Source organism: Anolis carolinensis, chromosome 6 (genome assembly GCF_035594765.1).
Source record: "Anolis carolinensis isolate JA03-04 chromosome 6, rAnoCar3.1.pri, whole genome shotgun sequence".
In the NCBI taxonomy this organism is placed as follows: Eukaryota; Metazoa; Chordata; class Lepidosauria; order Squamata; family Dactyloidae; genus Anolis; species Anolis carolinensis.
The window spans coordinates 62,785,633-62,857,721 of record NC_085846.1 but is presented as its reverse complement, the minus strand read 5'-3'; the positions used below and the strand labels follow the sequence as shown (position 1 = coordinate 62,857,721).

General features: G+C 42.8%; 1 long non-coding RNA gene across 1 annotated transcript; it reads left to right on the top strand.

Annotated features, from left to right (window-relative positions):
* Positions 1-28,028: 28,028 nt before the first annotated feature.
* LOC134292649 (uncharacterized) lies at positions 28,029-47,695 on the top strand. The gene is made up of 4 exons (XR_009999906.1): positions 28,029-28,192; positions 31,821-31,932; positions 44,815-44,929; positions 47,092-47,695. It is a non-coding gene; the product is annotated as an uncharacterized LOC134292649 (long non-coding RNA).
* Positions 47,696-72,089: the final 24,394 nt, after the last annotated feature.

Below are 72,089 nucleotides of genomic sequence, written 5' to 3'. Positions count from 1 at the left end.
CCCCCAGACTTAGGCAAATCTGAAATGAAATCCATGGAAATGATTTGCCATGGCCTATCCGGAACAGGTAAAGACGACAACAACCCTCTAGGGCGCCCAACAGGCGTCTTACTCTGCTGGCAAACGGCGCAGCTGTCACAAAAGCGCAGAATGTCTTGCCGCATTTTTGGCCACCAATAGCTCCTGGTAATGAGCTGCACGGTCTTGAATCTGCCAAAGTGCCCAGCCATGGGTTCGTCATGGTGGGCTCTAATCACCTCCAACCTGAGGGCCCCCACTGGTACGTAGACCTGCCCCCTGCGTACCAATACTCCGTCTTGATCTTGTAGATGCGGCAGTATGGTACGGTTACCTACTGAGAGCAGCATCAGTTGCTCCTGTGTCCACACATCATCCCTCTGAGCCTCAAGGATCTGGTCATGTAACCCGAGCTCATTATCTACAACACACAGAGAGGCAGTAGGCAAGATGGTCTGACATACAACCTGCTCATTGGTCTTAAACTCCGGCTTGCGGGATAAAGCATCGGCCCGCAAGTTTGCCTTCCCCTCTACGAACTGCACCTTGAAGTTAAACCTGGAGAAAAACAAAGCCCAGCGGATTTGACGCTGGTTTAACTTCTTTGCTGTTTGCAAGTGCTCTAAGTTCTTGTGATCAGACCTGACCACGATCTGGTGCCGTGCCCCTTCAAGCCAGTGCCGCCACACCTCAAACGCCACCTTAATCGCCAACAACTCCTTCTCCCATATGGTATAGTTCTGCTCGAAGGGTGTTAGTTGCCGCGAGTAAAATCCACAGGGACGCAAGGTCCCTGAGGAATCCTTCTGAGACAATACAGCCCCCAACGCGTAGCTAGAAGCGTCCGCTTCTACCACAAACGGTTTGTCAACATCAGGATGGGTTAGTATGTTGTCCGATTGAAAACTAGACTTAAGTTGTAGAAACGCCTCGTGAGCTTCCCGCCCCCACACAAATGGCTGTTTCTTGCGCAGAAGCTGCGTCAAAGGTACCGTGAGCTTTGCAAAATTCGGAATAAACTCCCGGTAGTAATTAGCAAAACCTAAGAACCTTTGTACATCCTTCTTAGTCTTCAGCTCCTGCCATGAGTTGACGGCGTCAACCTTATGTGGGTCCATTTTAAGTTCCCTACCTGACACTACATGACCTAGGAACTCCACTTCAGGCACATGAAAGACGCACTTGGAAGCCTTGGCGAAAAGCCCATTAGCCCGCAATCGGTGCAGAACCTGCTTGACATGTTGACGATGTTCTTTCTCGTCCTTAGAAAAAATCAAGATATCATCCAAATAAATCACTAAAAATTGGTCAATTAGGTCCCTAAACACATCGTTCATGAACCTCTGGAAGACCGCAGGAGCATTACAAAGCCCAAAAGGCATGACTCGGAACTCGTGGCATCCGAAACACGTGTTAAATGCCGTCTTCCATTCATCCCCTTCCCGTATACGGATTAAGTTATAGGCCCCCCGCAGGTCAAGCTTGGTAAAGACCTTAGCCCCTTGCACCCTTGATAACAGTTCCGTGATTAAAGGGAGCGGGTACCTATCCCGAATGGTGTATTTGTTTAGGATCCGATAGTCGCAGACCAGCCTAAGTTCCCCAGTCTTTTTGGCTACAAAGAATACTGGTGCCGCAGTTGGAGAACTAGATGGGCGAATAAACCCCTTGGCTAAATTTTCATCTAAAAACTCCCGCAAAGCTTGCCTTTCCGGTACAGTCAAGGCATACAGCCTCCCTGCTGGCAGTTTCGCACCTTCTGCCAACTTGATGGCGCAATCATATGGCCTGTGCGGTGGTAATTTGTCCGCTTCTCTTTTACAAAATACATCAGAGAACTCCCCATACTCAGCAGGCACTCCCTCCATATCAGCATGAGTAACGTTTAGAGTGCAACAATCCTGCCTCTTTAAGATCACTTTACGTGTTGCCCAATCCACTTGTGGATTTACTACAACTAGCCAATCCATCCCCAGGATCACATCATATCTAGGCAAGCTCGTAATATCCCACACAAACGTTCCCGTTACTCCCTGCACCTCCCACGTTACTGCTGAGGTTTCCTGGTTAACCACCCCAGTCTCCAGCAGTCTCCCATCTGCTCCCTCCACCCATACGTCGCATGCCTTGCGCACTCTAGGAATGCCATGCTTCTTAGCAAACTCAATGTCTACATAGGAGACCGTAGCTCCTGAGTCCAGCAGTGCCAGAGTAGAAACAAGTTCCCTTCCCCCAACAGATAATGTAATGGGTACGAAAACATGCTTCCTCCCCTCAGTTGACTGCTTGAGGAGCCCTAGTGCGTTGGACTCACGTCGCACTAGGGCTGGCCTTTTCCCGAAAGCTGGGAAGGTTTCACATTACAATTTTTGGCAAAATGCCCAGCATTCCCACAGTACAAACACAAGCCCAGCTGCCTCCTACGGCTCTTTTCCTCTGTAGACAGCTTTTTAAAGACCCCAAGCTCCATGGGCTCTTCCCCCATCACCACAGGTGCCCTGGTTACATGTATGGGTGGCGCACACATTGCTTTTGAGTGTTTACGAGCCTCGAACCTTGCGTCTAAACGTAGCACCTTAGCTACTAAGGCGTCCCAGCTTTCAGCCGGCTCCAAGCGTGCTAATTCATCCTGGAGCATATCACTTAACCCGGCAGTAAATAAAAGCATGAATGCATTTTCCCCCCAATCCAGCTGGTGGCGATACAGGTTAAACTTATTTAAGTAATCCAAAACAGTCCCCTTTCCCTGTTTCAACCGATACAGAGCCCACCCAGCGTTCTCCGTGCGGAGAGGATCCCCAAAAGTATCAGTTAACAACTTTTTGAAATTATTCAAATTGTCTTTGACTGGGTCGTTTCCCAAAATTAAATTAGTGGCCCATTGTCCTGCGGGACCGGTCAACAAACTCAAAATAAAAGCCACCTTGCTAGTGTCAGTAGGAAAAGCATGAGCACTGAGCTGAGAAAAATAAAGCTCCACTTGTGCCAAAAAGGTTGGCAACTTGCACCTGGTTCCGTCAAAGCGTTCAGGAGTCAAAACATGTCCTTTCACAGCAAAAGCTGTTTGGCTTACGGTAAAGGCCGTTTGCAATTGTTCTACTTTGGCTCTTAACTCTTCCATCGTCTTCCTGACGGGTTTATTGCTGCAATAAACTTTTTATGGGCGTCGGGCAATCTGTCAAGGACAGAACGCCACAAGATTCAAAGTAACAGAGTTTATTAGATTACAGAACTCAAAATGCCCGTAAAAACACAAGGGCCAGGCAGTTTTTGCCTTTAGAAGCAAAAAAGGGACAAAAGTAAATGTTCAAAAGATAAACCGGATTAAACCGGAGTTTAATCCGGGTAAAAACAAAATGCTTGCTTCAGCCTAGGTATTAACAGAACGAAAGCCAAGGAACAAAAGATACAAGGAATGCAACTAATTGGCAGCAGATTCCTCTCTGCTGCCAACACTGTGCTTAGAGTAACTTGCGTCGCTCCCACACACACACACAGCAGACAGGATCTCCAACACGAGCAGACGCAGCCAAGGATTGTTGAAGTAGAGTAGACCAGTTCCGTTCCGTAGATCAAGCCAGAAGCAGACGTTTGTAGTTTTTCCAAGTCCAAGAAGGGGGGAAGACAAGCCGTGGTCAGTTCAGTCCGGGTTCTCAAAGCAGGAGATGGCGTCCGTCAGAAAGACGACGGAAGGTCAAGCTAATAAGAGTAAGCACAGGTTTGCACAAACAAATGCCCACACAATCCCTCCCGCCGTCTGACCCTGGATTCCAATCAACTTACGTCTCAGCACAGGAAAGTACACAAGTCTTCAGGGAAGCGTCCCACACACACACACGAATCCCAAGCGTTTGCCCAGATTACCTTGCCCGACGCAATTTGCAATTGCTCCCAAGCCCCATTTTATGCCAGTTACAAATCTTCATCACTGTCAGCTGCCCTCCTTAACCCGGGCGTTTCCTCATCACTTTCCTCGTCAGAGCTGGAACACCTCTGACTACGCCCAACAGCATCTCCAGCTGTGGATCCCGTCCCATCCCTCCAGCTACGCCATGGGTCTAATCCTGAAGGTCCCCATTCATCTTCTGCCCCATCATGGCCAGTGGCCCCCAATTCCTCCCTTACCCGAGTCCAATCCATCTCATCCTCCTCTGAGCTAACCAGCCCTTCCTCCATTCTCTCCGTGAACCCTTCGAAAGACTCTTCGTCAGAGGGTGCTGCAAATATGTCTCGCAGTCTTTTTCTCTCTCGCTCCTCGAGAGTATCCGACTCTCGAGGAGTCTTACGCCCACGCCTGTCAGAAACAGAGCCACGAGGCTCAATCATAACAATCAATGAGCTACAACCAATTCTGGACAATAACACAGCACTCCCACATGTTCCGTGAGGCATGCTTTTATCAGTATATAGAATCATAGAATCATAGAATAGTAGAGTTGGAAGAGACCTCATGGGCCATCCAGCCCAACCCACTAAGAAGCAGGAAATCGCATTCAAAGCACCCCCGACAGATGGCCACCCAGCCTCTGTTTAAAAGCCTCCAAAGAAGGAGCCTCCACCACAGCCCGGGGGAGAGAATTCCACTGTCTAACAGCTCTCACAGTGAAGAAGTTCTTCCTGATGTTCAGGTGGAATCTCCTTTCCTGTAGTTTGAAGCCATTGTTCCGTGTCCTAGTCTGCAGGGCAGCAGAAAACAAGCTTGCTCCCTCCTCCCTTTGACTTCCCTTCACGTATTTGTACATGGCTATCATGTCTCCTCTCAGCCTTCTCTTCTGCAGGCTAAACATGCCCAGCTCTTTAAGCCGCTCCTCATAGGGCTTGTTCTCCATTAGCCTCCTAATTTTAAACAACTAATAACTTACAACAGGATACATAACATACAATATGTAATACAAGATGTAATACAAGACTGCCACAAACCCAGAAGCCAACTCTGTTCCCACTTCTACTCTGGGAGCAATATGGCAAGAGCCAATAACGTTACTGGCAACACCAGAAATATATTTGTTTACTCTTCCTCCAGTGTGATATATGCCATCATTCTATGGCACCAATGTGCTTCTACATTCTACAGTGAACAAACAGGACAGTCTCGACACAATCACAGGAACAAAGGCAAACTTGAGAGCTAAACATGAACTTGGTATTAATGCAACGTTGTCTGCTCTGAAGAGATCAGGAAAATATCACTCAATTTAAGCTCAAACCTGACCAAGAAGCCATGAGATCATCCCTTTGACACCTGGGTTTCAAGGACTGTTCCTCACGAAGTTTTTCTGACCTTCTAATTAACCTTTCTTTCACTCTCTCTGAGCAGAGACCTAATCTCACATCATGGGGTAACTCCCAATCTTCTGAAGGCTGAGAAGGCCGAGAAAGCTGATTCTCAAGAGAAACGGAATCCCAAACATCCTCTATCTCTTCTATCTCTTTTGCAGTGGTTGGCCCTGCTCTCTGATCTACGGCCTGCACTTCTGTCTGAGTTTCTGTCTGAGTTCTGTCTGAACCCACACAGACTTAGTAAAAAATCATTCCCCTCATCCTCCAAGACAGAATTCCCAGCATCCCCAGCCTCAGGCTGCTGAGCCCCAACAACTAGAAAAAGAACTGCTAGATTGAATTTTATTCTCAACTCCCAACCCATTAGCATAGGAATGAACAAAAGCAATGACTTCATGGGACACTACCTAATTAACTGAGGAATCCTTGCTAGCGCACCTATAACAAAAGGTAACTTTTTAGAAAAAAGTTTCAAACCCTGGAAAATTGACATTTGGTAAGTAGATTTATTGCTTTCACACACCTCAACATTAATTGATCACTAATAAAATCTGAAAGATCTGTATCACATCAACCAGCTCTTTGAAAATTTAGGAGATGTGTCATGATTTGCATCTTTCCAGATCCTATTATATCCAATTCTGTTCCCACAACTATGTAAGAACTTTATCCTGAGCATTTATTCTCACTCTTTACTGCACTTAAAATGGGCTGATATCCACAAAATCACATATAAAAATAAAAACAATCCCAAATATTCCCCTCCCCCTCATTTTCCTTCCCTTCCTTTTTCAAATGCAAGAATGGAAAGAAAGAACCTTAACTTTATAGAGAAAAATGTTGATAGATGTAACTAATACATGGTTTGTTCTAAAACTATGTGTTATGTCATTGCTGAAAGTTATTAAATATTCAAATATGGATCCAAAGCAAGTGCAAAACAATAGGCTAAATACAGATTTAAACAGAGTGGGCTGAATAGAATAATTGAGATGATAACTAACATAAGCCAAATTCTTTCACTTTTTTCTGAGTAAGACCACATCTGGATCCAAGCTAGATTGTTGGAGAATTATTGGCAGGTAGCTGATTCAGCTGGCAAATGTTACCTACAAGTGGGAAATATCACATATTCAATATGCATATTTACGTTGCAACTTTGTACCTATCTTCCTTGAACCCAGTGGAATTTCATTCTGAGCATAGGTGTTTATGATTGTATAGTTAGAATTTATTTATTTTATTGAAACTTTATTTTTCCTTGCCAAATTCCATTTTGATCATGCACTACAATTTAAATACATTTGCTTTCTCAGTGGGACATTCAACTATCCATCTACATACACTGGGAATACACACACACACACACACACACACACACACATACATATATACATACACATACGTACACACACTGTAAATTCCATAGCATAGGTGACATCATACATTGCAAATGAAGAACAATTTTCATGAAAGGAAAATGAATTGTAATTTTCCCCAAACCAGATTCTTTGTGAGGATGATTGGTTTAATTGCTATCTTTATCATATATGTTCCAAATAGTTTCCTTTGCCTTGACAATTTTCTCCTTCAAAATCCACTATTCTGTGGTTTTTGTATTCTCTGAAGTCTTCTGTTCACCCTTGCATTTCCAATTTTCTTCTGTCACTCAAAGCTCTAATTCAGCATATTGTTTTCACACAGGTGTATAATGCACCAGTATTCTCTTAACCTTCTTCCTCATTCTTCATCTTACAGAATTTTTTATTTAGCTTTCATTGTTGTGCTGATGAATCTTCTTCTCATTATGTTTCTTTGATCCCAAATATGTGAATTATTTCAGTTTACAGATGTATTTCTTTTTTTAGATTCTTAGCTGCCAGGAAAGGAAATGGAACATTGTAAAGGACTCAACTTAGTCTTAAAAATGGAATGGATAGAGATTTTTTTAAAATAAGAAAATTGACTAAAATGAGGCGATATTTGGAATAGATCCATTCTCTGCTCAAGTTATGGACAAGCATAATGAGAAAAAATGATGTGAAATACTTTTGAAGCTGGAGGAAAATTAAAACCAGTCTTATACACAATAACATTGGAGTAAGTCCCCTTGAATGAACTAGAACACTTGTTTCAGGAAGCAGAGCTACAATTGTGCTATAAGTATCTTTAGACTAAGTGAAGCTAGTTGAGTTGAGCCAATATAATGATGAACTATTTTACTTGTTTATTTATTTATCATGTCAGAAGCAAATTGAGGATACAGTTATAATGTATTCAAAAACACAAGCAAAGTTAAGAACTTGGCATTATACTAGATTTCCTTTAACCAGAAACTGGCTACTTGGAGTGCCTATGGTGTCACTGTGAGAAGTTTCTCCATTGTGCATGTGGCAGGGTTCAGGTTGCATTGTAGTAAGTGGCCTGTGGTTTGCTCTTCTCCACACTAGCATGTTGTGGACTCCACTTTGTAGCCCCATTTCTTAAGATTAGCTCTGCATTTCATGGTGCCAGAGTGCTGTCTGATCAGTGCCTTCCAAGTCACCCAGTCTTCTGTGTGCCCAGGGGGGAGTGCCTCATTTGGCATCAGTCATGGATTGAGGTTCTGGGTTTTAGACTACCACTTTTGGACTTTCACTTGCTGAGGTGTTCCTCTGTGGATCTTAGGAAGCTGTTTCTTGATTTAAGGCATTGCCATGTTGGCTGGTATTCGAACAGAGGATGGGCCAGAGATGTCAATGCCTTGGTCCTTTCATTATAGGCTGCTACTTCTTGACGGATGTCAGGTGGTGCAATACCAGCTAAACAGTATAATTTCTCCAGCAGTGTAGAGCATAGAATTTCTGTGATAATGCAGCATTTCTCATTGAAGGCCACATCCACTGTTTTAATGTGGTGAAATGTATTCCACACTGGGCATGCATTTTCAGCAGCAGAGGAGCAAAGTGCAAGGGCAGATGTCTTCACTGTATGTGGTTGTGATCCCCAAGTTGTGCCAGTCAGCTTTTGTATGATATTATTTCTAGCACCCACTTTTTGCTTGATAGTCAAACAGTACTTCTTGTAAGTCAGAGCAAGGTTCAGAGTAAGTCGCAGGTATTTTGGTGTGCTGCAATACTCCAGAGGGATACCTTCCCAGGTAATCCTCAGAACTCAAGATGCTTGTCTGTTCTTGTGATGAAGAGCACATGTCTGCATTTTAGATGGATTAGGAGTCAGCTGGTTTCCCTGTAATAGGCAGTAAGAGCACCTAAAGATTCGGAGAGCTTCTGTTCACCCATTTCAAAGCTCCCTGCTTGAGTGGTGATTTTACTCATAGGAGTTGAAAGAGAACATAGGTAAAGGTTTCCCCTTGACATTAAGTCGAGTCGTGTCCAACTCTGGGGGTTGGTGTGGTGCTCATCTCCATTTCTAAGCTGAAGGGTCATGTGGCTGGCATGACTGCATGGAATGCCATTACCTTCCTGTCAGAGTGGTACCTATTGATCTACTCTCATATGCATGCTAAAAAAATATTTAAAAGCAATGCAATGCTTTTGCAACTGGCAGTGGAACGACCTCACAGACAATATGGTAATGCCATTTTTGTACGATCTGGTGTAGCAATCTCTGCAACCTTCCTCACAGAAGTGAACAACATTGAAATCCTATCTGTGGAACTGGAGAGTTGCAGTGTATCTTCACTCTACAAACCACCTGGGGCTGATTTCTATTTTACGCCCCCAACCAATTGCCACAATCATGAAGCCCATTTTATTGTGGGAGATTTCAATAGCCATAGCTGTGTCTGGGGCTATGACAAAGATGATAGAAATGGTGAAGCAGTTCTAACGTGGGCCGACAATAGTAGAATAAGCCTCCTTCATGACAGTAAATTACCACCATCATTTAATAGCAGCCAATGGAAGCGTGGTTATAACCATGATCTGATCTTTGTAAATGAAAGACCAGTTTCCACCAATGCATTAAAAGGGTATTAAACCCGATACTTAATACTCAATAGAGACCAATATGCTGTGTAGCATATGCAGCTGTAAGACCAAAAAGTGTCACATTCTGCAGAAGATATAACTTCAATAAAGCTAACTGGAAAAAGTTTACAGAGACCTTGGAAGCAGCTATTTCTGATATAGAACCTTTTACAGAAAATTATGACCTGTTTGTAGAAGCTGTGAAAAGATCATCGAGGCTCTCAATCCCTAGAGGCTGTCACGCAAGCTACCTACCAAGCCTAAATGAAGAATCGCTAAATCAGCTACAGGAATATCTCAGACTATTTCAAGAGAATCCATACAGTGATGTGACTATAGCAGCAGGTCAAAAACTATCTACAGCCATAGCTAATGCTAAGAAAGACCGCTGGATAGAGCTGCTTGAGAACCTTGACATGTCCAAGAGTAGTCAAAAAGCCTGGCAATTGCTGAGACACCTGGATAGTGACCATCTGGTCAACCATGGACATGCAAACATAACACCAGATCAGATAGCTCACCAGTTAATTCAGAATGGGAAAACCAACTGCAACAGAGTAAAGATGAAAATCAACAGGGTGCCAGAACTTGAAACCCACCAGTTGTCTTCTCCTCTAAACCTGAAAGAACTCAGAGAAGCCATCAAGCGATGTAAAACTGGTAAAGCACCAGGCCTAGATGACCTGATTATGGAGCATATCAAACACTTGGGGCCCAAAGCTGAAAACTGGCTTGTGAAATTCTACAATCAATGCTTGGCACACAAACAGATTCCCAGAGTATGGAGGAAAACTAAGATCATTGCCATTTTAAAACCTGTTAAAGATGTCTCCAATACCAGGAACTACCGACCAATCTCTCTCTTATGTCATCTATATAAAGTATATGAGAGGATGCTATTAAATCGATTAGGACCTGTCATCGAACCTAAGCTTATTGCACAGCAAGCAGGTTTCAAACCAGGGAAAAAGTGTACAGGTCAAATTCTTCATTTGACTGAGCATATTGAGGAAGGCTATGAGAAAGGCTGCATTACGGGAACAGTTTTTGTGAACCTTACGGCAGCCTATGACACGGTGCAACATAGAAAAATGCTGCATAAGCTTGGGAAGACATTAAAAAAGATCTTACTGGATGGCAAACAATCCCACTAACATGGATGGCCAGAATTACAGTAATAAAGATGATGGTACTCCCCAAAATGCTATTCCTGTTTCAAAATATATCCATTATCAAAGGAATGAAAAATTTTGAGAAATGGAAAAGAGAGATTACAAACTTAATTTGGGCAGGAAAAAAAGCGAGGATATCATACTGAAATTTAATTGATGATAAAGGAAGGGGGGGGGGGGCTAAGCTTACCCGATCTAAGGACCTATCACAAGGCTGTAGCGCTGTCCTGGATGAAGGAATGGATAAAATTAGAAAATAAGACCCTATTAGATTTGGAAGAATAGGAATTAAGATTCGGCTGGCATGCATATGTATGGTATGGTGGAGACAAATTAAATAAAGACTTCCATAAACATATAATTAGAGGGGGACTATTAGACATTTGGAAAAAATACAGAAAAGGTATGGAACCGAAAACACCGCTTTGGCTGAGGCCACTAGAAGCAGTTACAAGACCAGCCTTAAGTGTAGAAACAAGAACATATAAAGAATACCTTATTAGAGAAAATGAAGAATGGAAATCAAAAGGGCAGGAAGAATTGGAGATTAATGATTGATTCCGATATCACCAATTGCATGAAAGATATTAAAAAGATATGAGGGTAGGTTTCGCAACTAAAAAATCAGAACTGGAAAGAATATGGGAAAAGGGAAACAAAGGGTTAATATCCAGATTATACAAATACATATTCAGTTACAATATGGAGTACAACACAGTCAAGAAAGTAGATATCCTGGGCCAAGGACCTAGGTAGGCCAATAGAATTGGAGAACTGGGAGTACCTATGGAACAAAGAATTCAAATTCACAATATCTGGATCAATTAGGGAGAATCAATATAAAATGTTTTATAGATGCTATATCACCCCAGCAACATTGGCAAAAATAGATAAATCACAACAAGGTATTTGCTGGAGGTGTAGGAAACAGAAAGGGACATTCATCCACATGTGGTGGACGTGTGTGACTATACAGGCATTTTGGGACAAGGTAATTAAAGAGACAAATAAAATGCTACATAACAAGATTAAAAAAAGCCCAGGATTGTGTCTATTAGGTCTACATAGAGAAAACAATAACCAAAAGGACCAAGAAATATACCAATATAGCTTTGCGGCAGCAAGATTGACCATAGCCAAAGACTGGAAAGGGGAAAAATGTTTAACTAAAAAGGATTGGAGAGAAAGAATGTGGGACTATATGCTAATGGCCAAACTTACCAATAATAGGAAGAACAAAAGTAATGAGGACTTTTTAGAAACATGGAAGTTGGCCATAGCATATCTGAATAGAGAGTCAGTAACATAGAGGAGTTCCATTAGGAATTTAGTGTTACTATTAACAAAGATAGATAAATTGGCTTAAAGGCTTCATAGTGCTTCAGGGTTGGAAGTCATGGTGAAGGGCGCACGTGGGTTTTATTTTATGTGGGATAGAGGTTTTGGGTGTGTGCAGGGTTTGTTGTGTGTAGTACGTTACATGTCTTTGTTTGAATGTTAGGGTGAACTCTTATATTTAATTTCTTTAAAAAATGAGTAGAAATAGATTGAAAATAGTGGATAACGTGTAGAAAGAGCAATTCTATATGTTTTGCGTAACAGATAATAATATGTACTCAGTGTCAGAATTAACAGGCTGATTGACTAATGTAGATAAGCATGTACATTTCAAAATTATTGTTATCTGACTATATCTGCTATAATTTGCTGTTTTGTTATGTAACATTTCATTAATAAACTGTTTACCCACCAAAAAAATGCTGCATAAAGTCTACCATATTACCTGGGACTTTGACTTTACAAAAACTGTCCAGACCCTCCTGGAAAACTGCAACTTCTATGTGGAGTTTCAGGGCAGGAAAAGTAGATGGAGGAGGCAAAAGGATGGTTTACCCCAAGGCAGTGTTCTTGCACCTACCTTGTTTAACATCTTCAAGAACGATCAGCCACAACCACCACTCACAAAGAGCTTTATATATGCTGATGACCTTGGCCTTACAACACAAGCAAAAGATTTTGAAACAGTTGAAAAACAGCTCACTAATGCCTTGAAAGATCTCTTCAGCTACTACAAAGAGAACCATCTGAAGCCTAACCCTGCCAAGACACAAGTGTGTGATTTCCACCTATGTAACCGTGAAGCCAACAGGACACAGAAAGGGAAGGCCAAGAGCTCGAACACTGTTTCCATCCTAAATATCTTGGTGTCACCTTAGACCGAACACTAACATATAGGAAACACTGCATGAACACCAAGCACAAAGTATCTGCACACAATAACATCCTGCGGAAACTGACTGGCAGTGCATGGGGTGCAGACCCACAAGTAATAAGAACATCAGCCCTGGCCTTGTCTTTCCCAACTGCAGAGTACACCTGTCCTGTTTGGCACAAGTCTGCCCATGCGAAGCAGGTGGACATAGCACTGAACGAAACATGTAGAATAATCACAGGATGCCTTAAATCTACACCTGTTGATAAACTCTATAAGCTAGCTGGCATTGCCCCTCCTGATGTGCTGCTAACTGTGAGAGAAATAAGGTCGAACATTGTGAAAGCCACCCACTGCATGACTATTAGCCTCCTCCCACCAGACTCAAATCAAGAAAGGGCTTCATGAGAACCACCACTCTGGGCAGCTAAACCAGGCAATTCTAACTGGATGGCCCCCCATGAGGGTCTTCCTCCAGGGGCAAACCAAGAATGGGCAATTGGAAGTCCCTAAACTGACAGAAGCGGAGTGGGCAGATCAAAAGACGACCTGGTAAGATGGCACTACCTGGAGGAATCTTCCACCTTGTGTGACTGTGGAGCTGAACAAACAACTCCTCATATATACACTTGCCCACAATGCCCTGCCTCATGCACGGAGGAGGAGTTGTTTAAAGCTACAGACAATGCGATTGCTGTTGCCTGCTTTTGGTCCAAAACTATTTAGCTGTTTGTGATTCCTTTATTTTATCACTTTTAAACTTATTTATTATGCAATGCTTTTGACACGAAGTAAATAAATAAATATGCATGTTTTCGAACTGCTAGGTTGGCAGAAGCTGGGGATAACAGCAGGAACCAAGAAGAGACTATATGGGCCATCAAGTCCAATCCCTACCATTTTGGAAAAGCACAATCACAGTACTCTCACCAGTGCCTGACTCACCATTGTGCCTAAACACAGGAGCTACCTTCTTCAGGGCTCAAGTAACTTAATTAGCACAGGACCTCATTGGTACTAGATCTGGCACTGATCCCCACTTATTGAAAAATGAGACTTAAGACTGGAAAATAAGTCATTCTCTTTCTCTCTCTCTCTCTCTCTATATATATATACACACACACACACACAGTGTATGTGTGTGTGTGTGTGTGTAATATATATATATATATATATAAACAATATTTATATCCCACCCTTGTAAGGGCGGCTTACAATAACACGCATATATAAAAATTGTACAATACACTATAAATCAGTTAAAAAATTAACTTACGTCGGACATTCATAAAACGCATTATAAAATACAGATAGGCATGTCTGTCAATTGAGTTCCAGCGTACATAATAGTAATTAATGCTGCTAATGTTATTCGAAAGCCTGGCCCCACAACCAAGTTTAAACCTTCCTATGGAAGGATAGGAGGGAGGGAGCCTGCCTGACTTCACTGGGGAGGGCGTTCCATAGGCCACTACTGAAAAAGCCCTGTCTCTCGTCCCCACCAGCCGCACCTGTGAGGCTGATGGGACCACGAGCAGGGCCTCATCTGATGATCTTAAGCTTCGAGGTGGGTCATAGCGCGAGACATGTTCAGACAGATAAGCTGGGCTGGAACCGTTTAGAGCTTTATAGGCTAAAGCCAGCACCTTGAATTGTGCTTGGTAGCTAATCGGCAGCCAGTGGAGCTGGCGTAACAGAGGAGTGGTACGCTCCCTGTACGCTGCTCCAGTTATTAACCTGGCAGCCTCCCGTTGGACTAATTGAAGCTTCCGAGTAGTCTTGAAAGGCAGCCCCACGTAGAGTGCATTGCAGTAGTCTAAACGGGATGTAACAAGAGCGTGGACCACCGTGGCCAAGTCCGGCTTCCCAAGGTACGGTCGCAGCTGATGCACAAGTTTTAACTTTGCGAAGGCTCTCCTAGCCACCGCTGAGACCTGAGGTTCCAGGCTCAACGATGAGTCTAGGATCACCCCCAGACTGCGAACCTGTGCTTTCAGGGGGAGTGTGACCCTCACTCCTGCTCTCTCCTCTTACATACACGTCTACAAGTCTGATGTTTGAAAAGCTGATGTCATGAAAAGCTGATGTTACTTTTAATTTGTAACATATACGCACCGAATGGTAGTAAATTAAAATTCGTAGAAAGACTTTACCAAAAAATAATTGTGGCCAAGTCCGGCTTCCCAAGGTACGGTCGCAGCTGATGCACAAGTTTTAACTTTGCGAAGGCTCTCCTAGCCACCGCTGAGACCTGAGGTTCCAGGCTCAACGATGAGTCTAGGATCACCCCCAGACTGCGAACCTGTGCTTTCAGGGGGAGTGTGACCCTCACTCCTGCTCTCTCCTCTTACATACACGTCTACAAGTCTGATGTTTGAAAGGCTGATGTCATGAAAAGCTGATGTTACTTTTAATTTGTAACATATACGCACCGAATGGTAGTAAATTAAAATTCGTAGAAAGACTTTACCAAAAAATAATTGAGCAAGAATACGAGGACCTCATAGTAATGGGAGACTTTAACGGGGTGCTCAATACCGAATTAGACAAATCCAACCCAAAAAAAAAGACCAGAAAGATAAAACAGGGAGGAGAGCTACCTCGAAGTTTTCTTAAAATGAAAGAAGATTTAAATTTGTTGGACGCCTGGAGACACTTCAATGGAAATGAAAGGGACTATACATTTCTGTCAAATAGACACTTGACATGGTCCCGAATCGACATGATTTGGGGGAACAAATCTATAGTTTCTAGACTAAGCAAGTGCAAAATACTGCCAAGGATAAACTCTGATCATGCGCCCATAGAGGCGATAATTGACAGGAGAGACCCAATAACAGGGGAATTTAGATGGAGACTTAACGAACTGATGTTAAAAGATCAAGCTGATCTAGACAGGTACAGAAAGCTATTGACGGAGTATTTTAAATTTAACAAAGTGGAAGACACAGCAATAGAAATTATCTGGGACGCCAGTAAAGCTTTTATTAGAGGACAGATAATGCAACAAAGCGCCAGGAAGAAAAGATGTAGGAGAATGGAAACCCAGAAGATAGAATGCGAAATAACTAGATTGGAGAAAATCTTAAAAGATAATCCCAAGGATAAGAAAACCCAGTTTAATTTAGATATTGCTAAAAAACAATTGGACGCGCTACAGGTGGAGGAACTGGGAACGAAGATAAGGTATGCAAGGCAACATCATTTCGAAAACGCGAATAAGGTAGGGAGGTGGTTGGCCAGGAGAATAAACAAGAAAAAACAGGCGCAGTATATTAACAAAATTCAAGAAAACGGGAAAACTTACTACAGCTATAAAGAGATAGGCCAACAATTTATGGCCTTCTTTGAAAGGCTATACAAAAGGGATGAAATTACAGAAGAAAAGGTGACACAATACATAGGAAGGGAGGATATCCTTAAAATTACGGAGAAGCAAAGAGAAGTGCTAAATGGGCAGATTAAGGAAGAAAAAATAAGCAGAGCAATCAGGAAGCTCCCTTCGAACAAGGCGCCAGGACCCGACGGGTTTACAATGTTATTCTATAAAACATTCCAGGATATACTCCTTACACCCTTGCAGAAAGTTATGAATAAAATACTGGAGGAAGGGAAAGTACCGCAATCATGGAACAGTGCAAACATCGTATTGATACCTAAAGAAAAGACTGACATTACCCAGGTCAGGAACTACAGACCAATATCACTTTTAAATGCTGATTACAAGATTTTTGCCAGCATCCTAGCAAGTAGGTTAAAAGAGGTGCTAAAAGATAGAATAGGTGAGGACCAAGCTGGCTTTCTACCTGGCAGGCAAATGAGAGATAACATAAGGAACATACTAAACGCTATAGAATATTACGATAAGAATAATCAAAAGGAGATAGCCTTCCTCTTTTTAGACGCCGAAAAGGCATTTGATAACGTCAATTGGTTCTGTATGTTTGAAATTTTAAGGGAAATGGATGCGGGATTTTATTTTTTAAATGCCATAAAAGCCATATATTCGCAGCAAACAGCCAGGGTCATAACGAATGGCCAGATATCCAACGCCATCAATATAAATAAAGGGACAAGGCAGGGATGCCCTCTATCCCCGTCTTTATTCATTTTGACAATAGAGGTTCTATTAAATGCTATAAGAAATAACAAAGAGCTAAAAGGTCTCAGAACCAAAAATTATTGCTACAAAACGCGTGCATTTGCTGATGACCTGGTATGTCTAATCGAAAGCCCGTTAGAACAATTCAGCAAATGGTGGGAGGTAATTCAAAATTTTGGAGAAGTGGCAGGATTCAAAATAAACAGAGGGAAAACCAAAATATTAACGAAGAACATGATGCATAAGAATAAAGAAGAACTACAAAGGGTGACTGGGATAGAGATTGTAAATAAAATCAAATACCTAGGAATAGAAATAATGGCAAGTAATGTCCAATTATACAAAAATAACTATGAGAGGAAGTGGAGGGAGATTAAGGAGAAAATGAAGAAATGGAGATACCTACACCTTTCGCTCCTAGGGAAGATTGCAATAGTGAAAATGAAGATATTATCCGAAGTTAATTTTCTATTCCAGAACCTACCAATCTTAAGAACGAAAAAAACTATAGCAGAGTGGCACAAGGACATACAGAGATTTATATGGGAAGGTAAAAAGGCCAGAATAGGATTCAAACACATGAAGGATGACATCAAAAGAGGCGGGTTGGGCCTGCCAGATCTCCAGTTGTACTATGACACGGCCGCCCTGAGCTGGATCAAAGAGTGGGCTATCTTAACGAAAAGGAAAACATTGGCCCTAGAAGGTCAAGATTTAAGGAAAGGGTGGCACAGCTACCTATGTAGAGAGAAAACTAGCAAGGAAAGGAATTTTAAAAACCACTTTCTAAGGGCGGCGCTCATTGGAACCTGGGAGAAATACAAAAAAAGGTTTTATCAAAAGATACCGACATGGTGCTCCCCACTTGAAGCGGAGCATATGAGGGAAATCCCAAGGGAGACATGGCTGACCTATGGGCAAATATTAAGAGTGGAAAACCAAGAGGTCAAACTCAAATCATATGACGAGATTAAAAAAAAAGACCACACATTGTCATGGCTAAACTATTGGCAAGTAAGGGGAATCTTTCAAGAGGACAGAAAAATAGGTTTTGAACTAAAAGAAACATGCTGGGACAGAATATTAAAAGCAGAAACAAAAACAATAAAAATACTATACCAACAGTTGTTGGTATGGGATACTGAGGAGGATCATGTGAAAACAGTAATGATAAAATGGGCAAGAGAAATAGGTCACACAATAAATTTTGATGACTGGGAGAGGATATGGAAAAAAATCAGAAATTAATATATGCATCAGAAATAAGGGAGAACTGGTTTAAGATCTTCTACAGGTGGTACCTCACACCGATTAGACTTGCGAAGTTCAGTAAAGGCAAAGGCGATGGGAAGTGCTGGAAGTGTCAGAAACATAATGGAGATTTTATGCATATGTGGTGGGGTTGTAGTAAAATAAAAGGGTTTTGGCAGGAAATAAAAAGAGAAATGGAAAAAGCACTACAAATCAAATTTAGTATAAAACCAGAGTATTTTTTATTAAGCATGATTGACTTTCAATTAGACTCCAACACAGAAAAACTTTTTATATATATGGCAACAGCTGCCAGGATATGTATCGCCAAGCTTTGGAAAACGCAGGAAATTCCTACAAGAGAAGAATGGTTACTGAAGTTACTGGACATTAAAAACATGGACCTATTAACTCAAAAAGTTTCACAGAGTATTTCACCAAGACAATGGACGGACTGGAACAAACTTAGACAATATCTGTTAAGAAGTAATATTGAGTTGATATGACTAACGATTTATGTCTGTATAAACTCTTAGGCTTTGGGTGTTATACGGTTATATGCCGAGTGGAATGATTAAGGGATGATTCACGAAGCAATGCAGAGGAGCTGGAAGCTGAGGAGGGTTGGGTCTTTTTTTTTCCCCCTTTCTCCCCTTCCCCCTTTTTTGTTCTCTACCTTTTTTCCCCCCTTTTCCTAGTGTCTGCTTTTTTATGTATATGTAAAAGCATAAATAATATATATATATATATATATATATATATATATATATAGCTGATGTCATCTAACTCCATGACCCCCCCCCCCCACACACACACACACACATACACACTAAGATAACCATAGCTAGCTTCTGCTTGTAACTGGACTGAAAATTAAGGTAAAATTACCTTACTCTTTTGTTTGAGGAGTGAAGAGGTCCGCCTCCTGATATTTTGGCTTGGTTGAAATTATTTGGAGCAATGTGGTTTTGTTTGGAAGATTTCAAAGAAGGGATTGAATCCATAAATGGATTTTTGGTGGGGGAAAAGTGAATAGGTAGTGCATGTCAACTTTTCATGGCATGTAAAAAGTTAAAAATTATATTCAGTTGGTACCAAGACATCCACTTTGTGAATGAAACGTGGGCTTCTGGAATGGTCTCTCTAGGGCAGTGGTTCCCTTCCTTTGGTCCTCCAGGTGTTTTGGACTTCAGCTCCCACAGTCACTAACAGTTGGTAAACTGGCTGGGATTTCTGGGAGTTGAAGTTCAAAACACCTAAAGGACCAAAGGTTAGAAATCCCTGCTCTAGGGTCTCCACCTTGAGGCTTGAATGAGAGATTCCCACTTGTAAAACCGTGTGGTGTTGGGGGGGGGGGGCGCCCCAGGATGATCTTTTTATTAAGACCAGCTTGGGCAAGCAATCAAAATTAATTTTGATTGTCCTCAGGGGTTGGGGTGGTGGTTGTGGAAGTGAAGTGCCCTATTCCCTCCACTATACCCATCAGGTGGATTTAACCATCTTTTTTTCCTACAGGTTGTAGAAGTTCAATAATAAATAAATAGGCCACATACTCTTTATATCATATGTTTGTTGTCTGGCCTCTATTTCATAGTGGGGGTTCAATAGAATTTTTTAATATAAAAAGAAATACTTTTATTTCACAATAGTTTTTAAATTTCTTCATATCCCTCATATCTATCAAATCACCAGGCAGCTGCTTAACATTCCAGAGAACTGAGGCATGTGCTACAGTTTTTCTCTCCTGTAATCTGGAGTAATCTGAGGATTGGGTTTTGTAGGACTCTGATGAAAACAATGATGAACTTCCCATTTGGAAAGTCAGACTGTAGGATTATGATGAGGCCTGAAACTACATTTAGAAACATGCTGGCATTGGTGGTTGTGTAGTTATAATTTCTGAATTATTGAATAGCTTCCACAACTTGTCACAAAAGAATCCTAATTGCAGGCAGTTGCATGAATCTATATTAATGGTTCCCAAACTTTGGTCTTCCAGGTGTTTTGGGCTTCAACTTCTCAAATCTCTAGTCAGCTTGGCTAAGAGTTAAGATTTCTGGACACTGAATTTCAAAACATCTGGAGAACCAAAGTTTAGGAACTACTGATATTCGAAGGGTGCTCAAAAAGTAAGTTTCCCTATTTTGTCCCTCTGGGTAGGGACAAGCCTGTGGTGGGGGAGCTTTCATACATCAAACAACCAATTCTAGATTTTCTAGTGGTAGTGTTTCCTTTTTGTTAAAGTAAATAGAAAACATTTATTCCTCCAAGACCAAGACATATTACAAAGGGATGGCCCACAACAATATATTGTTGTGAAAATCCCTTTCTCTTCCATTCCAGTTTGGACTAAAACCCAAATCAGATTCACTGCATCATCAATGCCTCCAGTGGTCAGCTATTCAGATTTAAATCCAGGGAACAATCATAAAGAGACACACAGAGGGAAGAGACAATAATAATATTATAGAAAAGGAAAAAAGGGTGCTTGTTGCCTCTAAAATCTTCCAGCTCAAATAGCATGGATAGTTTTGATAACCTAGGCAAATCCTAGGTAAAAAATACTGTTTTAAAGAGCTTTTTTATATTTGAAATTGTATTTATTCTTTTAACTTAAAATGTGAGTTATTTTAATTATTGAAAATGTTTAATTCAATTTTACTGTTCACATTTTTTGATATTTTAATTATAAGGTAAAGGTAAAGGTTTCCCCTGACGTTAAGTCCAGTCGTGACCAACTCTGGGGGTTGGTGCTCATCTCCATTTCTAAGCCGAAGAGCCAGCATTGTCCATAGACACCTCCAAGGTCATGTGGCCGGCATGACTGCATGAAGCGTCGTTACCTTTCCACCAGAGCGGTACCTATTGCTCTACTCACATTGGCATGTTTTCGAACTGCTAGGTTGGCAGGAGCTGGGGCTAACAGTGGCCGCTCATTCCGCTCCCGGGATTTCAACCTGGGACCTTTTGGTCTGCAAGTTCAGCAGCTCAGCGCTTTAACACACTGTGCCACCAGGCCCCCCTATTTTAATTATACTGTTCTTTTAAATTGTGAGCTGCTTTGAGTCCCAGTTTTGGGAGAAATAGGATTACTACAACTACTATTATTACTTATAGCCATAAAGAAGAGTAAATAAGTGAAATCAGGGATGAATTAGTCATAATCCTTGTATCATTGATTTCACTGGGTTTTCTTTCAATATGACTGACTATGAATTCAACTGCTAGTAAAATATTTTACCATTCATTTATCATTTCAATCGATTTTAATTTTTCATGTGTAGTATGTTTAATTCCATTTGTTTTTTTTCTCATTCATATATGTTTTCTTTCCATTGCTATTTCACCAGTTTACCAGGTTTTTTCCCCTTAGAAATGCAGGTTGCTACAAACATTGCATCCCCACTTCTCATCATGGTGCAAGAGTACAAAATATGGGTACAAAATATGGGAGTCCTGATCTTGTCAGACTACCTGATATGTCAATTTACAGTGTACACTTGTGGAATACAACTGAAATAAACTTGATTTATGTATGTGCAACTGGGCTGTTGATAACAAACAGCTTGTGACTCAGAGAATTGCTCTCTTTGCTCTTAAGACCTTCAGTTTAAGGGGTTGGGGGAGGGACAATTCTGATTAATAGAGACACGTTACAGTTTTTAAATCTCATGGAGCTTTTATGGTTTCATAAACAATTAATGTTGTCATCTTAATGTGTTTTGAGCCACATACTTATTTTTTGCTTTTGATATGTTTAAAAATGATTGCATTTGATATGGAATGGACGAAGGATTGGGGGAAATCCAACCCCAAATAGGGAAACAAGTTGTCCAGGAACACCTGGCCACTCTAAACGAATTCAAGTCCCCAGGGCCAGATCAGCTACACCCAAGAGTACTGAAGGAACTAGCGGAAGTTATTTCAGAACCACTGGCAATTATCTTCGAGAGTTCTTGGAGAACGGGAGAAGTCCCAGCAGATTGGAGGAGGGCGAATGTGGTCCCTATCTTCAAGAAGGGAAAAAAGAACGACCCAAACAATTACCGTCCGGTCAGCCTCACATCAATACCAGGCAAAATTCTGGAAAAGATCATTAAGGAAGTGGTCTGCGAACACTTAGAAACAAATGCGGTCATTGCTAATAGTCAACACGGATTTACCAAAAACAAGTCATGCCAGACTAATCTGATCTCTTTTTTCGATAGAGTTACGAGTTGGGTCGATACAGGGAATGCCGTGGATGTAGCGTACCTGGATTTCAGTAAGGCCTTCGACAAAGTCCCCCACGACCTTCTGGCAAACAAACTAGTAAAATGTGGGCTAGACAAAACTACGGTTAGGTGGATCTGTAATTGGCTAAGCGAACGAACCCAAAGGGTGCTCACCAATGCGTCGTCTTCATCATGGAAAGAAGTGACAAGTGGAGTGCCGCAGGGCTCCGTCCTGGGCCCGGTTCTGTTCAACATCTTTATTAACGACTTAGACGAAGGGTTAGAAGGCACGATCATCAAGTTTGCAGACGACACAAAACTGGGAGGGATAGCTAACACTCCAGAAGACAGGAGCAGAATTCAAAACGATCTTGACAGACTAGAGAGATGGGCCGAAACTAACAAAATGAAGTTCAACAGGGACAAATGCAAGATACTTCACTTCGGCAGAAAAAATGGAAATCAAAGATACAGAATGGGGGACGCCTGGCTTGACAGCAGTGTGTGCAAAAAAGACCTTGGAGTCCTTGTGGACAACAAGTTAAACATGAGCCAACAATGTGATGCGGCTGCTAAAAAAGCCAATGGGATTCTGGCCTGCATCAATAGGGGAATAGCGTCTAGATCCAGGGAAGTTATTCTCCCCCTCTATTCTGCCTTGGTCAGACCACACCTGGAATACTGTGTCCAATTTTGGGCACCACAGTTGAAGGGAGATGTTGACAAGCTGGAAAGCGTACAGAGGAGGGCAACTAAAATGATTAAGGGTCTGGAGAACAAGCCCTATGAGGAGCGGCTTAAAGAGCTGGGCATGTTTAGCCTGCAGAAGAGAAGGCTGAGAGGAGACATGATAGCCATGTACAAATAGGTGAAGGGAAGTCAAAGGGAGGAGGGAGCAAGCTTGTTTTCTGCTGCCCTGCAGACTAGGACACGGAACAATGGCTTCAAACTACAGGAAAGGAGATTCCACTTGAACATCAGGAAGAACTTCCTCACTGTGAGAGCTGTTCGACAGTGGAACTCTCTCCCCGGGGCCGTGGTGGAGGTTCCTTCTTTGGAGGCTTTTAAGCAGAGGCTGGATGGCCATCTGTCGGGGGTGCTTTGAATGCGATTTCCTGCTTCTTAGCAGGGGGTTGAACTGGATGGCCCATGTGGTCTCTTCCAACTCTACTATTCTATGATTCTATGATTCTATGATTCTATGATTCTATGGTCTAAGGCTGTACTCAATAAAATCTTGTGATGTGGCAGCATGCATGCGAATTGATTCCATTTCATTCATATCTTAAAATTCATTCTGAAATGTATTGCCCTATAGCAGACAGATGAACTCACGTTACTTGTGTAAATATGATAAACATTGTGAAACAGCAGTAGGTCCACATTTTTAGCCCCATCTCCAGAATTTCACCACTTCTCTTGCACTCTATCAACATAGTATTTGGCATAATATCTATTAGACGTGCATTTGTATAGAATCGCTATCTGTTTCAGATTGTTTCATCCGTAAGGCCCCCATTTTCATTTTTGAGTGCCTTCTGAAAAATGGGCAATTTTTCGAATGGGTATTTTCATTCTGCATCTGAAAAAATGAAATTTTTTGACCCATTGGCCATTATGGGTGGGCTTCCCCAGGCTCCCCTTCCCCTCAGTTTTAGGGCTAGAGGGGTGAAAATCACCACACACAGAGGGCACATCTACCACTTTCAGCCCACCAAGTTTTATAATGTGTAGGTCATCCCTGATTTTTAGGGATTTTTTTTCTTTCTAGAAATAAAATCTTAAAAACATTCCCTCTTTCCCCCTACTGGCCCCTCCCTTTAACTTCTTCAAGAGCAGCAGCAGGAGGGAGGCAGGGCAAGGCACCATTCCTTCCTGCCAAATGTCAAAGATGCTCCAAACACCACACACACAGTGTCCAGCCCAACTATTTAACTTCTTCTTTAACTGGCAGCAATGGGAGGAATCCCCCCATCATTTTTGGCAATTGCATAGTTTGTCCTTATATCCTTCATTATAACCTGGATTAAAAGCTTCAGAGTTACTTAAGATACCACTCCTCTTGTGATTCATTCTCCTCCATCTGCATAAGAGAACTGGGTTTAAATACAGGGTTTAAGATACCACTATTTCTGTGATGCTTTCCCCTCCATCTGCAGAAGAGAACTGAGTTTATAGACAGCGCTTAAAATATCACTCCACCTATGATGTTTTCCTCTTGGTCTGCAGAGGAGACATGCAGCAGTGGGTGAGGCGAGGCAGGCAGCAAGGCGGAGGGTGTTTTTCTCCTCCGATTGGCCCAATAAGCAGGGCTCAGAGGGAAATAGTAATTCTCCACGTCCACGTGAAGAGCACCACATGGGCCGAAACGCAGGCAAAGAAATGGTACCCACTTTCGCTTTCTTTCATTCCAAGGTTATTTTCGTTACGGGGTAGGGGTTCCCATTTTCTGCTTCCACCCAAACAAAAGGAATGAAAGAATGAATGAAAAGGGAGAAATGGGTACCACACACACCTCTAATATCTATAATGGCACCAAGTCTCTAGACCAGGCATGGGCAAGCCTTTTTGCCTTGAAGCCACATTGTGGGCTGGGCCAGGAGGGAGGGGGCTGGGCATACTCTGGGTGGTCTTGAGAGGGGGAGGGCCTGGCAGGGTCAGGAGGGGGCAGGGCAGTGCCTGGAGCATCCTCAGGCAGTCCTCCCAGCAAAAGGATGGGGCTGCTCACCCCATCCTTATGCTGGGAGAAAGGAAATAAATGCAATGATTGCCCTGAGGAGGGCGAGACAGGTGGTGGCTGAAAGTGCTATGGAGGGCTCTCAACTGCAGCCATCTTCTTGGCACATGGACAAAGCCACTCGCACCATCCTTATGCTGAGGTAAGATGTGTGTTAGCTGATAGCTCTCCAGAGGGTTCTCAGTTGCCATGTGGCTTCCTCCCTTGTCTTTTTGACATAAGGAAGCAGCAGGCCACCATGTCCTTATGTCAAGACAAGAAGAAAAATGAGGGCCTGAGGTAATCACCCAAGGGGCTGCATCCAGCCCCCGGGCCTTACTTTGCCCATGTCTGCTCTAGACATACAAAAGCTAGAAAATGCAGGCATACATTAGAGCAGGAGTTCTTAACTGGGGGTCTGTGGAGCCCTTTGGGAATGACCCACTCTTTGAATGCCAGAAAGCTGTTACCCAGTTCAGAGCATAAACTAAGCAATGAAATATGTCAGTCTGCTGCAAGAACAAACTTTGGGAATGTATGCACTGTGGAGACAGGTGTACCCAAACATCAGCAAACAATTGTGGGCTCCTGGCAAATTTAGTTCACTCAAAGTTCTGCATTTGAATTAAATTCGTATTTCCCAACAGTTTCAGGAATAATTTGCCTCCATTCTGAGGATAATGATGATATGTAATCTGCTTATTATGTTATGTGATCAAATGTATTCCAGTGAGGAAGACTTGTTTATTCCCAGTGGGGAAAAAGCAGAATGTTTATGATATATCAGGACTGTAATGGACATTCATTTTTGCAAAAGACTGATTTTCCTCCTTCTTAAATATATGATCTATGATAGCTCAAAGGCTGCCTGGAGAGGTAGATAATTAACTAACCTACTGCCTAGAGAAATAGCAGGGATAGTTTATTTTTTCAAAAAAAGAAATCTTGCGCAAATGGTTAGATATATTATGCAAAATTTGCTTCAGTTAGGCTTTAATTTATCTAATTTAATTTAATTATTGTTAAAAATAAATCTTTCGCAGAGTACAAAGACAAGGAAGATGTGACAGAGAAGACAGGGGCAGGAAAGGTGCTGGCATGCAAACTGCAGCAATTAAATACTGATGGATTTATAGCTGCCTTTCACAAAGCAAGAAAGAAAGTTCAACACCCCCCCCTCCAGCATCCATAATGACTTATATTTTAGAAAGTTCTGTATCAATCAGAATTAAAGGCTTAAAGCTTTCAAGGTGAAATGTTACTTAACTGAATTAAGCTCAGTTGCCAAATAAGTATCTGGCTCTTTACTCAGGCCTTTATATAAAGATTGCTCATCCCCATAGCAATCTGTATTTGTGACCATTCTTGTACCGGTTTGCACTTTTTACCTTTGTCAACTTGATATTCCCATCCCAATTTGCACTTCCAAGAATTTGCAGAACTTTATCAGTCACCTCGTGCTTACAATATTTATATGGTGCACCTTACCCAGTCTACTTTTACAACCTCTCCATTTTAATCCATGTTTTTATTAGTTCTTGTCATTTGTTTTTATTGGCTAATGTTTAAATTTTTATAATTGTGCATGTCTTTTGTCTATTGTTGTGTTTTATATTGCTATTGTTTTTATTCGGGCTTGGCCCTATGTAAGCCGCCCTGAGTCCCCTTTGGGGAGATAGAGGCGGGGTATAAAAATAAAGTTGTTGTTGTTGTTGTTGTTGTTGTTATTATTATTATTATTATTATTATTATTATTATTATTATTATTATTTTAGAGCACTCTGTACCTAAGTGACTGACAGGAACTTGTATTCAGGGGAAATACATGCTCTCTTTTTCATTTGCAACTCCTTATTTCCAGAGCTTTAAACTCCCCAATAATTTGAGGGGCAATAACTTATAATATACATTATTTAGTATGGCATTGGCTGTGTTGTGAGATTCTGGGAGACCAGACACAATGAGAAGGGTATCTGGTCTCCCAGAATCTAACAACACATCCTGTACACTAAAATTAATTCAGTTTGACACCACATTAAATGCCATAGCTCAATTCTATGGAATCATGGGGGCTGTAGTTTGGTGAGGCACCAGCACTCTTTGGCAGTGAAGGCTAAATACCTTGTAAAACCACAGCTCCCAGAATTTCATAGTATTGAGTCATGGCAATAAAGTGGAGCCAAACTGCATAATTCTACAGTGCAGATCAGTGCTTCTCAATCTGTGGGTCCTTCAACTCCCAGAAATCCTAACAGCTGGTAAACTGGCTGGAATTTCTGGGAATTGTAGGCCAAAACACCTGGGGACCCACAGGTTGAAAACCACTGGTGTAGATGCACACAGAGTATTCTTCCGCCTCATTGTGGCCAATTACACATGTCTGGGAAACCCACATTCAATTGCATTTTCCTACTGTTATTCCCTAGAAACTGTTATTGACAGGCATGCTGCTTCTAAAACTTAAAGGCAGCATGTGATTGGAGCCTAGAAGCAACCAGTTGCAAATCATGAGTTACTTCTAATTTTTGTGATAAGACAGTATTCTCATTTCCTCTCATATAGCGTAGGATGCATCCAGATTGACTGAAAACTCCAAAATTTTGGTCCATTCTGTTGTTCCATTCTTTCCAAAGTGGAGCTGGTTTAAAAGACTTCTGGAACTCAATAAATAACACTATTTATTATAAATCTCTAATTACATTCTACAGTATTACTTTTATATCCATGGAGGATGCATCCTGAATTGTATGTGGATATGCAAACTCTATTGAGAGAACAACCTCCAGAGGAAGCATATCATAGAGTTATGCTGGTGGACGTATTTTGTTAGACACAACTAAATGAAATTGTGGATTGGTCTCAAACTCCAGTTTGAGACCAATCAAGTTCCCAACTACACCAAACTAACCTTGGGACATTTTTTTGCTCAGTCACTATGTTTCTGTGTTTCCTCTTGGAAGGTATAACAGTATAGAGATCTCTTTGTATAAAGTGTTAACAGTCTGTTTTATTATTTTTAAAAATCTCTCTTTAATCCTGTTTGGGAAAATGACAGAATGCACTGTGTTCAGTTACATAAGATCACAGAGTGTCATATAACATAACACAACACAAGCTGACATGGTTTGCTTTGAAGTGACATGTGCATCATCTTGGAATGAAGCTTGAGGAAACAGTACAAGAAGACAGGAATCTGTGAGCTGACAATCAGAACAGAGGATGCCACATGGATTGAGTTTAATGTGGATGACATGAGGTTAGTGAAGCCCTTAAACATCTATCCCAGTTCTAATTGCCTGTGTTGCAATGTGAAATGTATTGTACGTTTCTGTCAATTCAACACTTGTTTTATCTGGGAACATAAAGTAAGACTGAGTGGTCATATTTACAAGAACATCAACATCACTGAGCCTTGCTTCTTTCCTTTTACTTTGGGAAAGACTATATCTCCTGATATGAACCTGCCAGGGCTCTAAAATCTTCAGGGAAAGTTTTTCTCATGGTCCCACCACCATAGTAGGCTTGACTGGTTAGGATTTGAAAGCAAGCCTTCTTTGTGGCTTTTCCCACTTTTTAGAACTCCCTTCCATGTGAGGCTAGCTTTGCCTTCTTCCCTGCTTTCACTGGCAGATGAAGGCTATTTAAGGTAAGCTTTTAAGGTTACTGGGCATGTTTTATTAAGATTTAAACTTTTCAATGGTTCAATTGATTTTAAAATGTTTATGTTTCAAATTATGTGAAAAATGTTTCCACATAATGTTTGGAAGTTGCCTGAGAGAAAGATGGAATATAAAATTAATAAATAAAAGTAAATAAATAAATAAATAAATACAGTTGTGACATTCATTTATTGTTCTTCAGTCAAAGTCACCAGAGTAGCTTTTGAAAAGTAAAAAGAAATTGCAGCAGAGCAAAGTTGTGAAATACCACCCTCCTTTAAATACATGATGAGATCGAGGACCTCGTCAGTTGGCTGCTAGGCTCAGTTTCCATGGGCTTAGGAAACCCATGGGTGTCTCATGGAGAACATAACATGACATGAAGGCACTTCTGGTGGGAATTCATGGGGCTCCATGTTGTAAGTGCATGGAAATAGAGCCTGAAGACCTCTATCAGGAGTTGAGTGTCAATCAACTCCTGATAGAGAAAGATGTTGTAAAGCAGGGAGAAAACAGGGAAAAGTGCAGTAAGCTTGTGGGATGGCTGGCCCTTCCCCAAAGACCAGAGGGAACAGGTAAAGGCAGTTCCTTCTGCTTTCCCCCGCTTTCCTCCCACTCCATCTAATGAGGTCCCCAATTTCTTCTTTTACATAGGCAATAAAGGTAATATGGTAGTGTTTTTTTGTTGCAAATACACCAGAAAAGCCCCTTGATATGGATTCCAAAGGTATGGCACTACAACCAAAGCATCCTGCTAGTAGTTAGCATTTTAAAGGAGAAGAACGTGGAGGAGAACCGTAGAAGTCAATCTGAAGAGATGCCTGGGCTCCTGTAGGAATAGAGAATTCTGAAAAATCTTGCAAAAGGTTTTTCTATGATACAAAAACACATTGGAATGGAATTTAAAACATGTAGGCTTTTATTAATACAGTAGAGTCTCACTTATCCAACGTAAACGGGCCGGTAGAACGTTGGATAAGCAAATATGTTGGATAATAAGGAGACATTAAGGAAAAGTCTAGTAAACATTAAATTAGGTTATGATTTTACAAATTAAGCACCAAAACATCATGTTATACAACAAATTTGACAGAAAAAGTAGTTCAATACACAGTAATGCTATGTAGTAATTACTGTATTTACGAATTTAGCACCAAAATATCATGATATATTGAAAACATTGACTACAAAAATGCGTTGGATAATCCAGAACGTTGGATAAGATGTATAATTATGATGTATAATTATGCTGTTTTTAATTTATATTTTAATTTTTATTGTAATTTTTAATCTTGGATGACTTTTAATTTGATGTAAACTGTGTTTGTGATGTATATTGTAAGCCGCCCTGAGTCCCCTGATGGGTGAGAAGGGCGGGGTAGAAATGATGTAATAAATAAATAAATAAATAAATAAATAAGTGAGTGTTGGATAAGTGAGACTCTACTGTACTTCAGACATGCTAGCTGGTTGATTGTGTGGGTACAGGTCAAAACATTAGCTTTTCAAGCTCTAGCTTAGAACACAGTGCTTATTAAAAAGCGTGCATCAGACTATAACCAGATATTCTGTTGCTATAATGCTTATAATCTTCTAATGCAGCCTTCCTGGTCAATGTTTGAATTCTTCCAGTCAAGAAGAACATAATGATCGGCCAGGAAGGCTGTTTACTTATCTGAAAGTAGTGTAGGAATGGGCCATGGAGAAACCTAGATGAAGGCACAGAGAAATCCAGGGTAGAAGGTGGGTGAGGCAAAACTGGAAGTAAAGATCCTCATGCTGAAATCATGGTCATAATGGTCATCATTTCACTGTTACTGGCATCAGAACATCAAGAACAGAGCAGGGAGGCAATAGGGGTTTCCATTTCAATAGGGCAACTTCCACGGGTGTACCACCATCCCTGTTGAGGACCAGTACAATTCACTTGCAATTCAAAATAAATTAGCTGAATTTAGTGAAAGAGGAGAGAAGGCCATTCTCTCTAACAGAAAGAATGCAAGAAATGAGGTGGATATGTTTGACAGCTGTTGTGTGTTAACACAGGTCACTTTTACACTGTAGACTGGGATAGATCTTTGCAAATGATCTAGGAGAGTGCTTTGGGAATGTAAGAATTAGTAGAGGTAGATGTAACAGCTGTTATGTGTTATGCAGTTCAATTGTACACAATAGGGACCACATGGGAGCTGGATAGAAGTGGTCCATCTGGGAGAATTTGCAGTGGTGTCGTTAGAGTAACTTTTATCTCTCTCCACCTCCAATGCAATCCTATACCTGCTTCCTGACCTTTACTACAAAAATATTGGGCACTGACTTCCAGGTTAAAAGATATAGTATTGTCATCATATAGTATAATCTTATACATGTTTACTTAGAAGCAAGTTGCACTGAATTCAGTGAAGCTTACTCCCAAATAAGTATACATAGGTTTGCAGACAGTATGGTTTAACATAGGGTATATCTGTAATTAATGTCGTTTGGAACCACTTTAACTACTGTAGCTGAATGCTATGGAATCAACAATAAACTCCCACAAAAGCGTATAAAGAAAGTCATTAATGTGTACCACTGCTCTGTGGTTGGTGTAATAATGATCAACTACTATCTGGACCTCAAAATAGTTCAAAGATTTCCTATGTAATCATCTGCATAGCAAAAACACTTTCTTCAATACCGATTTGAAACTGCATTAAATAGTCAGTGTTGATGGGCCTATGTCTCATAGCAGGCTAATGCAGCTTCTCCTTTCTCTGCCTTTTTCCTGCACATTGAGTCTTATGGATTCTCATTGAATCAACACTGACCTGATAACCTCTCTTTAATCTTTTGTAATCTTTTTCAATATTTACTTTTCCATTCAATAAATCCTGAAACCTCAAGTGAGCTTTAATACCTTCTTAATATATGGTACCTGTGTGCACCTTCTCCTCTCTTTGAGGAAAGTTTGCTCAGAGATTTTTATTTTTATGATACCAAGTGGACGTTACAGGAGATGAACCTAGGAATGGAGGAATATTTTCTTGATCCTCTGTGACAATTGATAGAACCCGATGATGGCACTGTGCAGAGGGATGAAAAGAAATGTGTAATAACGGTTTTTTAGAGAAATGTATCCAATTTCTGTCCTACGAGACTCTTAATGAGAGTATGTGATTTGGTTTATTAACAAATATGAATAAACTATGTGCATAAATATTTTTTCACCTCTTTTCTGAATTATAGGTGAATAAATTAAACATGGAAAAGATATTTTTCAAAAATATGTAGGAACATATTTTTGTCAAAGGGAAAATGCATCAAACTGAGCATCAAATTCAGAAGAAATCATTAAAAGGTGAGTGAATTAGGAAACATATAGAGCAAAAGATGCCCAAATTCCTATATAGCAAGAACAACAAATAAGAAACAACAAAATCATAATCTTTCCCATAATGTTGCCATGACAATTGAAGTAGAATCAAACTGCTATAATTTTGCATAAGGCCAGCAAAATCAAGACTTGCTTAATAATGCAAAACTCGGGATAGACAGAATAATGGAAAATATTATGTAGTGTAGTCCATGGTATGATAATTTCCCAGAGTATCTTTTATTTGTATAAAGAGAGTTTGAAATATGACTTGGTATAAGTCCAGCTGCAGTGGCCACTGGTGGCTCCCAGCTTTCAGTCTTAACCTTAAAGAGCTATCTAAAGTGCTGAATCTATCCATACTCCTGACAAATGGCTTCAGCACCTTGGAGAGTGCCTTTAGGATTCACATTAAAATCTGGTAGTGTGATTCACCATCCCACTCACATGGAAGTCAGCAGCACCCCATAATACATATGACATGTGTGCTCGTTGCTCTTTGTTCTGGAAAGATTGGAGATAATGCAGTGGTTCTCTTGCAGCTTCTCTTCTTGTGTAACATAGAAGGAGGGCAAATTGTTAGTTATTATATATATTTTTGCTTTTGTAATTTTGAAGAGGGAGATGTATCTATGGAATTTTCTCTCTCAGGTGCCAAAATAAGATGTTAGGGAGTGTTTTATACTTACGTCATGTGTTGCTCAGGCCTGGAATATACTGCATAGAGAAAGTGATGTTAGCTTCCAAGCATGTTAACACAAACTGCCTGACTAGTCTCATGACTCTATCACACCAAAACGTATTTTATTTATTTTATTTACAACATTTTTAACCCGCCTTTCTCACCCGAGGGGACTCAAGGCGGCTTACAACACCCGGCAAGATTCAATGTCAAAAAATCAATAAAATTAACAACACATTTAAAACCATTAACAGTAATTGGTAAAAAATACATTAAAACATATACATTACTTAATTCCATTCTTCCAAGAACCTTGTACATAGACCTTAATTCAGACCGTGTCAATATTTGCTTACTCATTAAATGCTTGCGTACAAAGCCATGTCTTTACGTTCTTCCTGAAGCCCAGAAGGGTCGGGGCCTGCCGGATGTTACTGGGGAGGGCGTTCCACAGCCGAGGAGCCACCACTGAAAAGGCCCTGTCCCTCGTTCCCACCAGCCGCACCTGAGAGGCAGGTGGGACCGAGAGCAGAGCCTCTCCCGACGATATTAGCGTTCTTGATGGTTCATAGGAGGAGATACGTTTGGACAGGTAAGTTGGACCAGAACCGTTTAGGGCTTTGTAGGTCAAAACCAGCACTTTGAATTGGGATTGGTAGCATATTGGTAGCCAGTGGTGCTAGTGGAGTAGTATGCTCCCTGTATGTTGCCCCAGTTAACAATCTGGCTGCCTCCCGTTGTACTAATTGGAGCTTCTGGGCCGTCTTCAAAGGCGTAGAGTGCATTGCAGTAATCCAAATGGGATGTAACCAGAGCATGGACCAACGTGGCCAAGTTAGACTTCCCAAGGAATGGGTGCAGCAGGTGCACAAGTCTTAGTTGTGCAAATGCTCCCCTGGCCACCACTGAGACCTGTGGCTCCAGGCTCAATTATGAGTCCAGGAGAACACCCAGACTGCGAACCTGTGTCTTCAGGGGGAGTGCAACCCCGTCCAACACAGGCCTTATGACTGACCAGGAGGACATCTGTCTTGTTTGGATTCAATTTTAATTTGTTCACCCTCATCCAGTCCGACACTGTGGCTGACACAGCGGTTCAGGACCTGGACAGCCTCCTTAGTGACAGGTGGGAAGGAGTGACAGAGCTGGACATCATCTGTGTACAGATGTCACCACACCCCGAAACTCTGGATGATCTCACCCAGCGGCTTCATGTAGATGTTAAATAACATGGGGGAAAGTGCTGAACCCTGTGGGACCTCACGAGTCAATGGTTGTGGGGCCGAGCAGGTGTCCCCCAAAGACACCATCTGGGAACGACCCTCCAGAAAGGACCGGAGCCATTGTAAAACAGTACCTCCAAGCCCCATTCTGGCAAGGCGTCCCAGAAGTATACCGTGGTCAACGGTATCGAAGGCTGCTGAGAGGTCTAGCAGAACCAGCAGGGACACACACACCCTGTCCAGTTCCCGGCGTAGATCATCAACTAGGGCTACCAAGGCTGTCTCGATACCATGCCCCGGCCTGAAGCCAGACTGCGCCAGATCTAGAAAATCAGTGTCAACCAAGAATGCCTGGAGTTGTGTGGCCACCACACGTTCCACGACCTTGCCCAAAAAGGGGAGTTTGGAAATAGTTATCCAACTGAGTGAGGTCCAGTGATGGCTTTTTCAACAGTGGTTTGATCACAGCCAATTTAAGGCTCGCTGGAACAATGCCTTCCTGAAGGGAGGCATTCACCACCACCTTCACCCACTCAGCCAATCCCCCTCTGGCTTCTCTCACCAGCCAGGATGGGCAGGGGTCTAGGATGCATGTGGTAGCCCTCACCTCTCCAAGCACCTTGTCCACATCCTCAGGCTGAACCAATTTAAAGGAATCCATCAAAATGGGACAAGCAGGTGCTCTTGCTACATGGTGTCAAAGCCAGAACGGATCAAAGTGACTTTGTCCGCAAAGAACCGAGCAAATGCTTCACAGCGGGCTGCCAAGTTGTCAGGGATCCCATCTTGAGGGACGGGATATAACAAACCTCTGACAACTCGGAACAGCTCTGCCGGACGGTTCTTTGCGGATGCAATATTAGCTGCAAAGAAAGAGTTTTTGCAGTTTTTGCCCTAAGATAGGAACATAGCTGTGTTTGGTTTGACTCGCTCGGCTTTGAATGCCACACACACTCTAGTCCCCTCTTCTTTCTCTTCATCGCTGCCAGCTCCTCGGTGAACCAAGGAGATGGTTTAACTCTCGTACTCGAGAGGGGGCATTCTGGAGCGATCGTGACTATTGCCCTAGTCACCTCCTTATTCCAGAGGGCGAACAGAGCATCGACAGAATCACCAGCTGAGGAGGCGGGAAACTCCCCAAGAGCCGTCAGGAATCCATCCAGATCCATAAGCCTCCTGGGGCGGACCATTTTAATAGGTCCTCCATCCCTGTGGAGGTTAGGGGGTGCCGTAAGTCTAAACCTGATCAGGTGATGATCAGTTCATGGCAAAGGAGCGATGGTAAGCTCCTCCACCCCACCACCTTCTCCCATCCCTAACAGAAAACCAAGTCAAGTGTATGCCTCTGTGGGTGAGACCAGATACTATCTGGGACAGCCCCATGGTTGCCATGGTGGCCATGAAGTCCTGAGCCATGCCGGAAAGGATGGTCTCAGCATGGACATTGAAGTCCTCCAGCACCATAAGCCGCTGAGACTCCAACGCCAGGCTCGAGACCACCCCTGCTAGCTCAGGCAGGGAGACTGTAGTGTAGCAGGGTGGTTGGTAAACTAACAGAATCCCTAGTCTGTCCTGGTCACCCACTCTCAGATGGACACATTCGAACAAGGTTGACTGTGGGATGGGGCACCTAGTCAGGGGGATGGAATCCTTGTAGACTACAGTGACACCACCTCCCCATCCTCTGGATCTTGGTTGATGCTGCACGGTATAACCTGGTGGACAAAGCTGGGTGAGATTCACCCCCCCCCCCCAGCCTTGTCCAACCAGGTCTCCATTATGCACACTAGGTCTGCCTGCTCATCCAGGATAAGGTCCTGGATGATTGTTGCTTTCCCTTTGACAGACCTGGTGTTCAGTAGCACCACCTTTAATCCAAAGGAACCGCCAGCCTGGGCATCCAAATTTACCATGTCAGGAGGCCGTTTTAGATCTACAAGAACTCTCTTTCTATCCCTAGGCCAAATTAACTTATTAACTTTCCCATATCTCCCCCTCCCCTGTATTACAGTAGAGTCTCGCTTATCCAACGTAAACAGGCTGACAGAATGTTGGATAAGCGAATATGTTGGATAATACGGAGACATTAAGGAAAAGCCTATTAAACATCAAATTAGGTTATGATTTTACAACTTAAGCACCAAAGCATCATGTTATACAACAAATTCGACAGAAAAAGTAGTTCAATACGCAGTAATGCTATGTAGTAATTACTGTATTTACGAATTTAGCACCAAAATATCATGATATATTGAAAATATTGACTACAAAAATGCGTTGGATAATCCAGAACATTGGATAAGTGAGTGTTGGATAAGTGAGACTCTACTGTACTTCTATAGGGGCTCCTCGGCTGCCTGGCAGCCACTCCCTCTCAACAAGGTCCATCATGAGACTAGTGCTAGCCTTTACATATGGGTAGAGATCCTGCGTTATACTCCAACCTCCTTTAAAGATGGTTCTTTCCTTCTCTCCTGCACTCTCTTGTCCCTGATGAACATGTTGGTCCAAATGATAACTGCCACAAGGATGGGGAAGAATTCCAAAAATGTTAGGCCATGTTACAGGCTGTCCTTTTGCAGCAGTGGCCCTGAAAGAAGACACCAAAACCAATGCTCCCAGCTGCATCTGAGTGGATTTGTAACTCACTCCCAGGCTCCTATTTCACCTTCCACAAGGAAACCCATTGAACCTTTGAGATCCTTCTGCATTCCCTTTGTTACCCGAATCTGGTGATATGGGGCATGCACCCTGGCTGTATCCTGAGCTAGGTGACCGCAGAAGGGCCTACCTGGAGACACCACTTTGGAGCAAAATTGAAATGGCCCAAGAGGGCCTGGAGTTTTTTTTAAAAAAATCACAGTTTTCTTGGTGGCTGCTCTGTCAATCCATGTTTGTAGCGAAGTGAGTTTTTCTGTTGGGAGGAAGTACACCCCCCGCACTGAGTCCAGCAGGATTCCCAGGAAGACAATGGAGATGGAGGGGTCTTCCATTTTTTCCTGTGCTAACAGGATGTCAAACACCCTGGCCATGAACATGAAAGTATTAAGCAGGTGAGAGCAATCCTCCCTGCCCTGCCTACCCACAAAAAGAGCGTTGCCCAGCTAGTGCGTTACGGACCTGGACTACCCCCAGGACTACCTGCAGGAGAGACACTGATGGTTGGGGCCTGGAATGGCCCAGCAATTCTCTCTGCCACTAACTCTTTGGTGATCTTACATTTGAGGACCTTGGGCATCTGCATGGCTGTTTTTATGTTTCCTGAGGTAAAGGCTATGTGCGGTCCCTTCACAGGATGCAAAAACAAGAAGTGAAGCTCTCCCTCAGAAAGTTATCTGCTGTGTTGTCAGGATAAGCCTTGAGCCAAGGTAGCATGGGGGGTAGCCTAACCAGGGTGAGGGCGAGGGAAGGAAGGCCTGCTGGGGGCTCACATACCAGACCCTCTGTTGGCAACTTCCATCTTGGAACCAGGCTGGTGATTAGCCTGGCCTGCTCGAAAGGGCTGCAGAACATCTGGCTGCTTACTGCATGCGGTCTTTGTATGCAGTACTTGCATACATGGTCAAAATGGCAGTCTGCCCATTGGCACTTGCCCATGTTGGACTCCCAGCATGCTGCACACCTGGAATCCTTTCTGCTCCACCCATGATCTGGACGCTCTGCCTCTGATTTACCTTTAATGCTGGCCTGCACCTCAGTGAGTCAGATGTCATAGGTGAAGAGTGGCACAATGGAGGAGGCAGCCCCAAGGCTAGCAAGAGCCAAATGCAGAGCTGGGCTTGGTGGCCATGCTGGATTGACCTATGAAGGGTGTAGTAGAGAAAAGTTATGGATAGCCCTGATAGGGGCTGGAGGTTCAGGGGGCTGCCATGGAGGGGCAGGAAAGCTGCTGAAGTGGCTGAACGTGTTAGGCTTTCTGGTAGCAATTGGCTGCAGCCTAAAATAGCCCTTATTTCAAACATGTCCTTTTTAGTAGCAGCATCTGAACTATTTTCTTTAACTTTTTCCTTGTTTTACCTTAAAGGGTAGTAGGGACAGTACCACTGGGCTGTGAATTCCACTGGGCCTCCCTGAGTCCCCCCTAGGGGGTGAGAAGGGCGGGATAGAAATGTTGTGATAAATTGTAATAAATAATAAATAAATTCTATGTAATGTTTGATGTTGCTCTTCAGTTTGAATTTGAAGGGTACCTCCAACTTTTGTTGTCCATGTTTGCACCTTCATTTCTTGTTGATTATGACAAAATGATATGTTTACTTTATATTACCCTGGGCATTCATTAGAGAGAAGATGTGATGTATACATTTACCAGGCAAAGAAATGAGTATATAGAAGCCAGGAGTAAGTCACTAGTTCTTAGATGTGGTTCCATTTCTGTGAAATGGAAACACTGTAATTAATTTGGTGAGGATGTTACAAGGATGAATAAAGATTGTAAGTTTATTTTGACTATAAAGCTGCCATGCAAAAATAACAAGCCCAAAACACACACACCTTCCTCCTGGAACCTTGTGAATACCTTTCATTCATTCTGGATGGCTTTAATCAATGTGGTATCAAGTTCCCTTAAGGCTCAGAAAGCATTTTGTAATAATAGCAGTGTACTCTGTTCTGTCAGACTGTATTGAAGTTCTCCAATGAATATTAAAACCATATTGCAGTGCACAGTCAAATGTTAAAGACACAAATTTGGCAGCTAGCATTCAGTATCTTATATTAAGAGCCAAAGTCTGAATACCATGCCCATAATCAGAAAAGGAGACACCCTGTCCCTTGCTTTATTTTTTTCCTGAAATGTCATGTCTTATTAAAAAAAAATTCCCAGTAGGATTATTGGATGAAAATTTATGCATATCTCAAAAACATATTCAGAAACTCTCCAGGCTAGAAGAACGAATCATTAATCTGATAATATATTATTTAGAGGAGTCAATTAGGCTTTGGAGAGTTGGAGGGTAGAGGAGCAAAAGGGCAACATTTCCACAAAGTTTGCCTCTGAATGGCATGTGCCAAAAGCGAATAAAAGAGCAGCAAAGAAGCAGGGCTTGGTGAGTGTTAGTGTCTACCTGCGTAAACGCTTGGGATTGATTGACTCAACCCTCCCATGCGAGTCTATCAGTGTCATTATGTTTGTTACAGGATGAATGGTGTAATTGTTTAGCGGGAGATATCAACATGTTCAATCAAAAAGCTAATATGTGCATTATTGCTTTGCTGGTTTTTAAACCCTTTTCTCATTATAGGCATCGATCTTCCTTAAAAGCACTTCTCCAAATATTTGGCTCCATGACATGAACAGGTCCTTTAGTCTTTAGGTGGTTTTTTTTTATAACCCTCTACTTCTTTTTCATCTCTTTCTTCCGTCTCCTCCCTCTTCTGATTCTGCCAGAGGGAAGATATCTTTATTCAGGTTAATTGTAAGATGCTAAAATCTACCTCACTGCATGTGGCAAGCATTTTGAAAACAGACTGTTAAGAGTTGCAATCCAAAGTTTCTCATCTTCTCCATGGGCTGGAACGGTTATAGCTCCTTTTTGTCTCTTAATACGGCAGAAGGGAAAACACAACAAATGTTCTCTGAAAAAGGAGAGGCATTTTTAATCTCTTCAAGAGGAAGTGGAAGAGGATGCTTTTATTTTTAGACTGATTTTTCCAGATTCAAAGGATGGAAAGGGCATACATGAGCAAGCATTAAACTGTGTGAGATGGCAAGCATTGGGTTTTGCAGGATGACAGCCTTCACTGCCACTGTCCCATCACTACAACAGCTGCTTTGGGTTACACACAGAGAGGAAATTGGGATATAAACAACATACATAATTTAAAAAAAATCCTTACCCACAAAATCCCATATCATTATGCACAAAAACCACAATCTATCTTGGGTGGAATGTTATGATCGTATTGGTGGTTCTTCACACAGTGATGTGGAAGACTCTTTTCTGTGTTGTGATTGTACATTACTGATGAGCAGAGCTGTAGCGAAGGGGGGGGGATTAGGGGTTCAAACCCCCTCCTCCCTGAAAATTTTCAGGTTAAAAAAACCCCATAGTTTACTCATGAATTTTAACTGATTAACCAAATCTCCATGAGTGTCCACTGAAGTTTATCTGTCTTGGATGTCCACTGAAGTTTATCAATAGAGCCTGATTTTTAAATTATTTTGCTTAATGGAACTACTCTTCATGATTTGCTAAAAAAAAGTTTCAACCCCCCCCCCCCCATTTTTCCTGGCTGTGGCCCTGCTGATGAGTGTGTGAATTCACAGAGGAAAGAGATGCTCTGTCCAGATCACTGGATGGGCTATAGCAGTGGTTCTCAACCTGTGGGTCCCCAGATGTTTTAGCCTTCAACTCCCAGAAATCCTAACAGCTGGTAAACTGGCTGGGATTTCTGGCAGTTGTAGGTCAAAACACCTGGGTACCCACAAATTGAGAACCACTGGGCTATAGGTTCAGAAGGTTGTTCTGACACCAGGGCCGGCCCTAGGTATTTTTCAAGTGTAAGCAAACAGTATTTTTGCTCCCCCCTAAACCAATCACTGAAAAATAAAAGGTAGAAGGTAGAGGTGAATAGAATAGATAAAAGAGTTACCTTACAAACCAGAAGTTTATTTATATCATTATGTTCATATAGTTACATTACACAGAATTAACGCAAAATAACTTGCATTTTAGAATGCAAATATTTTATTAAATTTAGCAACAATTTTAAGTTTTTATTGTTATTTTTGGTCTACAAGTACTACACAGGTTTCCTGGTCAGGTTTCCTGCTATCTCTTCAGAAGGTTTTTCAGACATTGGGTTTGCTAATAATAGTGAACTCAATCCCATGCTTGTTGAGTCTGTCAATCAGTGGGAATGTTGCAATTGGCCACCTTGATTAGCATTGAATGGCTTTGCAGCTCTAAAGTCAATCAGGGAGGATCTCTGCATAGAGGTCTGTGGTAAATGAGGCAAGTGGAAATGTCGGAAATGAGGCAAGTCTTGTCTGTTGGATGCAAGTGGGAATGTTGCAATTGGCTACTTTGATTAGCATTGAATGGCCTTGCAGATCTAAAGTCAATCAGGGAGGGTCTTTGCATAGAGGTCTGTAGTAAATGAGGCAAGTGGAAATGTTGGAAATGAGGCAAGTCTTCTCCGCTGGAGGCAAGTGGGAATGTTGCAATTGACCACCTTGATTAGCACTGAATGGCCTTCCAGCTCTAAAGTCAATCAGGGAGGGTCTCTGCATAGAGGTCTGTAGCAAATGAGGCGTGGAAATGTCAGAAATGAGGCAAGTCTTGTCTGCTGGAGGCAAGTGGGAATGTTGCAATTGGCCACCTTGATTAGCATTGAATGGCTTTGCAACTGCAAAGTCAATCAGGGAGGGTCTTTGCATAGAGGTCTGTGGTAAAGAGTAAAATACTATATACAATAATAATAATAGAGAAAAATAATAATGCAATAATAATGAGTAAAATCATGAATACAATTATAATAATAGAAAATAGTAATAAATGTAATTAGAATAATAAATGTAATAATAATAAATGTAACAACAACAAACACAATAATAATCCCACAATCACCATAGATTATTTTAACTACAGGGAAAGGGGAAAGTGCTGTGTGTATTTAAATAAGAAAAAAAATGGGAAAGACTGACTTGGGAAGGGGGTGGGAAAGAAGGACTGGAAATGAGAAAAACTTGAAATGGGAAAGGGAGTTTGAAAAAGAAAGAAAATTAGGTGGAAAGAAGGTAGCTGGAAAAGTTGGACAGCTTGGAGAGGGAAGGGGGCAACTGGGGAAGGGGGAAAGATTGAGGTGGGAAAGGGGGCTGGAAACTGGGAAAGGCTGGGATGGAAAGTGGAGACGCATAGAATCATAGAGTTGGACGAGACCTCATGGGCCATCCAGTCCAACCCCCTGCCAAGAAGCAGGAAATCTCATTCAAAGCACCCCCGACAGGTGCCCATCCAGCCTCTGCTTAAAAGCCTCCAAAGAAGGAGCCTCCACCATAGTCCGGGGAAGAGAGTTCCACTGCCGAACAGCTCTCACAGTGAGGAAGTTCTTCCTGATGTTCAGGTGGAATCTCCTTTCCTATAGTTTGAAGCCATTGTTCCGCGTCCTAGTCTGCAGGGCAGCAGAAAACAAGCTTGCTCCCTCCTCCCTATGGCTTCCCCATACATATTTGTACGTGGCTATAATGTCTCCTCTTAGCCTTCTCTTCTGCAGGCTAAACATGCCCATTTCTTTAAGCCGCTCCTCATAGGGCTTGTTCTCCAGACTTTTGATCATTTTAGTTGCCCTCCTCTGGACACATTCCAGCTTGTCAACATCTCCCTTTAACTGTGGTGCCCAGAATTGGACACAGTATTCCAGGTGTGGTCTGACCAAGGCAGAATAAAGGGGTAGCATGACTTCCCTGAATCTAGACGCTATACCCCTATTGATGCAGGCTTCTCATTGGCTTTCTTAGCAGCCACATCACATTGCTGGCTCATGTTTGACTTGTTGTCCACAAGGACTCCAAGATCTTTTTCACATGTACTGCTGTCTAGCCAGGCGTCCCCCATTCTGTATCTTTGCATTCCATTCTTTCTGCCAAAGTGAAGTATTTTGCATTTATCCCTGTTGAACTTCATTTTGTTAGTTTCGGCCCATCTCTCTAGTCTGTTAAGATCGTTTTGAATTCTGCTCCTTTCTTCTGGAGTGTTGGCTATCCCTCCCAGTTTGGTGTCATCTGCAAACTTGATGATCGTACCTTCTAACCCTTCGTCTAAGTCGTTAATAAAGATGTTAAAGAGAACCGGACCCAGGACGGAACCCTGCGGCACTCCGCTTTATTTGCCAGTGTCGCGCGCCTCTGCCTCTGCCGTTTCTCTTCTTTTCCCTCTTTTTCCTCCTCCATGGCCAGCTGGAGGAGTAGGAGGGTTGGCAGGAACAGTGGCCTTCCTGCCTGGGGGCCCCTGTGCAGCTCGCGGCTTGTCCTCCTCTTTCTCCATGATCAGCTGGCTTCAGAGCCTCGCCTCAAAGGGCGGATTTTTCAGCCCCCCAAAAGAGGTGTCCACGTCAAGTGCCTACTCGGAAAAAGAGGAGAGGGCACACATGCTTTCAAAGTCTCCGCCTCAACTGCACCTTCAGCAACCGTGTAGTTTGCCTACCAGTTGAACCGCCCCTGTCTGACACTCCCCTGTATCATAGAGAGCCAATGCAATTTCTGCTAGGTTTAGCTGAAGGGGGTAAAATTAGTAGCTATCATTGTATTTTAAAAGTCATGTGTATCCAGTGGGCTAGTCCAATGCAATCTCCTTATATCAGGAAAATGGCGCACCCCAAGTTAGACTTTCGTAGTAAACACACATCTGTAAAAAAATGATTGTTAATGATATTGCCAAGAGCAGGCTTGAGTTGCTCTAAGTGCTGCTTACAATCCTACCCAATTAACAATGTGATTTGGGTTTTTGTGTGTGTTAATATTGCCATAGCCCTTCATTTTTTCTTTCCCACAGTTCTGTCTCAGAGACCTGTTTCCATCTGAAATGAGGCCTCATCCTGACATTGGCCTTAATTTGTATTGACAAGTTCACTTGTTACTATTATGTATCCTTAAGAAATTTCCTTGTTAAAGGCTGAGAGGTTAACCACTGAACCCAGATTGTCTCCAGTGAATCAAACTCAATTTTCTTGAGCTTATTGAAAGCAATCTTCTCTGCTCCGAAGGAGCTAATTAGAGTGAAGAATGCAGCATGTTAGTCCGGGCAGCAACATTTATTGTATTCTCAATTACATTATGCATTTCCTTTCTGCAGGTCTGTGAAATGATTTTGCTTTCTTTTCTTTCTTTTTGTTGGATAAAAATGGGCACCGTGTAAATAGAAGCAAGGTGGGTCATTGTAATTCCTGCTCCAACATCCTCCGTTAATCATGTCAACTGGAAAGGGAAGAAAAAGAAAAGAGAAAAAGGACAGTTAAACTCATCTGCTTAATATAGTTACTGTAATGATTGCAACCACCTCAAGAAAGTTGCCATAGCTCATAGCAGAAGAACCAAGTTTAATATAGCATGGTCCTGTTATCCATGGACTCAACATCTATGGTTTCACTTATCCACACTCCAAAAAATAATTCCTATGGAAGAGTTTGTTGGCATCCCTAGGTCCTCTAGTGCTATTCTATTCATCTATCGTCAGAATATTGGATTTTCTATTATCTGTGGTTTTAGGTATTAGTGTGGAGTCTTGGAACATATCCCCTGCAGATATGGGGGGGGGTTGTACTTACTTACTCTTCTTCACAGCATATTCATACAAAAAGAAGAAGAAAAGAAATAGCAACAGTGGTCAATCCCTCTGCCTGACTTACCTAACAGCCAATCATAGTAAAAATGTTGGAAATGCTGGTCCAAATCTAGTAGTAGAAATCATCATCATCATCATTCTCATCAGCAAACACAATCTTAGACAACTGAATAGGGTTGGGAACCTTTAAAAAGTCTGGGTTTTTCCACTGCCAGGTCTCACTGTAGGATGCATTGAGCTCAACTGGAAGTGGCTCAAAGTTTGGGGAGAGTAGACAGCACTTTTAGCTTTCAGCCAATCCCAATTGTTCTGGGCACTTTATTCTAACACTCCTGCAGAACCTTAAATTTTTTTTGAAGATGAAAATATTTTGGTCAGAGTCAGAAACTTAGGGATAAAACCTGTATTGCTTAAATACCATATAGTATTTTTTAATTGAAAGATACTTTGGAGGTCAACAAGACTGACTCTCTGCCAAAGGTTATATCAACAATGAAGGCTACAGCTACATCTGTAACGTATGACTATTATTGAACCACTGCTTAAATATCTCCAACAAAGGAGAACCCATAATGTTGTAAGGAAATTTGTCCCAATTTAAATAGGTTCTCTTGTGAGACACTTATGCTAATGCTTAGCCATAACCTGCTGCTTTGGAAAATCTGCCTTTTATTTCTAGGCTTGGAAAACAGAAAACATGTCTTCTCTGCCTTTAGAATAACAGCTCTTTGTTTCGAAGACATCTGCTTTTAATTTCCAGACTAAATATATGAAGCTGTAGCTATGATCTAAAGGTAATCTCAACTCTTTGTGAATTATTTTCTGAAAATGGGTAAGCATTTTCATTTTTAGGCAGGTATATAACATGTTGACGTTTTATTTTGTTTTCTGTTTCATTTTTTAAAGGATTAGACTGCTGTTGCTGCTTTTGTATTTGAGATTTTTTTTCTTACATATATATTAGGGTTGAGCAAATTTTTCATTAGTCCCTTAAATTTGTTTCAAATTCGGTTCGAAAGCACTTTTGAAGTGATTTTTGAAACATCTGCTCACTGCCTAATATTACGAATTTGAATCAAAAAGCACCTTTTTTTATCTGTTTCTGATGTCTTCGGATGTAGCTGTAGCCCCTCTGAGAGGAGAAGCCATGTTGGCATGCCTCTCAACCAATCAGAGCGGAAGGAAGAGGGAGGAAGAGGCATGGCCATCGTTCTGCTAGCACTTTAAAAAAATGTTGCTTCAAAATTCCCCAAAAATCAGTGGATGGGTCAAACATTATGAAACTTGATAGGCAAAGAGTGGTTAATTTTTGCTTCCATTCTGGCAAATTTCATCCCTATAGCTTTCAAAAAGCAGGAGAATGAAGCCTCTGAATTTTCACCATTTATTTAAGTGGAAATGAAGCAAGCAGCCATTGCCTAGAAAAAACTCCATTTCCAAGAAGCCTTGCGCTAAGCCAATCAGAGCGGGAGAGGGAGGGAGGCAGAGGCATGGCCATCGTTCTGTTAGCGTTTTAAAAAATGTCGTCTCAAAAGAGACCTCATGGGCCATCCAGTCCAACCCCATTCTGCCAAGAAGCAGGAAATCTCATTCAAAGCACCCCCAACAGATGATTTTAAGCCTCTGCTTAAAAGCCTCCAAAGAAGGAGCCTCCACCACAGTCTGGGGCAGAGAGTTCCACTGCCGAACAGTTCTCACAGTGAGGAAGTTCTTCCTAATGTTCAGGTGAAATCTCCTTTCCTGTAGTTTGAAGCCATTGTTCCATTGCGTCCTAGTCTGCAGGGCAGCAGAAAACAACCTTGCTCCCTCCTCCCTATGACTACCCATCACGTAATGTCTCAGCCTTCTCTTTTGCAGGCTAAACATGCCTAGTTCTTTAAGCCGCTCCTCATAGGGCTTGTTCTCCAGACCCTAGATCATTTTAGTTGCCCTCCTCTGAGCATCTTGCCCAAACTTTCATACGGTATGTGAATTCTTGGAAGGTATGAGAAGTTTAGAGAGAGGGAGGGAGAGAGAGAGGGAGGGAGGGAGAGGTTTGAGTGTTGGACTCCGATTGTGGCTAGATTCCCCACTCAGCCATGCACTTGGGCAAGTCACACACTCTCAGCCCCAGAAAAGCCAATGAAACAGGAAATAGCACTTTCAAACCAGGAACTGATTTCCTTATTCAGAGGCTGATGGCCATCTGACAGGAATGATTTGATGGTGTACTATGATTTCTGTTCCTGGGTGATAAATGTCATTTCCTAATTGGTTCTGTCATAGAAACATGGCAAAATTTATGACACTGCCTGAACTTTGTCTTTGTTCAAGGAACATGGAGCACATAATGGTTTCCTGAGACACTGTCCACCTATTTAACAAAGTTTCAGCCACAACAACAAAGTTTCTGAAGTAGAACAATGACTTTCAAAGTAAAGACAACCCAATGAAACAGGAAATAAGACTTTCAAATCAGGAACAGATTTCTGCAATTATTAAAAAATGGTTTATTATAAAAGCTATGAAAATTCACCAAAAATTAGAGGATAAGGGAAATGTTCTGAATTTTGGTGAGCTAGCAATGTTAAATGTGTTCTACCACTATACCAAGTTTGAAGGAGATAGCTCAAAAAAGGAGGGTGGGAGAGGCCTGTAAAGTCTCCCAGTACTGTTTTTGGCCATTGTGCATGCACGTCCTCCATTAACGAATTACTTTTGAAATTAATGAATTTTTGTTAAATTTCAAAATTTTTGAAGACAAAATTCAGAAATGACATCAGAAACGAAACGCTAGTGCCCCCTACTTTTGAAGCGAGTTTAGAATCAATTTTTTCATGGATCGCTCAAGCCTAATATATATTGTTAGATTCTTTGTGCTCTCATGAGGCAAGATGGGAGATGCAAAATGTTTTGAAATTGACCCAACTAATTCAACTAAGTCAACTAATATCAACATTATTTTTCTTCCATATAGGAGGTACAGCCCTTTGAACAAGTTTCAGAAACTGGAAATATCACCCCAGAGGTCTTTCCTCCCAAGGGAACAACACAGAATCCACCAACAATAGAAGAAAACTTTCACTCAGTAATTCACAAATAGACAATAAAAATAGTAAAAAGAAATTTTAAAAACTAAAACAAAATTAAAAAAACTCTGAATGCAAGCAAAATACCATTGTCATTATTGAAAATACCATATATAGAACACATTTGTGTCTAGTAGAGGGACCAAAACATAGCACTATGACAATGAAAACATAAGATGTTTACATTAGAGCAATCATGGGATAAAGGATAGTAAAACCAAGCATCCAAAATGTTTTTGCACTATGGATCTAGAGTCCAATCGATAATGTGATATAAAGGTAGATGGCGTAGACCAGGTAACAGCCCTGCATATGTCCATTAAAGGGACACCTGTCAAAAATACTGCTGAGACTGCTGTGGCCCTGGTGGCATGAGCATGTACTCAGAGGGTGGAAGCCCCGTGAGTTCATAACAGGTAAGGATTAGTTTCACAATCCACTTAGAGAATTGTTGGTCTGAAAGAGGGTAACCCTTATTATCAGTCCTGTAACAGAGAAATAGTCTATTTGTAGAACAGGATGATGCAGTTCTATCTACATAGAAGGCCAAAGCCCTCCTGACATCAATGCAAACCTTTCCAACTGTGAGATGGGATTTTCAAAAAGGGCGAGTAGGACAATCTCCTGATTTACCTGAAAATGGGACACAACTTGAGATAAGAAAGTAATATCAGGTCGTAGAACGACCTTATCATGACAAAAAGAAAGGTATGAAAAGTGTCTTGGATTTGTTTATGTGTATATGAAATGTAAATCAAGTGTTTTTGCTGTTTTGCAAGTGTGTGTTTCAGCAATGAAACAGTTAACAGCAGGCCAGTTTGACTGACAGCCTGCTGTGACCTCTGAGACATGATTTCCGGCCTTGGAGGTCGGAACTTCCTTCGGACTAAGGAATGTGTTTCTTTTCTCTTGTACTGTGAGAGAAGAGCCAAGCCGAAGAATGCCGGCTTTGAGCGATGGACTTGGCTGCAATTGTAAATATCTTTGTAAATATTAAATAGATATTTGAACTTCAGACTGCAGATGTCTTTGAGTCTGACATTGGAGGAATTGGTGAGGGCAGAAGTTCACCAATTCCTCAGGGTGCTGGTCTGGAGCTGTTGATAGATGGTGTTGAAGAAACCCACCAACACACACCCTGACCACCCCTGGCTCTGCATACTGACATGGGTTATGGGCCCAGCACACTTCCGCTGCGTAATGAGGAAAAAGCTGATGGATGGCAGTTCAGCTACTGTGCGTGAGAATGGAAGCAAGAGACGGAGAGAGAATGACCAGTGAAGCTGCCAGAGAGGTGTGACTGCCAGAGGCCTGCATTGTTGTGAGTTTGCAGAGAAGGCTTAATCTCAGGGGGACTGAGGGTCACAGAAGCAGCCGGTTCACTGGGAGTTTGGGGTGTAATTCCAGAAGTCTCCAAGCAGGCTGAGAAGGGGCCTGAGAGTTGGAGTGAGCAGAGATGGCAGCTAAAAACTTCATCTCGAATTTTGAGAAATTGTCTGAAGAGAACTATTCTTCTTGGTCAGTGATGATGAGGTCTTTGATGGATTCAGAGGATCTCGGAGGGACTCTGTCTGGAGTTGATCAAAATGCTGAGCACATCAGAAAAGCTAAAGTGTACTTGGTGTTGTGCCTTCAGCAAAATCAGCTTGTCCATGTAAGGAATAAGAATACTCATAGGAAATCTGGCAAGCCTTGAAGTCCATCAGAGGAAGACTTGCATGTCTTAAATAATTTGGACTAAGAGGCTGTATAACACAAAGCTTGTGAAAGGCCAGGATGTAAGAAAGCATTTGGACAATGTTAAAGAAATTTTGACTGGAGCAGAAGAAAGAGGCTTGGATTATTCAGAGGCACTTCTGTGTTATATTGTGCTGTCCAGCCTGTTAGAGGATTGGGATTTCCTAATACACTCTTTCCAAAACCTGGGAATCCAAGACCTGTCTCTGGATTTGGTTTATGGAAGGATTTTGGAGGAACTAGATTGGAGAGAGTTGGAAGGTTCCTTGAAGAAGAAGCAGCCAGAGACACGGTGCGACCAAGAGGGGGCGCAAGCAATCGGCTTTGGTCCTGATGGTGTGCCTGGGAATGGTGAGGAGGTTGCGGCATTCAGAGTCAAAAGAAAGCTATGTTTTGAGTGCAAGCAGCCTGGGCATTTTGTCAGGAATTGCCCAGTCAGCAAATCAAGATCTTCCAGAGGCAGAGGAGCCCGGAGGAAAGAAGGTTTTTCAACAACGTCAACAATAACAAAGGCCCAGGTGTTTATGGCTGCAGCTAATGGCAGAGTTCCAGAGAAGAATCATGAAAGTAAAAAAGATTTTGTGACTGACAATTTAAATGTACCTCTTCATAATTCCTGTGCACATTATTTACACAGAGTGATGGGACATGTAAGTTTTCGTGGTTTGGAACAATTGGCAAAGGTCTGCCCAGATTTACGTATGTTAAAGTGTGACAAGTTTTTGGATTGTTCCTTTTGTAAGCAGGTCAAATTAAAGCCTTTCCCTGTTGCTAAATAAAGTAAACTCAGGGTTAAAAGACCATTTGAAGTTGTATATGCTGACCTGGGAGGTCCTTATCCAGAAAGTGAAGGGAAATCAAGATATATTTTTGTGATTGTGGATAGGTTCGCCAGATATGGTTTTGTATTCCTATTGAAAAATAAGAGTGAGGCTTTTGAGAAATTTAGACAATGGGTACATATGATAGAACGTGCATTTCCTTTCAAGGTATCCTCTTTAGTTAAAGATAGAGGGGGAGAATTTTGTGGAAACAACTTCCAACACTGGCTTAGAGAGATGGGCATACAACATAAAACCACCAATCCCTATACACCAGCAGAAAATGGACTTGCAGAAAGAAGAATAGGAGTACTCCAGACCATGAAAGATTGTATGTTAAGAGATTCTGAAGCACCTAGTAGCCCCTGGGGTGAGGCTTTTCAAGCAGCTAATCATGTTCTCAATAGAGTGTGGTGCTTAGCCATCAAACAGACCCCATACTTTGCAGTGTACAATAGACTCCCAAACCTAGGATATCTCAGAATCTTTGGTCAATTTGCCCAGGTATTGATTCCAGCCCAGCAGAGATGAAAAGGTCAACCCAAATGGAGAAGGCTGAGATTTGTGGGATATACAGGCAACAAGTATAGGTTTTACGGTGGGGGTGGAAAGGTGGTACTCTCCAGAAGTGCAAATTTCGAGACACATAGTGGATGGGAGAAAGTACACTGTAACAAGGAAGTATTCATACAAGTCAAACACAAAGATACTGAAAATGGAGGGGAGGACACAGGTAGTGAGTCAGAAAGGGAAGAGGAATCACTCTCAGACAGTGAAAGTGTTCACAATGTTCCCTCGCCTCACACCAGACTGAGAGAGAGAAGAATGTTAAGAAAGGTAAAGCCTCAATCCAGTGATGAGGAACTTAGTGGATCAGACAATATAATATTGAGGAGAAGCAAAAGAGTTCAAAAACCTCCAGATACATATAGTAATCCCACCATGTATCAAGTAGAAGTGAGCACACAGCATGATGATGAGCCTGAGTACTTTAGTCAGGCCATGAATAGTCCCAAAGACTGAAGAGAGGCAATGGACAATGAATTTAATTCCTTGATACAACAAAAGGTGTTTGACTTTGTAGATAGACCCAGTAATCAAAAAGTCGTAGGATGCAAATGGGTTTATAAGAAAAAGATTCTTCCAGATGGAGAAATCAAATACAAGGCAAGACTAGTAGTCAAAGGGTTTACACAATCCAGGTTTGAGAATTATGATGAAACATTTGCTCCCACTGCCAAACCAGAGAGTTTAAGACTGATGTTAACATTAGCAGCCTAGAAACAAATGCAAGTAAGGCACTTCGATTTCAAAACGGTCTATCTTCATGCTCCTTTACAGGAACAAATATATATGGAACAAGCACTAGGATTTTGTGTTAAAGGTAATAAGGTTTGTCTCCTCAGGAAAGCTTTATATGGGCTACATCAATCTGCCCGGTGCTGGAACATGTGTGTACATGATGAATTGTGTAAACTTGGGTTCAAAAGAAGCATTGCAAATGCATGTGTTTACACAAGAGGTACAAAGGAAGAATGGGTAGGACTTTTTCTTTATGTGGATGATCTATGGAACTCATGGAAGCTCATGGAACAGATAAAATTAAAAAGGTTCAAAGAGAATTGGGAAATAAGTTCAGATTGAAAAATTACATAGGTCTAGAGGTTAACAGATCTGAAGAAGGAATGATAGTCTTAAGTCAGAGAAAGAAAATCGAACAAATAATTGAAAAATGTAACTTAACTGATGCTAAAACTGTTTCCACTCCGATGACAACTGATTTCATGAGTTTAGAGTCTGATAAATTGTTTGAGAGACCAGATGTATATCATTCTGTTATTGGAAGTTTGATGTATATTGCAAATCATACGAGGTCGGATGTTAGTTTTGCAGTTAATTTTCTGAGTCGAAGAGTGTCAAAGCCTAGAATGATCGATTGGATTGTACTAAAGAGGGTTGTTAGGTATTTAAAAGGAGCAATTGATCATTGCTTGGTCCTAGGTGGTGGTGAGGAAAAGACTGAATGTTTTGCAGACAGTTCCTTTGCCACCGAGAAAGAAAATAAATCTGTGACAGGTGTAGTAATCAAATATGCAGGGAGCATGATTGCTTGGAGGTCCAGAAAACAAAGTTGTGTGGCTTTAAGCACAACAGAAGCTGAATTTGCAGCATTAGCTGAAGCAGTAAGTGAATTGCAGTGGATAAAACAACTTTTACTAGACTTGGGAGAAGAGTGTGAAACTCCAATCTGTGTAAAAGAAAATTCACAAGTATGTATTGCCATGGTAGAGGCAGAGAATTTGAAAAATAGAACAAAGTACATTGGTGTAAAATTTAACAAAGTGAGGCAATTGGTTCAGGAAAAATTGATTAGGTTGGAATTTTGTCCAACAGAAGCTAACATAGCAGATATCTTAACAAAAGCTTTACCCACCTCCAAGCATGAGGAATTTAGAAAGAATTTAGGATTAACTAATGTGATATGTTACGAATTCCAAGTGTGAGAATAAAAATGTGTCAAGAGAGAAATTGTATTGTAACCAAATGTATTTTTACATGTATTTGAAAGAGAGTGTGTATGTAACATGTAATATAGCCTGTGGAACTCCAGGGGGAAAAGGAGTTGTGTGCTTTAGAGCAAAAGGTTGTGATAGAGTTTGTTTTCATATGTTTAGAGTGTTAAGTGTAAAACATTGATTGACATTTCAGACGTTAATTGTTGGATTTTGGTTGTGTGTATATGAAATGTAAATCAAGTGTTTCTGCTGTTTTGCAAGTGTGTGTTTCAGCAATGAAACAGTTTGAAAGGCTTCAACATGAGTTGATGCAGAACTAAGTCCAGGTTCCATGTCAGGCCTGGTTCTCAGACAGGAGGAAAAAAGTTTTTATGACCTTTAAGAAAAGCTTGAATGATGTGATTGGAAAAACAGGACTCCCTGTTTTAAATAAAAACATAAAGCCAAAAGGTAAACCTTGATAGAGGAAAAGGATAATTTCCTATTGGAGAGGAGAGGCAGGAACTCCAGTGTCCAATGTCATAGTCAAGAGGGGTTCTAACTCATGGGATGCTAGAAACCCCCAAAAGGCCCCCCATTTTCTTGCATAAGAGGTTTGAGTTGGAGGCTTGTGTGGTGCATTAGTAACATGTAGTACATGTAGTACTGACTCCGATACTGATATTAGAATTCAATTCTCCAAACTGTCAGATTCAGCATGGCCGTATCTGGGTGGTGGACCCAGCTGCCATCGATTGTCAGTAGGTCTTCTATTAGCAGGAGGCAGGAAAACTTGTGTTTCGACATTTTAAGCTGTTCAAATGAACCAGAATATCTGAGGCCTCCAGAGAGTTACTGGATACAGCTGGCCTTGTCCATTAAGATATTCTTGAGGATCCTTAGAATCGGTGGGATTGGCAGAAAAGCATACATCATGGTCTGGCTCCAGTTGCTCATGAACACGTCTCCTAGGCACCTCGCTGTTGAGCTTGGCCTGTGTCTGGAGCACAACAGGAGGCAGTGCATGTTTGCTTGTGTCACGAAGAGATCCACTGTCAGATAATGCAATTTTTTTGAAAACCCAGAAGAACACTGTCCTGTTGAGGCACCACTCATGACACATATTGGAAACCTGTTCTGAAGATGCTCTGCGCAGGTGCAGATACCCAATTGTGTGAATTCACAGGTCACCACTAAAAAAAACCAGCTACAGGTAAGCAACCTGTCCCTTTATGTCTTTGCCTACTCCTCCATATCTGTATTCAACTCCATAATTTAAGAATAAAATGGATTAGTGAATTAAGGCTGTGATCCTCTGGGCTAGGGATGAGCATCTTTTAGAGGTCTTGCATTTGTGTGACGCAGAAACTTGGAGGGATGCCTTCCAGCATCTCATGTAACATTCTACATTTTATCTTTAAAAACCCAAAAAGTGCTGTGCCACCTCTGATTTATTTTATTTTCAAAGGAGATATGCAGAGTAGTTTGGCCACAATTTTGCTTCTTGGGCCATTTAAGGGTTAAAATGACCCAAAATATGGCAAAATTATATAGTAGTGGGAATTTAAAGGAGGGGGATTCAGAATCCTTACGGGTTTTGTATAGCTCTTAAAGGCCCTCTGGGCCCCTAACAATTGTCCACTACTCACTTAAATGATTTATATTGGTCTGATGAATCACATTGAAGCTGTCCATGTAGCCAGTGTGTTCCTAAGTCTGAAACAGAAAAGAAAAAGAACAGAAACAGACACAATGTTAGAGTTCTGCTCCTGAATTGTCATTACTTTTTCTTTGTATTCCTGACAAGATGGGAAATACACCAGCCCAAGAAATGTTAATTGGTGATGTGGCTGTTGACATTTGTTTTAATTGGGTACTGAGAAAAATGTTAGCATTTTTCTTAATTGGTCTCCATTTTAACATCATGTTTCACATCCATTAACTTTCTATTTAAAAAAAAAGCAAAGGAAGCCAGAAATATATGATAAACTACACCTATCCTGAGCGTGTGTAAAATATACAGAAGGAAAATAGCAACAGCTGCTTGATCCAGACTTTTTTTCACACTGGGTGCATGAACGTGAGAATTTGAGAGCAATTAATCAATGCAAACTTTCCAAATTTATCTTTGTTAAAAGCACACCTGTGCCCTGTGTAACTTTATGCTGATTCTGAATAAAAATGTGCAGTGTGTTCATTTACCATTAATATTCTTCTGCTCTTATCATTAGGTAGAAGAATTGAAAATGCATGTAAACTCATAAATCACTGACGTAACCACTGTGTGAAATTGTTGAGAAGTCTTTGTAGAACATCCAACATCCACATCAGATTTTTTTCAAATAGTGTAATCCAAACAGGGTTGAGAAGGAAAAATCAGAAAGGGGAAGCTATATTTCTTATAACAAAGCAACAGAGACTGTGCTTTATTGGGAAGTTGCCAATATAGGACTTGTTCTGAGTGGGCCAGCGTGCTGTTTGTGACATAAGCAAGTATAAGTCCACCTTATGTTTTCTATTATTGCAGATGTTAGTTCAGTCATCCCACTGACTTTTGACTTTTATGGATTTGACACTATGTCACTGTCAAAAATCAGATGCCAATGGAGAGCAAAACAGATTTTAATTAAGTTATAGCCCAAAAACAATCCAACAACTTAAAAATGGCTTAAAACACTTAACATTCAGTGTTATTAAGCAGTCTAAATAAAGAAATGCCAAAAAACGTGAATTGGAGAATAATCCGGTTTAACCAGAAATATAATCCAGATTAAACTAAAAGTCCTCCAAATAAGCCCAAAAGTTCAGAGCAGGCTTAGAATGAACATATAAAGTAAAGTGAACAGCTTCGAAGCCCCAAAAAACTTCCTAAAGCCCAGAAGTACAGAAGCAACTTTGAATCCAAACAGGAACCCAAACTGGGTTGAAAAGCTCTCAACTGAGAGCAGCTAAGCAAGCGGAGCTGAAGGATACTGGCGGGCCAGCAGCAACCGCTGCAGAGCAAACGCCAAGCCAGGAGTTTAAAGGTGCAGGGCGTAGAAGTGTCATCAAGCCAGTCTGAGGTTGGGATGGGGAGACAGTGTTAAACCGCTACAGGAGCGCAGGCCAAGCCAGGAGCCCAAGGAGCAGAGTGTCAAGCCGGTCCGAGGTCGGGATAGGAGACAGCGTCAGGGTCAGGAAACAAGCCAGGAGTCAGGAGCAGAAAGCAGCCACGGAATAGAGAGCGACGCCAAGCAGCGTTTGGGGCAAAGAGAAGAGCCGAGTTGAGTTCCAGTCCAAGGTCCAGGGATTGAAGTCATCAAAAGGAGATCCACAACACGGAATGGCACAGAGAGCCAAAGCAACGAGGGCGAACAGCAGCTAATGCAAAATAGTAATAACAGTGCAGTCCAGGAAAACCCACACAATTCCAGCCCTCCGTTGCAAAATAACCCGGATCAAACTTACATCTGTTGCAAAGTCCCAGTCCAGTCTTCAGTAACATGCACAGGAAACCCAATGGCGCCCAGCAACACCTTGCCACACGCAAAGTATAGTGGCCAAACATCCCCAATTTATCCAGGTCTCCCTGGGCGTCCAAACCTCTAACGCCCAAAGAACAGGTGTCCCAACTTCTTAATCCGAATCAGAGCTCCACACAGCCAACGCCCTTGGGTCAGGCGTCCCAAATTCTTCATCAGAGTCTCAATCATCTTGCCCATGCCCAACTCTATCCACACCTGTGGACCCACCCTCATTCCTCCAAACATGGGATCTGCTTCTGAAGGTACCCAAGCCTCTCCAGCATCATCAGCATCCATGGGTCCCGATTCCTCCCCAAGCACCTCCGGTGCCCGTGCCCAGTCTGTGCCCAATTCCTCCGTTAATACCTGTTCCCCAGCATCTATTTCCACTTCAAGATCCCCACATGAATCCTCCTCAGAAGACTCCCCATTAATTTCCCTGACCCTCTTCCTATGCAAATCCTCCAACGAGCCCTCCTCGCGAGGGTTTTTCCTTCTTCTCCTCATCCCACCACTATCATTCACAGCCTCCGAAGGCTCATTCACAACAGTAACACACTGAAAAATGTTCTGTTCCTGGTCTGAATGCGTTATTTTTTAATTCTGCAGTACGTAGGTGTCACACTCCAGAAACTTCATTTTGGTGGCTCCTACAAACTATGTGGAATTGGTTAGATTCTATCAGCTATTCATTGAAAAACTATAGCAAAATGTGCTGCAGGATGTCCCACAAAAATAAAGCTTTTGCAGTCTAATAAACCTTTTCCATGTTTTTTCAAATAATAGAACCAATTAAGAAATGGCATTCATAACCCAAAAACTATGCTACATCACAGATTTGATCGAAATGTTGTCTCTAGAAATCTCTAAGTCTTCCAGTGTAAGCTCTTGAAAGCTATTGGACTCAAAACAGGCTCTCACAGGCAGCTCCATGGAAACGCTTTATTGAGGACCTTCTTTTCAAGATGAAAATGAAGCTCAAACTGATGTATTCCCACCAAACCCTGAGTATATCCGCCTTCTACCTTCCCCCCTCCCCACATTCACACATATCTGTTATATGATCCTTTTTCCAGGCTTGAAAAACCAGAGCTGGCCATAAAACCAATCCCTGGCCAGATGGTCCTTATCATTTAGATGATCTCCCACCTCCCATCCCCCATTGCTCTGGCAGGACGTGGAGAGTACAGTTGTTATGAATGCTGGGCTACCACGTCTTGACATCCAGAGTGACTGTATGATCAATTTTTACCAATTATGGTGTAGGATCTAAAGATTTCTAGTTCGAACATTTTTTTTAGAAATTCCTAGAGTTCTCTTGGGTGCAAAAATAGCAATGTCTTTATTTGTGGTTTTTCACTTTCATAGAGGTTCCTGCCCCTAATTCCACTGAATATGAACTCAAAGTTCAGGAAAAGTGATTCTACTTAAATATTATTAAGACCTTCCTGGTGGTTAGAGCTATTCAATGGTGGAATATGCCGTTTTCTAGTGGGATTAGACTGGATGACCCTTGAGATATTGTCCAACTCTATGATTCTATGGATTTTGTCGAAAGATACAATTGGTTTGCATATAGTTATGGGCCTTAGCCAAACATTTTTCTTTCAATATCTCCTCCACTAGTTATGGAATGGCCATTTAGAATGGCTATTTTAGAAAAGCATGGGTTCTGCAGGTTGAGAGCTGCAATGCTATGCTATACAATGTAGGTTACCAGACATGGTGCGGAAATATAAGGACAAAGATATCTGATCCAGATAATAATAATAATAATAATAATAATAATAATAATAATAATAATTCTTACCCATCTCACATCATGGCTGGAGGCGAATCACAACACAGTCAAAAACACACAAGTACTATGAAAAGTTCACGCAGAGGTGAGGAGAGGAAGCGGGAAGGCAGCTTGCTCCTTGGTTTGGGTAAGGCCTGTCTACGATTTCCTTAAAAACCTGAGAGTGTGCACTCTTTTCTTAGATTGCCTACTCTTTTCTTAGATAGCCTTAAAAACCTGTGTCTGTTGGACTCTTTACCTTTAAAAACCTGAGTCTGTGCTGATTCTTGAGTGTGGGCTAGCTGTAATTAAGGCTTGCTGCTCTGCTGTTGTTTGGAAGCTGAGGCAAGGCTATTGTTATTGAAAGTGTTGGCTTCCTGTTGAAGCTTTCTGAGCCAGCGTCGCTCGTGCCGGACGGCGCTCGTGAACCCACCCCTACACTAAAACACGTTCTTACAGTATATACAATAAACAAAACAACATTAAAAAAACACACACAGGAAGGTGGATAGCATTCTGCCCATAACACACACAATCCTGCTCAGTCACTTCACTCACCAAGAGATGGATCAACAGCAAATACTTGCCACCACATGCACAAGTTGCGGCATGTTCACCTTCTTTGCACAACAACTATTCAACTACACCTGCACCAAGTGTAAACAGATTACTCTGATGGAGCAGAGGATCGAACAACTCGAGGCCCGCATTAAGACCCTTAAGGACATTCAGGCACTTGAGCTCTTCTTGGACACTGCACAACACGCTGCTGTAGATCTGCAATCTGCATCACACCAACACCACCATGATCAGGAACTTTATGGGGAGATCAACTCAAAGGTAGACAACTCTCAGGCTTGGAAGGAGGTCACCCATAGAAAGAGACACAGGACCAGTCAGCCTCCGCAGAACTCCTCTGCTCAGCTGCATTTACACAACAGATTCCAAATTCTCACACCATTAACATACAATCAGGAAACACATCTTGTGGAGGACCACAGTTACTTAGATACAACTCAGTGGGCCACCCTTGATCAATGCGCAGGGTATAGCCCTGACGGGGACAGTGCATCTCCACATTCACACTTAAGTAATCATGCAAATGCTCTATCCCCAATCGTAGACGAGGCACAACAGGAACACCCTTGGGAGAGTGATGGGCTCTTGGACGCATCTCAATGGATTGTCATTGATGAATGCACTGGGGATGTCGAGGAGGAGGGCAACACTTTATACCTACACAATTTACTTCAACAGGAACACTCTTCAGGTGACATACACACACTGTATTGCACAAAAGGGACCCTGTCAATCCTCAAAGGAAACAGGTCTTGGTAGTAGGTGACTCCCTCCTTAGAGGAACAGTAGCCATCATTTCCAGATCGGATGGGATGGCTCGAGAAACATGCTGCCTCCCGGGGGCAAAAATACACCATATCACTCAGAGGCTCAGCAGGCTCCTAAAGCCCCATCACCCTCCCCACCTTATGTTGATTCATGTAGGAACCAGTGACACCGCTAGGCATACTTTTCAAAAGATCACAAATGATTTTTGAGCCCTCGGAAGTAAGCTAAAACTGTGCAATGTTGTCACGACCCAGGCTGCAGAGCACCAATAACCATACACAGAGGCCAGAATCTATCTAATATCTTTATTGTAGGAATATATAAAGTTAATAAAAACAAGTGTAGAAAATAGTCCAGAATTAGACCTTTCAGGAAAGGTCAGAATTAGTCCAAAAAAGCAATGTCCAATAAGAAATATTAAGGTCCAAAGTTGTAATCCAATAACCGAAACACTCACTTTGACAAGCAAAGTGAGGGGAGATGACAAGGTCCTTTAGTCCATGAAACTTGAGCGAGGCTAGGAAATAACTTGATACTTGAAACAAGGCTTGAACGTGGAACAAGGTAACTAAGAACAAGAACAAGGTCCGTGGAATAACTTGATAAATCCGTGGAACAAGGCAAGGATTGATCCTGGGAAACAAGGCAAAGTCCGTAGATAAACAAAGGCTGGGAAGCAAGGCGAAGGCTGGATAGCAAGGCTAGGCTTGAGCAGGAGCGAGGCTTGAACCGGAGCGCGCTGTCCAGACACAACTCGCTCCGTAGGCTGACGAATTGACTCCGCGAAGTTACTACGCGGGTAAAACACCTAAATAGAGTCTAGCTTCCCGCCGAAGCAGTTCTCTGGGAATCAGAACCGAAAGCTAACTCTAAGACCAGATGTGAGACTCCCCAAAGATTCTCACGAGAAGCAGTCTTAATTGGCCACATTCTTAGCTGCAATCCTCGCACTCCTGCGCGAAGCTGAATCTAAACTTCTCTGTTGTTTACAAAACTCCCGGCGCAAGAATACGGGAGAAGTAGGCTCTGGGCTTGTTTGACATACTTCTGGGAGACAACTTTCTTGCAGGTGCAAGGTTCCCAGATCTGCCTGGGAAAGATCTGGCTGAGAGGAATCCAGTTCAGACTGGGAAGGTAAAAAACCCAAGTTTTCATCTTCATCAGGAATTACAATGTCCTGAGCAGGACTACAAGGCCCATGAGTCATCACACTATCCCCCTCCTCAAGGCCCCTCCCAAACTGGGGCCCTCTCCCCGAGGCGCGAGGTCGCGGCTTGGCGGGATAGGTCTGATGAAAGCGACGGGTTAGATCAGGAGCATGGACTGTGGAGGCGTCTTCCCAAGAGCGTTCTTCAGGGCCAAAACCCACCCAGTCAATGAGATATTGTAGGCGGCGGCGGCGAAAGCGAGAATCCAAAATGTCCTCAACCTCGAACTCCTCCTCCCCATTCATCAAAACAGGAGGGGGGGCCGGTTGGTCTGTATCAGGACGCACACCATCCGCCGGAAGGAGCAGGGAACGGTGAAACACTGGGTGAATGCGCATTGAACGCGGAAGTTGGAGTTTGAAAGTCACGGGGTTTAATTGCGCCACCACTGGATAGGGGCCAATGAAACGGGCATCTAACTTCCGGCAAGGGCGGTGGGAGGGCAGAAAGCGAGTGGACAGGAAAACCCGATCTCCTACCTTGATTTCGGGGCCCGGCTGGCGATGTTTGTCAGCGTGGCGTTTATAGTCCTCCTTGGCTTGGTCCAGTTGCTGGAGCAAAAGTTGTTGCACCGCTGTGAGTTCCTGCAGCCAATCCTCTGCTGCGGGAACCTCTGAAGTTTCAATGACAGGGGGAAAGAAACGTGGATGGAAGCCGTAGTTTGCAAAGAACGGCGTTTCTTTTGTAGAAGCTTGAACTCCATTGTTGTAGGCAAACTCAGACAGTGGTAACAGAGAAGCCCAATTGTCCTGTTGGTAGTTTACATAACAGCGAAGATACTGCTCCAAAGTGGCATTGGTGCGCTCCGTTTGCCCATCTGTTTGGGGATGATGAGCTGAAGATAAGCGAGAGTCTATGCCCAATAGTTTTTGTAGTGCCTTCCAAAAACGAGAGGTGAATTGAGATCCACGGTCTGTGACTAAACTCTTGGGCAATCCATGTAGTCTGAAAACATGTTGAAGAAATAGATCCGCAGTTTCCTTGGCCGTGGGGAGGCCTTCGCAGGGAATGAAATGGGCTAACTTGGTGAATAGGTCCACCACCACTAAGATCGTGGTGAATCCACAGGAAGGTGGTAGGTCAGTGATGAAATCCGCGGAAATTATTTCCCATGGGCGAGATGGGGTAGGAAGGGGGTGTAAAAGCCCTGAGGGCTTCTCCCTTCGTATCTTGGAGCGCTGGCATACTGGGCAGGTGTTGACATATTTTTCCACATCCTTGCGGATCTTGGGCCACCAAAAATCCCTTAGGATCAAATGCATAGTTTTAAATAGTCCGAAGTGTCCTGCTGGTTTGCAGTCATGGCACAGACGAAGCGCTTTTTCCCTGCCCGGTCCGGGTGGGATATAAACATGATTTCTATAGCAGAGCAGCCCATCTTTAAGCGAAAAGGGGAAATGCAGACCTTGGCGAAGTTGGTCCTGCGCCCAGGCATCTGCTTGCTGACTAGCCCTGATTTCTTGAGCACAGATGGGTCCTGGAGTAGGGGAAGTTGAACCAATGGGAATGGATTTGGTGTTCCCCACCGTGAGCGTGGCAAAGTTCTCAGGTTGTAGCAGTTGGGATTCAAAGGTCTCCTTGCGTCCTGCAGCGTATTCCGGTTTACGTGACAGGGCGTCTGCTTGCTTGGTTTGGGCTGGGGTCACATAATGGATCTGGAAGTTGAAACGTTCAAAGAATAAAGCCCAACGTTGCTGCCTCTGATTTAGTTTGCGGGCAGTTCTTAGATGTTCTAGATTACGATGATCAGTGTGGACTTCAATGGGAAATTTGGCCCCTTCTAGCCAATGTCTCCAAGTTTCAAAGGCTGCCTTTATGGCCAGTAGTTCTTTTTCCCAAATGGTGTAATTCCTCTCTGGTGTGGTTAGTTGACGAGAATAAAAGGCACAGGGGTGGAGGTGATCTCCCACCGGTTGTAAGAGTACAGCCCCAATTGCCACATCAGAGGCGTCCGCTTGCACCACAAAAGGGGTTCCAGGATTTGGGTGCTGTAGAATTGGCTGGGAGGTGAATAGTTTCTTTAGTTGCTGGAACCCTTTCTCTGCTTGATCAGTCCAGCGGAAAGGCTGCTTTCCACGGATGCAGCTAGTGATGGGGTCGGACCAGCGGGCAAAATCTGGAATGAACTTGCGGTAGTAGTTCGCGAACCCCAAGAAACGCTGCACCTCTTTCTTGTTAGTTGGCGCCCGCCATTCCAATACTGCTGAAACTTTGGCTGGATCCATGGAAAGCCCTAGAGGCGAGATGCGGTAACCAAGGAAATCTACCTCTTGTAGATCAAAAGCGCATTTTTCCAGCTTGGCATAAAGTCCATGATCCCGCAATCGTTGTAACACCATTTTGACGTGGTTCTCATGTTCTGATTGTGATCTGGAAAACACCAAAAAATCGTCCAGGTAGATTATCAAGAACCTGTCTAGATAGTCCTGAAAAATGTCATTGACAAAATGCTGGAACGTTGCGGGGGCTCCGCATAAACCGAAATTCATAACTCGGGACTCAAATAATCCGAATTTGGTCTGGAAGGCGGTCTTCCACTCGTCCCCTTCCCTGATGCGAACTAAGTTGTAAGCCCCCCGAAGATCCAGCTTGGTGTAAACCTTGGCTCCTCGAAGCCGATCCAGTAGATCCGAGATTAAAGGCAGGGGATAGCTGTTCCGCTTGGTGATATTGTTCAATGCTCTGTAGTCCACCACCAAGCGTAGTTCCCCTGACTTCTTCTTCACAAACATCACTGGGGAGGCGGCTGGGGATTGAGAGGGTCTGATGAATCCCTTGCGAAGGTTTGTCTCTAGGAATTCCCTGAGAGCTTCTTGCTCTGGTTCAGTCAGGGAGTAGAGATGCCCTCGCGGGATCGGGGCCCCCTCCACCAGGTCAATGGCACAGTCATAAGGTCTATGTGGGGGTAATTTTTCGGCTTCTTTCTCATTGAATACATCCCAATACTCGGAGTACTTCTTTGGCAAGGTGATGATGGGCTCGGTGTCTGTGGCATGGCATACCTTGGCTACGAGGCAATGGTTTTGGCAGTACGGTGAAGCAAACTGCAGTTCTCTGTTGGACCAGGAGATGTTAGGGTCGTGGAGAGTCAGCCATGGAATTCCCAAAATCACAGGGAAATGGGGAACCTCGGTAACAAAGAAGGAAATCTCTTCCATATGTTCCCTTATCCACATCCTGGTGGGTTCCGACCACTGACTTACGGGGCCCGTCTTGAGGGGACGGCCGTCTATGGCTTGCACCACACGGGCATTCTTGAAATCATGATATTGTAATCCCAGAGAGTCGGCATACTCTCTATCGATGAAATTGTTGGTAGCTCCAGAGTCTATCATGGCGTGGATCATGACGGGTCCCCTTTTTGCTGACCATAATGTGACCACGAGAAGGAACAGGACCCCGGTTGGCGGCTCTTGGATGGATTTTTTGACCGGGTTGGCGAGCCCCTCTACACCCGGTCGTTGGCTTCCCCCGCCGGCTGTGTGCCAGTCGGCTCAGACGCCTTCGTCTCCGTGGAGGACGCCGCCGCAAGACGGGCGGCAGGCTTCCCTTTGGCTGGGCATTCTCTGGCGAAGTGGCCCCCGTTCCCGCAGTACCAGCAGAGGTTTAAGCGTTGACGACGGGCCTTCTCGGCGGCATCTAGTCTGGGACGCACATTGCCCAACTGCATCGGCACCTCCTCGCCTCCTCTGGGGTATGGGGTTGGCGGTGGGGGTCTCCACACCGGACGTGGCTGAACGCTGGCGGGAGCGGGGGGTTTTGCCCCGGCTCTACTGCCCTGGCCTCGAACCCACTGTTTCCTGTTGGCAATCATGACTTCAGCCCGTAAACATTGATCAATGAGTGCCTCGAGGGTCTGGGGAGGATCCACCTTGGAGATTTCTTCCAGCATTTCAATGTTGAGACCCTCCCGGAATTGTCCCCTGAGGGCTACATCGTTCCAGCCGGTGTTGTGGGCCAGCACTCGGAACTCGGCTATATACTGAGACATAGGTCTGTCTCCTTGGAAAAGGCGACGGAGTTTGTGACCGGCTGCCTCCAAATTGTCCTCGATTCCCCAAGTCTCCTTGAGGTGGTCCAAGAAGTGTTGCGCTGATCTTAGGTGTGGAGAGGCTTGGTCGAACAGTGCCGTCGCCCAGCTGGCCGCTGGCCCGTCTAGAAGACTGTAAACCCATGCCACTTTGATGTCTTCTTGGGGAAACTCGGCAGCACGGGCCTCCAGATAAGCTTGACATTGGCGACGGAAGACATGAACCTTAGAAGCTTCTCCAGTAAACTTGGTTGGCAACGCCATGGCCGGAAGACGAACTCCGCGTTCCTTCAAACCCCTTATTTCTCCATCCTGTGCATTGAGCTTATCACGGATTCGGTCCACCTCTTCCTTGTCGATGGTGTAGGTAATCGGCTGGCCGCTCGGCCCAGGTACGGTTCCGGTAGACATTCTGACCGAGGTTAATTGGTGCTTAGGGTGGCGGAGTCAAACTGTCACGACCCAGGCTGCAGAGCACCAATAACCATACACAGAGGCCAGAATCTATCTAATATCTTTATTGTAGGAATATATAAAGTTAATAAAAACAAGTGTAGAAAATAGTCCAGAATTAGACCTTTCAGGAAAGGTCAGAATTAGTCCAAAAAAGCAATGTCCAATAAGAAATATTAAGGTCCAAAGTTGTAATCCAATAACCGAAACACTCACTTTGACAAGCAAAGTGAGGGGAGATGACAAGGTCCTTTAGTCCATGAAACTTGAGCGAGGCTAGGAAATAACTTGATACTTGAAACAAGGCTTGAACGTGGAACAAGGTAACTAAGAACAAGAACAAGGTCCGTGGAATAACTTGATAAATCCGTGGAACAAGGCAAGGATTGATCCTGGGAAACAAGGCAAAGTCCGTAGATAAACAAAGGCTGGGAAGCAAGGCGAAGGCTGGATAGCAAGGCTAGGCTTGAGCAGGAGCGAGGCTTGAACCGGAGCGCGCTGTCCAGACACAACTCGCTCCGTAGGCTGACGAATTGACTCCGCGAAGTTACTACGCGGGTAAAACACCTAAATAGAGTCTAGCTTCCCGCCGAAGCAGTTCTCTGGGAATCAGAACCGAAAGCTAACTCTAAGACCAGATGTGAGACTCCCCAAAGATTCTCACGAGAAGCAGTCTTAATTGGCCACATTCTTAGCTGCAATCCTCGCACTCCTGCGCGAAGCTGAATCTAAACTTCTCTGTTGTTTACAAAACTCCCGGCGCAAGAATACGGGAGAAGTAGGCTCTGGGCTTGTTTGACATACTTCTGGGAGACAACTTTCTTGCAGGTGCAAGGTTCCCAGATCTGCCTGGGAAAGATCTGGCTGAGAGGAATCCAGTTCAGACTGGGAAGGTAAAAAACCCAAGTTTTCATCTTCATCAGGAATTACAATGTCCTGAGCAGGACTACAAGGCCCATGAGTCATCACAAATGTACAGGTGATCTTTTCATCCCTCCTCCCCGTTGTAGGACACGGCTCTACAAGGGCCGGAAAAATAGTACAGGTCAATAACTGGCTCAGAAAATGGTGTCAAGAGGAGCATTTTGGCTTCCTTGACCATGGTCTACTCTTCCAGGAGGATGGCCTACTGGCAAGTGATGGGGTGCATCTCACACAAGTAGGAAAACATCTTTTTGCACACAGACTCACAAACTTCATCAGGCGCACTTTAAACTAGATCCACTGGGGGAGGGGAACAACAGCCTGGCAAACACTATATTACCCACGACCACAGGGAACTGCCAAAAGGCTAAATGGAGGGCTGCACAAACACAGCAAGGACCAATTACCAAGAGCACAATAATCCCAAATAAACAGCTCAAGGGGAGATCACAGGGGCTTACATGTTTTTACACTAATGCACAGAGCATGGGAAATAAGCAAGACGAACTCCAACTTTTAGCACAGCACCATACGTACGACGTCATAGGCATCACTGAAACCTGGTGGGATGACTCCCATCACTGGAATGTAGCCATTGAGGGCTATAACCTCTTTCACAGAAATAGAACAAAGGGGAGAGGAGGGGGAGTAGCTTTATATGTCAAAAACAGTTACGTTGCAGAAGAAATGCAAGACTGTAATCCGGGAAACCAGCTTGAAAGCATCTGGATAAGAATCAAGGGAACCAGGACTCAAAAAGATCTCGTCGTGGGTGTCTACTACAGACCTCCGAACCAGGATATAGAACTTGATGAAGCCTTTTGTCAACAGCTGACCAAACAGGCACAAAGAAGAGATGATGTAGTCATGGGCGACTTCAACTATCCTGATATCTGCTGGAAAACAAACTCGGCCAAGAGCACAAAGTCCAACAAATTCCTCACTTGCCTTGCAGACAATTTTATGGTCCAGAAGGTAGAGGAGGCAACAAGGGGATCAGCAACTCTTCATCTAATCTTAACAAATGTGGAAAACCTGATCAATACAGTCGATGTGGTCGGATCCTTAGGGGCAAGTGACCATTTGCTCCTGCAGTTTGTGATACAATGGAAGGCTAAAACTAAGACAAGTCAAACACGCATTCTGGACTTTAAGAGAGCTGACTTCCAAAAAATGAAGGAAATACTGAGCAGCATTCCATGGATGCCAATATTAAAAGACAAGGGAGTTAAGGATGGATGGGAGTTTTTTAAAAGTGAAATACTCAAGGCGCAAATGCAAACAGTGCCAACAAAGAAAAAAAATATGGCACGTGCGAAGAAGCCAGAATGGATGTCCAAAGAACTTCTAACCGGGCTAAGATTCAAAAGAGACATGCACAAGAAGTGGAAAAGGGGAGAAATCACCAAAGAAGAATTCAAACGTATAGCCAACTCCTGTAGGGAAAAGGTTCGCAAGGCTAAAGCGCAAAATGAGCTCAGGCTTGCCAAGGACATTAAAAACAAAAAAAAAAAGCTTTTTTGCTTACGTTGGAAGAAAAAGGAAGAAAAAGGAGGCGATAGGGCCTCTGCGAGGAGAAGATGGGGTGATGGCGACAGGGGACAGGGAAAAGGCAGAACTGCTAAGAAGTCATGAGTGCCGCAGGGTTCTGTCCTGGGCCCGGTTCTGTTCAACATCTTTATTAATGACTTAGATGAAGGGTTAGAAGGCACGATCATCAAGTTTGCAGACGACACCAAACTGGAAGGGATAGCCAACACTCCAGAAGAAAGAAGCAGAATTCAAAACGATCTTGACAGACTAGAGAGATGGGCCGAAACTAACAAAATGAAGTTCAACAGGGACAAATGCAAGATACTTCATTTCGGCAGAAAAAATGGAATGCAAAGATACAGAATGGGGGACACCTGGCTAGACAGCAGTACATGTGAAAAAGATCTTGGAGTTCTTATGGACAACAAGATCTTGGAATACTGCATCCAATTCTGGGCACCACAGTTGAAGGGAGATGTTGACAAGCTGGAAAGTGTCCAGAGGAGGGCGACTAAAATGATTAAGGGTCTGGAGAACAAGCCCTATGAGGAGAGGCTTAAAGAACTGGGCATGTTTAGCCTGCAGAAGAGAAGGCTGAGAGGAGACATGATAGCAATGTACAAATATGTGAGGGGAAGTCATAGGGAGGAGAGAGCAAGCTTGTTTTCTGCTGCCCTGCAGACTAGGACACGGAACAATGGCTTCAAACTACAGGAAAGGAGATTCCACCTGAACATTAGGAAGAACTTCCTCACAGTGAGGGCTGTTCGGCAGTGGAATTCTCTCCCCCCGACTGTGGTGGAGGCTCCTTCTTTGGAGGCTTTTAAACAGAGGCTGGATGGCCACCTGTCGGGGGTGCTATGAATGTGATTTCCTGCTTCTTGGCAGGGGGTTGGACTGGATGGCCCATGAGGTCTCTTCCAACTCTACTATTCTATAATTCTATGATTCTATGAAAAATTCTACAAACACGCAGTTCCATAAAAGATACATATCAAAGCATTTCTATAAAATACGCATTAATCATACATCTTGTGCAGAATATACTTAAGAATGAGCTACTGGAATGCTGGCATTCCTCAGATATAAACAGAATAGTCAAGCTTGACAAAGTGTAATTTCAATGTATTTTTGGGATAGGTTTCAGCATCTTCAACAACCCCTTTAAAGTGTAAGCTAAAACTCAAGAGGCTGCTAAAGCATAGGATTAATGCAGTTTGACATCACTTTAATTGCCATTCTGCTACCATCTTCCTAAGGATTTTCTCTAAATTAGGCAATCATCCAATAGCAGAGCTACTTGGAGGAGGAACACTAAAGCAACACACTCTTTAACAGTTAAAGGTGCACTCAGCTAAAGTTGCTAACAAACTTGTTCTGTATATATAAAATTTGGTTCTAGCTATAACAAAAAGCTGGAAATTTTGTGTTAGAACAATTATTTTATTTTAATATATTACTTTTTTTGAGTAATAATCTAATTTGGAAAAAGTTACTTTGTGGACGAAACCCACTGTTGTGACTGCGCCTTCGGGGATTATGGTTGATGGTGATGGAATTCGAAGAGGAAGAAAAAACCCTTGTGATGAGGGTTCACTGGAGGAGTTGCGCAGGAAGCGTCTTAGAGAGTTATATGGGGGATCTTCTGAGGAAGATTCAGATGGGGAGATGGATGCTGAGGAACAGGTGGTGGCTGGGGAAGCGGGCACTGAATGGGCACAGCCACCGGAGATGTCTGGGGATTTGGGGCCTATGGATACTTCTGAACCTGGGGTTTCTGCAGGAGCTGATCCCAATTGGGATGCTTGGAGAAGGGAGGATGGTTCTTTAAGTGTTCATGGGGCTAAGTGTGGGCAGGATGATTGGGACTCCGACGAATTGCTAGGTACTCCAGATCCACGAGCTCTAGCTGTGTGGAGTTCAGACTCTGAGTAGATTTGGGACACCTGGTGTTTGGGTGTGAGTGTTTGGTCACCCAGGAGGAAGGGGAATAAAATGGGAATGTTTGGCCACTGCCCTTTGCGTGTGGCAAGGTGTTGCTGAGGCGCCATTGGGATCTCTGTGAAGACTGGACTTGGACTATGATTTGAATCTGCTGATATCACCTAGCTTGGCTCTCGCTGTGTCTTATCGTGGACCTGTTTTGGATGACTGCACCCTCTTCGGACTTTGGATTGAATTTGACCTGGCTTCTGTCTACACCTTCTGACTGACGGCTACTCCCGGCTTCTGACTATTGGTTTGTCTTTCGGAATTTCTGCTGCCTCCTGACCTGACCTTGGATTCTTCTGACGACGGCTATTCATCATCCCTTTGAGGCTTTCGGCTTATCTGCACAGTGGAAGCAGCTTTATTGCTTTTCTAGTTTGTTTATTTTCCAGCAATTAACTCTATTCGTTTTCCAAAGCTGAATTGAAGCGTTATTTAGTTTTTTATTGAATGCCAGCATGGGAAATTAGCGTGGCTCGTTTTTGAGTTATTATTGTCCAATCTACTCTCGAAACACTGAAAAGTGAAGTGTTTCAAGGATATTTCCTGTGTTTATGTTATTTTCTGGCTTATCTTCGGAATAAACTCTGTTTTGTATGTTAACTGGCGTCTGACTCTTGACACCCACAGAATACTTCTTGTCAAAAGTCAGATGCCAATTAGAGAGCAAAACAGAGTTTATTCAAGAAATAGCCCAAAAACTAGTCACAAACATAAAAGATGGCTTAAAACACTTAACCTTCAGTGTTTTAAGACAGTCCAAACAAAAATATATCAAAAAAATGCTTTAACAAATAAACCAGATTATTCAAGCAAATAATCCAGATTAAACTAAAGGTGCTTCAATTCAGCTCAAAACGTTCTGAGTTGGTTTGGAATAAGCAGCCAAAACAAAGCAAAGACTTGGAACCCCCCCCCCCCAAAACTCCCCTAAGTCACAAACTTAGCAGTTCAAACTTAAAGCCTCAAACAGAAACTCACACTGGACAAAGGAGCTCCCCAGTGAGAGTAGCTTGTAAACAAACTTGGAAACTGGTGCAAAAGGAGAGAAAGCGGCTCCAAGTCTTTACTGTGGCCAGCACCAGGCTTTGGGATTTAAAGGGACAGTGCAAGGAGATGTCGTCAAACCGGTCCGGAGTCAAAACAGCAGGGGCAGCAATAATCCACTTCAAGAGTGCACACAATGCCAGAAGCTGAAGGAATAAAGTGAAGAGACGTCGTCAGGTCAGTCCAGGGCCAGGAAAGGAGACAGCAGCAAGGTCAGGAGGCAAGCCAGGACTCAAGAGCCATGGGTAGACATAAATCAAAGAGCAAAGGCAGAAGAAGAATCAAATTCCAGTCCAAGGTCCAGGGGTTGTAGTCATCAATTCAAGGTCCACGAAACGGAATGGCACAAAGAGCCAAGGTAACGGAGGCAACAGCAGCTAATGCAAAACAGCAATAAAAGTGCAGTCCAGGAAAACCCACACAGTTTCAGCCCTCCATTGCAGAACAACCCATGTTAACTTACATCTGAAGCAAAGTTCCAATCCAGTCTTCTTTAACACGTACAGGAGTCCCAGTGGCGCCCAGCAACACCTTGCCACACGCAAAGTGAAGTGACTAAACATTCCCAATTTATCCCAATTTTCCCTGGATGTTCAAACACCAACGCCCAAAGAGAAGGTGTCCCAAATCCTTAATCCAAATCAGAACTCCACACAGCTAAAGCTCGTGGGTCGGGCGTGCCTAATTCTTCATCAGAATCCCAATCAACCTGCCCACGCCCAACACCGTGCACACCTGGGGATCCATCCTCACTCCTCCAAGCAGCCCAAGTGGGGTCTGCTTCTGAAGACACCCAAGCTTCCCCAGTGTCAGCAGTATCCTCCCCAGGCATCTCTGGTGCCCATGCCCAGTCAGTGCCCACTTCTTCAGCCACCACCTGTTCCCCAGCATCCATTTCTTCCACAAACTCCCCATCTGAATCTTCCTCAGAAGACTCCCCATTGAGATCCCTAATTCTCTTTCTGTACAAATCCTCCAACGAGCCCTCCTCGCGAGGGTTTTTCCTTCCTCTCCTGATCCCACCACCATCATCCACAGTCCCCGAAGGCGCAGTCACAACACTTCTTTCAGCATGGACATTGCTCGCTGTAAGCATTCTGAGGTTTGTACTCCAACGAAGGAACTTTTCTATAGTTTGGTACCGATGGTATAACAACTTTATTTTTATAAATAATATAACAACTACTTCTTCTGTGACCTTGTGGTGTAGCAATACTTCTTTTCATTGTTACTTTTTCTAATATGACTTAGTGGGAGTAAAATGTTTTGAGGAAGATAATCAGGTAGATTTTTTTTAATTGCTCACGTTCTTATCTTTCCAGCTTGTGGTTTAAATTCACACACACACACACACACACACAATTATGTTGCCTATTACTGTTATCATTTTTTATTCTCTATAAATACATGAGATGAAAGTGATAAAACGTGTAATAAATAACAATACAAGTTAACATTTTTTAATAGTAAAGCTACTGGTATCAAGCTATATTTGAGGATGTGTGATGACTTACACAATGAATTAGTTTTTTTTAAGAAAAAGTAACTTTTCAAGCTCCTAATATGACTCCTGATATTAATGTGCCCTTGAGCCTACTGTGTGGGTGAGTGCCAATCTATTTGATAGACAGTCTCCTTCATTTTCTCTTACTGAATGTTTTAAGAACTCAGACAACACACATTCTCTCTCTCACACACAGATATTAATAAATGCTAGAAATCTAGGCAGGAATTTTGTGGTTATGTATTCTTCCTTTTTTACCTTTACATTTACAACTGCTTTTCTAAAATGCAGGTTAAGAAAGATACAAATATCAAAGCTAATGTATATATTGCGCTTACAGAATGCAAGCTCTTAAAGCAGGTCATATGATGAGGCGTGTTTCAAGAGCCGCTCTTAGCACATACACTTCAGAAATGTGAAAGGTACAATTTCCGTATTCTGCCTACAGGGAGGGATTTGTGAAATCCTACAGAGAATCAAGGAAGATCTGCATTACAAATGTTTTTTCCCCCACA